The sequence below is a fragment of the Mauremys reevesii genome, linkage group 7, assembly GCF_016161935.1.
Source record: "Mauremys reevesii isolate NIE-2019 linkage group 7, ASM1616193v1, whole genome shotgun sequence".
NCBI lineage: Eukaryota > Metazoa > Chordata > Testudines > Geoemydidae > Mauremys > Mauremys reevesii.
The window spans coordinates 95,404,098-95,466,603 of NC_052629.1; the positions used below are offsets into that span (position 1 = coordinate 95,404,098).

Here is a 62,506-nt window from a genome sequence, read left to right on the forward strand (position 1 = left end):
ATGCATCCTCTCTCTTTATTTGCATTAAACCAAGAGCTATGGATCCAGGTCTGATACAATGCAGAACGACAGAGTTATTTTGCCAGGCCAGGCTCAGTATCATACACTGATACTGTCCCAAGGAGTGGAGCAAATGCCCGTTGTTCTACCCACTTAGACTACGCAGAGGCCAGAGATAGAATCAGGAATAGACCCAGAAGTCCTGACTCCTAGCCCTATCTGCTCTAACCACTAGACCAGGGGTCGGCAGCCTTTGAGAAGTGGTGTGCCAAGTGTTCATTTATTTACTGTAATTTAAGGCTTTGCGTGCCAGTAATACATTTTACATTTACAGGGGCCGGCGGATGCAACCCCAGACCAGCAGCGGGCTGGTGTTCCATCCACTGGCCCTGCTCAGGCTGCTGCTGGCCCGGGGTTCTGTCCATCCAGGCCGGCAGCGGGCTGAGTGGGGCAGGCGGCCAGGACCCTGGCTGGCAGCAGAGTGCCACTAAAAATCAGCTCACATGCCGCAGGTTGCAGAACCCTGCACTAGACCCCTGTGTCCCAGAGCTGGCAATAGAATCCAGAAATCCTGACTCCTAGCACCCCCCTCTCTAATCCACTAGATCCCACTCCGTTCCCATAACCAGAAATAGTACCCAGGAGTCTTGTGCTGTAACCTATTTGCATCCCAGAGCTGGGAGGGGACTATGTTCCAGAAGTCCTGACTTCCCTTCCCCCACTGCGCTAATCATTCAACCTCTCTGAGTCAGGACTAGACCTGTAGTTCCATTGGAGTCAATGGGTCCAGATCCCCAGCTGATGTAAATCAGCCATAGCTCCACTGGAATTAATGGAACAGATCCTCAGTTGGTGTCACTCCATTGGCAACAGTAGGGCCAGATCCCCAGCTGGTGTAATTTGGGCAAAGTTTCTTTGGAGTAAAGGGGCCAGATGCCCAGCCTAGTGTAAAGGGGCATCACTCCACTGAAGTCAGTGGAGCTCTGCCCATTTACACCAGCCACGAATATGGTCCAAACTTTCTGTCCCATCTGGGATGAAGATAATTTTAGGGCTAAAAGAATGAACCCTTCAGCAGATACAGAGCCATAATGGGAGTCCTCCATTGGAGAGGTGGTGATACCATGGGCAGGAGATGAATGGGTCATCCCAGACCACCACCTTAACGGGAGTCGGCATTTATTAGGCAGCATGAGTGTTCTGTTTACACCCCATGGAAACAGACGTGATGGTAATTGAAATTGTTTAAACATTTCCTCTGACCCAAGGGCTCTGGTATTCAGGTATGTGAAAAATGGCCATGGGCCTCTCTACAATGGGAGCTGAATGAAACACATTCCATCCACAGCCATTAGATTTATAGGGTGAGGTTTCCATAAAACACAGCTGTTTATGAGATTTGGGTTGGGAACCAACTTATTGTCAGATGGCAGGAGGTCGAGTGTTAATCAGCTGTGGTGGAAAGGGAGGGAGCCTTCTAACAGTGCCGACCTGTGTGTTTGTTGCAAGTGTGTGTGAGCAGGAGTGTGTGAGAACATCTGCCTGAGTGAATGAGTGTGTATGTGTGTGTGTGAATGGGACCGGGTGTATGCATGAGTGTAAGTGTGAACATGCACACGAGTCAGTGTATGTATGAGTGCGAGTATCGGAGTGTGCGCACACGCATGTGTGTGTGTGAGAGAGAGACTTCAAAGACTGAGGAATCTGCCATTTATTTGTTCTGACTCCCCTGCAGCCTCTCTCTGCTCTGCAGCACTGCACAGAGCCAGGCCCTGTGAGTGTACTGCTGTGTACAGAAACATGGGTGACACTTTGAGCAGAGGACTACCTAACCCAAGGGGCCCCCTCTTGCATCACACCATCAGGCTTCCTGCAGCATTGCCGGCCCCATTGTCTGCAGAAGAATCTTCTCCTTTTGCTCGTCATTCTTTAGGTCTCTGGCCCTTTTCCTTAAAAAAAAAAAAAAGAGAGAGAGAGAGACACACACACACAAATAAATATTGAGCCAGATCTTCTGCTGTTTTGAATTGGCCTAAGGCCACAGCTGGCCACTGACTTCAATGGAGCTATGTCCGATTTTCACTAGTTGGTGATCTGGCCCATTGACTCCAACTGAGCTTCATTTATTTACACCACCTGGAAATCTGGCCTCATTCACTTCAGTGGCACTACAACCAATTTACACCGGCTGGGGATATGGACGTGTTGACTCCAGTTGAGCTCTGGCTTATTTACCCACCCTAACTGAGACCAGGACTCCAGTGGGTCAGATTGGACAGACATGTAATAGGAGACAGTCCCTGCCCTAAAGATCTTATGATCTAAAAAGGAAGAATAGACAAAGAGTGGGAGGGGAAACAGGGGCACAGAGTGACGGGAGTGAAACCCAGTCTCCTGACTCTCAGTCCAGCACTAACCCATTCTGCTGTTAAGGTGGGAAGTGTCAGTTCTTCTCTTACTATAGTGTAGTTATATTGGATCCAAGGCAGTTTCTTCCCATTTATACGAGAGAGAGAAGGCTCAGACTAACTACTGTAGGAGGGGACACAATCAAAATGAAGTGAAACTGGACTAACCCTCTCTCCACTTCTTCTATGGTGTCAGGCAATGGCACATTGAGGGTCTCTGGCAGGAATATAGCAGCGATGCCTGAGATTATAGGAGCTGTCCCATATATAATTGGTGGGAAGTATGGGAAATATTCCCCCGTCACCCTTACCACCGGAGCCACTATGCCGCCCACACGAGCCATGGTGCTTCCAAGCCCCATGCCGGTCTGTCTGCAAGTGTAGAAAACAACCTTTAAAGAAGAAATCATAAAATCATGATAATATTGGACTGATTCTGGAAAAGACCAGACTCAATCTGCCCATGGACTTTTTTCTCCCCTTGGTCTGCTCAGAAATGGCCTTTGATCAGAACCGGCTTTCCTTATTTCTACAGCCAGTTAGGAACTTCCCTTCATCAGGAAATGCAGTTTCTGCAAAAGTGAATTTTGCTGTGGGAAAAAGGTCACATTTTTGCCAATTTAAAAAAAAAATTCTGTCAGGGTAGGGAGGGATCAAAACTAAATGTTTGGGGTTGACTTTAATCTTTGAGGCTATCCCCAAACTGAGGTCAGGACTCACTGTGACAGGAAGGCTGATGCTGTACAATAGGATTATAGTCTGTAAATACCTGGGTGGGGAGAAGTGATCTCCTAGCAGAGATGCTTCCTTTGAGGCATCAGAAAAAAGGGCAAATGAGAGATCCAAGGGCTGGGAGTTGGAGCTAGACCAATTCAAACTGGAAACAAGGTGCACATTTTTAACAGGGAGAAAGTTTTGAAAATGGGACTTAGGTCATGCAGAAAATGTTACTTTAGGCCTAAGACTAGAACTGAGGGAAAATTTTCCACTGGAACAGTTTGCCGTTGGAAAATGGTGATTCAACAACAATGAAATATTTAATGGGAACATAATGATTTCGTCAAAATTTTCAATGAAAAATGATTGAAACATTTCATTTCAGTGAGGTCGAAGGGCTTTGTTGTTTTTCTTTTTGCCCTGGTGGAGCCTTGGGAGCCCAAGGATGGGAACAGGAGAAGCCTTACATTGGGGGTGGGGGAGGCAGGGGCGGCTCTACCTTTTTGGCCGCTCCAAGCAGTCATGCGCGGGAGGCGCCCCGGAGCCGCGGGAGCAGCGGACCTCCCGCGGGCATGACTGCAGAGGGACCGCTGGTCCCGCGTGGCTCGGCTGGACCTCCCGCGGCTGCGGACGGCTCGCGGGTCCGGCGGCTCCGCTTGAGCTGCCGCAGTCATGCCTGCGGCAGGTCCAGTCGTCCCGGGGCTCCGGTGGACCTCCCGCAGGCATGACTGCGGCAGGTCCGCCGGCCCAGCCTGCCGCCCTCCCCCCCCCCCCCCCCCGGCGACAGGGGACGGGCCGCTCCTCGACTCGCAGCGGCAGGATGAGCTGGGACCCAGCCTTTTGCCGCCCCCTAGATTTTGCCGCCCTAGGCACCAGCTTGTTTTGCTGGTGCCTAGAGCCGCCCCTGGGGGGAGGGCAAAGGTCAATCGACTCACCTATTTCCCTCCTCCGGCCAATGGAAGGAAAGAAACCTCCTCCCTCCCAGGTGCGTTCTTTAGCTAATCAGATATACAGAAAGTGCAGGGCTTGAAAATATTGAACGGCCTTTATCAAAACGGTTCAACAGGGACTTACTGAAATAATAACCAATTTATCATTTTGATTATTATATTAATCAATAAGATGAAATTCAATAAGGACAAGTACAAAGTACTAGTGTCATGGGACATGCCTGCCTTGTAGCACCCCGTGCTGCTTGAGTGTGGTGCTGCAAGCATTCTCTGCCTCAGTTTCCTCCTCCTCTGGCTTTCCTGTCTCTCCTGGGGGTTCACATGGCTCAGCCCTCTGGCTGGCTCACTCAGGGTTCAATCATCCCTTGAGGTAACAGAAGTTCAAACACAATCAAAAGTTCTTTGTCCCCACCTGGGCTCCCCTTCAGCCCACCCATCAGACTCAGTTCCCAATCCTTTCTGGGTTACCCTTCGGTCTGTCTTTGGCTGTGGGACACAGCCCGGACTCCTTCCCTGGAACCTTTCACAGTCTCCTTCAGACCCTTGCTCAGGACCTTCCACAGAGTTCTTCCAACATCTGACCAGGACCAGCCAAGGCGGGGGCTAGCTAAATTGGCACAGGTGTGGCTGAGCTCAATTACCCTTAAAGGGCCAGGTGATCTGTGACAACTGCATGTAAGACGGAAAAATCAAAAGCACATATACAAAATGATGAATAGCTGGCTAGGTGGTCGTACTGCTGAAAACGATCTAAGGGTTATAGTGGATCACACGTTGAATGAGCGTCAACAGTGACATGATGTGAAAAAGGCCACTGTGATTCTGGGATGTAACAGGAGTGTTGTATGTAAGGAACAGGAGGCAATTGTTCCACCCTACTCGGCACTGATGATGCCTCAGCTGGAGTACTGTGTCTTGGAGAGAGTCCAGAGGAGACCAACAAAAATGATCAGCGGATTAGAAAACCTGACCTATGAGGAAAGGTGGGTAGAACTGGGCATGTTTAGTCTAGAGAAGACTGGAGGCAGGGGAATGGGGAAAACACATAAGTCTTCAAATATGTAAATAGTTGTTATAAAGAGGATGATCAATTGTTCTCCATGTCCACCAAGGTTAGGACAAGGAGTCAGTTTAGTTTGCAGCATGGGAGATTCAGGTTGGGTTTTAGGAAAAAACTTTCAAACTCTAAGGATAGGAGCAGGTTACCAACAGAGGTTGTGGAATCCCCGTTCTTCATATTTTTTTAAGAACAGTTAGACAAATACCTGTCAGGGGTGGTGTAGGTATACTTAATCCTGCCTCAGCATGGGGGGATAGACTAGATGACCTCTTGAGGTCCCTTCCAGCTCTACATTGCTACGATTCAGTGGTTTATATAATAGAATGTGATATAATAGTTGAAATGATAAATCAGTTACTGTTTTGATAAGTCCTTATTGAAATGTTCATAGAGTTTAAGGCCCAAAGGGACCAGTAGATCTTCTAGTCTGACCTCTGGTATAACATGAGTTGTTAAATTTCACCCAGTTACCCTATGTTGAACCCAATAACCTGAGTTTCAATAAGGTTGTTCAGATATTTCTGAAATGAAATTTTTTTGGAATTTTCATCTCAAAAGAAATTTTGAAATGTTGGAACTTCCTTTGGAATGGAAATTCGGAGCTCTGGTTCCAGCTGCGCCTGAGAAGCCCTGTCTTGAGTAAAGCGCTGACCCCCTAACTTAAGTAAAGCATTGGGTAGATTTTCATCTAACGCAGAAATAGATGAGTTGCTGCAGTAGGTACCTGATGACTGTTGGGTACAGCTCGCCGGTATAGAGGTACAAACAGTTAAAGGAAGAGGCTAAGCATCCTTTTCCAAGCACTGCCAGGGATGTACGTAAGGCCTTCAGCTCTTGTGGGGGGACATAAAAAGATGAGAGTTAATGGTCAGTGCTGGTAGCAGTCATGAAGGGGATCAGTTGCTGAAACAGTCCTAGCCAAGGCTGGTCACTCAGTGCCTATATACAATATGTATCCGAGATATGGCCAGAGTAACACTATGATCTATAAAAGAGATGTCTACATTAGAGATAGTCAGAAATTTTCCATCAAAACTGTTCTTTTGATGGAAAATTGGGGTTTTCAACCAAACAAAGTTTTCACAGAGTGTGTCTGCCTCCCACAGACAATATCATTTTTTGTGTGTCAAAAAATGAACGCCCGAAAGTTGAAATATTTTGATGCTATTCTAGTGCCACATGGGAGTTGTAGTTCAGTTGCCTCTTGTCCCCATTCTCCTTTGTGGGCCTGGCTCCCTGACTGGACAACATCTCCCATGATACTCCTGTTCTGCTCCCAAGGGGATCACTCCCTCTGCCACTTTAAGGAGACGTGGGGCCATAGGTCAGGGTTGGACTGTGGGGGTCGAGGTCGGGTCATGCAGTGGTGGGTTGTGGAGGGGAGGCATAGCTGTGGGGAGGTAAGGCCATGAGGTCAGGTTTGGCTATGGGGGCAAGGCTGTGGAGAGAACTTTGGCTGTGGGGGAGGGGTTCAGCCAAAGCTGCAGGGCCACGGGGTGAGGTTGGATTGTGAGGGTGGGGCCATGAGCCAGGAGAGGCCTCTGGGGTAGGGTATTGGGTCAGGGGAAGCCCCTGGTGGTATGGCCGTAGGGGTGGATTTGGGCTCTGAGGGCTGTGGCCAGGGGGAAATCATCTTGGGAGTAGGCTGTCCTATGTCATGGTATGACTAGGGTCCCAGGTAATCTTCATTCAGCCCCATCTCTCCCCTGGCTGCTGCACCCTGAATGCCCACCTCGTGGCACAAATATGTTGGCCAGGATCGCCAGCCCGGCCAGGATGACGGAAGCTGCCTGGGTGAAGCGCCGGCCGATGAAGCTCATCCCGATGGCAGCGCCCAGCTTGGCTGGGATGTCAATGGAGCCAAAAGCCACCTGGATGAGATAAATGTTGAAGCCGAAGTGCTGCAGGTCCATGGCCAAGCCATAGAAGGCAAAGCTGGTGGCAAACCTGTGAATGGTCATTGGAGGGGGGATGTAAATATACAGTGGGGCCAGATTTATCCCTGGTGTAACTAACTCCGATGGGAAAAGGGACAGGGGGATCTTGACTGGCCACATGTTTTTACCTCCAATGAATCATGGTTGGCATTGGGGTCTGCACTGACTCTGAGGAGAGGGTGCCCCCTACTGAGCCCCCCACCCCTCTCCCTGCAGCACAGCGCCCCCTAGTGCTGCACTGGGGCCTCGGGGTTAGAAAGAAAGAATAGAGCACACCTACCAGACACTAGATATGCAGCAGGATATCCTGCGTACGTTGGGTGTGCGGACCAAACTGTACAACGTGTAGGAAGATTGTGCCAAGGCCATTTCCTTCTCCATGTTGGATTTCAAGACCTAGGGAGAAGAGACAGTAGGAAAAATAATTCTGGTGTATTATCCTGCTGCACCCTCCTCATTGTGTTCAGCACATTTGATATGCTCCATTGGAGAAAATGGGGCCAGATCCCCAGCTGGTATAAACCAGTTGTTGCGCTTTTGAAGTCAATTGACAATGAAGCTGAGGATCTGGCCCATAGGGTGTAGCAGAAATATGCAGTGAGGGGAGGCAAAGATGTGCGATGCGAATGATTAGAGCTCTGGAGAGACTCCCAGGAGACTGAAAGGATTGGGAATGTTTACCACAGCAAGTGGGGACCTGATAAAGGGCTACAAAATAACGGATAGATAAAGAATAGTCTGCCAGCGTTTGAGATAGGATGAGAACCCAGAAGTCCTGATTCCCAGTTCCTAGCTCTAACCAGTAGGCATCGCTCCCCTCCCAAAGTTGGGAATGCAACCCAGAAATCCTGATTCCCAGCCTCCTCCAGCTCTGACCACTAGACCCTGCTCTTCTCCCAGAGCCTGGAATGGGACTCCATGCTAGCTACTATCAGAGACAGGATACTGGGTTACACAGATCACCGGTCTAATCCAGTCAGGCAATTCCTGTGACGGCCGAGGAGCTGTTTTAAAATGTTTGCACCATTCCATTTAGAGGAAACAAAAGCAGACCAGGAATGTGGGTAAGCTCAGCACAGAAGAAAACATACAACCAATCCTGCATCCCCCTCTAGTGTCCATCCAAGAGCTATCGCTTGGCTACAGGAGGTGGCACAACGCTGAAGTGATCCTAACGCAGACTTAAGAGAAAAAGCAGAACACAGAGACTTTCCTGATTTTTTTAAAATATGTTCATCCAGTTACATATGAACTTAGATAGATACAGATAGAGGGGTATGTATGCAGATAGATCGGATCACTTCATCCACCACTGAAATGCTCTGGGTTAGAAAGCAGAAGCTGTTTAACAGCTCATAATAATGCTACTCAACCTTAGGACAGAAGATGAAGATAATTTGACTTTGGTGGGTTTTCCTGGGACATTAGTCCTGGGATAATTTGGTCTGAAGTGTTAAAGCTGAAATTCTCCCTTGTGCTCTAGCCTAGATGCCACTGAAGTGAGGGCAGCTTTATCCCTGGGGTAACTAACCCCATTTGGAAAAGGGCCCAGGGACCTTAACTGACCACATATTTCCACCTCCAGTGAATCATTGTGGGTCACTGGGGTCGGCACTGACTGTAAGGGGACAGCGCCCCCTGCTGGGGCCCCTCCACCTTACTCCTTGTAACACTGTTCCCTAGCATGGCACTGGGGCATCAGGGCTACCATGGATTCCAAGGAGAAAGTGCCCCCTGCTCAGCCCCACATCTCGTAAGCCATTGTCTTAACATAATAGAACTGTTAGTATTGAAACACACTGCAATCTATTGTGAAATACAAGTAGCATAGTTTGTACCCAAAGGCATTTTGTGTCCCTGTTTATCTTCGAGAAACAAGCAGCTGAGATCATGAAAGGGCAGGAATTACTAATCTTAGTTCAGTCCATTGGCATGAGCATCAGAATTCTTATTAGTGCTAAGACCTCACAGTCTTATCTTTCTGCACATCTTAAGAGGTTTACTTTTGCAAATGAAACTGCTTCTTTCTGCAAGTCAGAATCATGGGACTTTACCAGGCATATTAATGACAATGATTTTCAGGTTGGAAAAACAACAGACTCTTGTCCTTTGGAATGAATTAGAAATCAGAATTCCAGCACAAAAGGCAAACAAATGTGTAGTCTGATTTTGATCACTGGACTAGGGCCAGAATTTAAGCATCATTGGAAGCATGCTGGATTTATATCATCCATATATTAAATTAATGTCAGCAAATATCCCAGATCAGTAAGTGTGGTTATTCAGATGACCTTGAGAAGCTTGTATTTGGATAAGGCTAGAGGGGTTATTGGGCTCAATACAGAAGTAACTGGATGAAATTCTGTGGCCTGAAATATATGGCATGTCTGGCTAGATGATCTGGTGGTCCCTTGTTTTGGCCTTAAAATCTATGAATGATGATTTGAGGGCTGGAAAGAATGCCTTAGAGTGAGCGACTGAAGGAGCTCAACCTGTTTATTTTATCAGAAGGAGGATCAAGAGGTGACTTGATTACAGGGTATAATCCTGGGAAGAAAATATCAAGTATTAAAGGACTCTCAAGAAAGTGAAAGGCAGACCAAGAACCAGTGGCTGGAAGCTGAAGCCAGACAAATTCAAATTAGAAATGAAGCAAAAAATTTTAACAGGGAAGGTGACTCACCATTGAAACAAACTCCCAAGAGAAGCGGTGCATTCCCTATCTCTTGATGTCATCAAATCAAGACTGTCTGCCTTCCTGGAAGATGCTTTAGTCACACAAAAGTTACCGGGCTCAATACAGTAGTAACTGGATGAAATTCTATGGCCTGGGTTATGCAGGAGGTCAAACTAATGGTCTAATGGCCTTAAAATCTATGAGTCCATGGACCAGCTCCTCAGCTGATATAAATCGACATAGACACATTAACTATGCTGATTTTCTCTAGCTGAGCACCTGGCTGCCAAAGCCTAAATGGATTGGATGACAAAGTTTGAGGGGTGTATTCTGCTTTCAGTTGCACCAGTGTAAATTTGGAATAACTCCTTTGACTCTGGATTTACAGCAGGGTAAACAAAAACATCATCTGGCCCACAGTGTATTGCAGAATCTCCAACACTCCTCCCAAGGTGAAATTAATTCCTGTGCAGCACAAAGCTTATGTACCAGTTGTTACATTTAAGTCCTTAAAAACATAGTTTAGATGGGATTTAAGTGCTGCACAGAATTTGTGCTAACTCAGGGATGAATTTCACCTTAATATAATCTGTGTATAGCCATCAAATGTTGTGAAGCTCCACAATGAAATTTTATGCATGTTATTTAAATGCCAGGGTGATGTTTATCCCCATGGACTTCTGGATCCCAGCCTCATGCACGATCCCTTGGGACAAATTTCAAGGCGGAATTGTCGTGTTCACACTCTCGCTCTACTAGGTAAGATTTGACCTGAGCCAATGGCATGCATGAGAAAGCTGCCGAAGAGCTGGGTGGGAAACAGTTTTCCCATCCCTGGAAAATTTTGGAGATCTCAAATTTTTCTGATCCCAAATCAGTATGAGAAGACAGCCTCAAAAATTTTCACAAATTGACAGTATGAAAAAAAATTGAGTTTGAATCAATTGAAACATTATTTTGACATTTTCAAAATGTTTTATTTCAATTTTGACATTTTTTCTATTTAAAATTTTAAACTATAATTAGCAAAAATGTTGAAACTGAAAATATTGAATTTTTCTTTTAAAAAATGTTTGAAATAGGAATTTTGAAACTTTTTTCCAAAAACTTCAAAATGATAAATTTGTTGATTTTCCAACAAAAATAAGTTTAGTTGGAAAATTCCTGACCAGTTCTACTGCTAAATGCATGAGTGTCATGCAATGATGCATGAATAGATCTGGACAGAAAATGTGGGAGTTTTTTCCCACGCAAAATTTCAAATTTTCAGTGAAAATTCAAATACTGAAACAGACTAGAAATGGAAATATTTCTGTTTGGGAATGCTGCCCTGGTGCCTCATGGAAGTTGTAATTCAGGTGTCTCATGCTCCCATTCTTCTCTACAGGCCAGGCTCCCTGGTTGGACTATATCTCCCATGATGCACCATCTTGGAGAGATGAGGTGGTGCATCCTGGGCACTTCTGACCCTAGTGCATCATACAGTTCAGAGGGCCAGCTGCAAGCCTACACATCACTTAAGTCCTCAGGGATACCATCCTTATTGCACATAAGATATGATTATCTGTGGTTTCTTTTGATGGTGCAACAATTCCATTCATCTCTTTACCTCAGTATTGAGCTTGTCTCCTTCTTCTTTTTTTCTATTTATCTGAGCAACTTTCTTAAGCACCTGGACTGCTCGGTCCGATTTTCCTGATAGAACCAGCCAGCGAGCGGACTCTGCAAACCACCTGCAAAATGAGCAGCAATGCCAAGAAACAATGGAGTGCTTCCTTCTTTCCAGTTGGGTTCTCTTTGTAGGAATTTGCGGCTCATGGGAATTAGGGACACAGCCGTGGGTAGAGCTAAGAGTTTGTGGGGAAGATTCTGAGAAGAAGTTACACTGTTGCAAACACAGAGAAGCTCCACCAAGTTGTTGTTATTTCCATTATAGTAGGACCTACAGCTCCCAGCTGAGTTTGAGCCGCTACAGTACTAGCCCTTGAACATATGCATTTTCTGCACTGACAGGTACAGATGACTGCCTTGGATCCAAAGACAGTCACAGACCTTGGTAAAGCCAATGGGTGTGCCCAGCACATTCTTTCAGGACCAGTCAAGCTCCTTTATGTAGTAAAGACAGTTGCAAACAATGGGGGCATTAGGCTGTGTAGCAGATCACAGCTAAATCAGATGGGTATCTAAGAGTGAGATCAGAATCTTGCCCTGTGAACCTATCAACAATGCACTTACCAGGAGTAGAGAAAGAAGATGAAGAAGGGCATAGATGCGGTGAATTGTAACCAGCGCCAGTCCGGGAGGGCATATGCCAAGCCTGCAAGAACAATCTGCCCAATGGTAGCGCAGTATCCCACCACCGTGCCGGCTATGGTCCGTACATTGATTGGCACCCACTCAACAACTGGAAAGGAAGGCACCCAGACCAAAGGGGTTAATACAAGAGCTGGGCAAAATGTTTTGGACTCACAGTTTATTTACTGAAAAATACAGGTTCAGGTTGACCAAAACTATTTGCAAATTCGGTTTGAGATCGCTGCTCCGGGCCAGTGGGAGCTGCTGGAAGTGGCGCGGGCTGAGGGACTTACTGGCTGCCGCTTCCAGCAGCTCCCATTGGCCCAGAGCCGCGATTCGCGGCCAGTGGGAGCCACGGACCTGCGGACGGGGCAGGTAAACACACCGTCCCGTCCCGTCAGGGGCTTTCCCTACAGAAGCAGCGACCCCTGTTTGAGAAACCCTGACTTAGGTTATGTCTGCACTACACAGCGTTTAGCGACGTGGCTGTGTCGCCACAGCCGTGCTGCTAAAAGTCGTGCAGTGTAGCCACTGTTTGTTGGCTCTCTTGCTGATCGAAGGTTTTTTTATCTCCAATAAGTGGTGTTTGCGCTGTTGTCAGGAGAGTGCTCCTGCCAACAACGCGCTGTTCACACATGATGCTTGTTGCGGCAAAACTTGTCTTTCAGGGAGCAGGGGGGTGGGGGGAGGGGTTAACACCTCTGAAAGACAAAAGTTTTGTCGTTCAATTGCCAGTGTAGACATAGCCTTAGGAATCATGCACCAGAACCCCATTGTGCTAGGTGCTGTATACACCCACAACAAAGAGATGAGTTTAAAATATAAGACAAAAGACAACAGCTGGATGCAGAAAGACAGATGGGGGAGACACCAAGAAACAATGAGACTGTGCTGGTCAGCACAGTCGGCAGTGGTCTCTGTACACCACCCTTTGTCTCCTATTCCACTTTCCCACCCTTTGTGTATTTTAAACCATAAACTCTTCAAGGCAGGAACTGTTGCTCACTATGTGAATGGACCAGGCCCAGCACAATGGATGCCCTGATCTTGACTGGAGTCTGTGCAGCACCAGGCACGATCAGGGGCTGTCAGCACCCAGCACGCTGGGGGCCCTGATCTTGGGGTCTGTTTAGTGCCTGGCACAATGGGGCCCCCGGTTTCAGTCAGAACTTCTAGGTGCTACCATAACAGAGACTGTTTTAGCGCCATTAATATTAGAATGGACCGACTCAAACCCTCACCCACAATTCCAAAACAAACTTTTTTTTAACATGTCCTTAATTGCAAAGTATTATTATTGTAATCCAGTGATGCTACAATGCTGGTCTCCCTCTGAGACACCCTCCTGGCTTGGGCTGAATATAAGCAGAAGTGATGCATGCAAACCCAGGGATAAATATTTGTATGCTGGAGCCAGGTCAAAACCAACAAGAGCAGGAAAACAGCATCCAAAAATGAAAACCAGGCATTTGAGGGCAGGGGTGGCTGCAAAGCAATGCTGGGAGTCCTGTATAACAACGCACCATTAGCCTGCGTAACTCACTGTCATAAAAGCAGCAAAGAGTCCTGCTCCAATATGTCTGTTAGTCTATAAGATGCCACAGGACTCTTTGCTGCTTTTACAGATCCAGACTAACACGACTACCCCTCTGATCACTGTCGTAAGTTCCCCTTGAGGCTGAGACCTTAGCAGCATTCAAAAGAGGAATCAGATATTTGCCTGGAAAACGAGAACATTGAGAATCCCAAAAGAAAAAAAAGTAGGTTACTTAGGAACCATCTTTTTGTTCCGTGTTTGTGCAGCACCTAGCACAACAGGGTGCTGGTCCATGAGTGGGGCTCCTAGGTTAGTGCTCTTAGGTTACTGCAATATGAATAATAATAACCTGGGTCCTAGGATACACAATTATAATGTGATCTGTTCTGAGCAGCTATCGAGAAGACAGTGATAAAAAATACCAGCCCCTAATCTGCATTGCCATTGTTAGCTCAGGTGCTAAAAGAGAAGTGGGGGATTGTTAGATCGCTCACAGCGCATACCAGGGACGTGTGTCTTGCCTTCTGGCTGGGCTGGGTCATGAGAAGTAGGACAGCAGCTTCACAGCTCTCCCAGTTAATGAGGGCTGCTGGGGCTTGAGAGGTAGGTTGGCCTCTCAGGGGGACTCAAGTGAGCTGGGTTTGGTTCCTGGCTCTGGCACAGGATCCCTGTGTGATGGTAGGAAAATCAAACCCCTCTGAACCCTCGTCTATAAAATGGGGACAATAATTCTTCCTTTGTCTATTATAAGCTCTTTGGGGCCGGGACAGTCTCACTATGTGCACATGTAACCTAGAGCTGCGTGCATGAGTCTCTATGGGCTGAGCTAAAGAACTCATTAGCTTGGAGGTTCTCTGGGTCAATTCCCAGCCCCAAGTCACTAAGATGGTGGCTGTCCGTTAAGCAGGGCTCTGTGGCTGGAGCAGAGTTATATCCTCTTTGCAGCAGACACAAAGAGGGAGGTAGACATCCAGTGCGTCGAATAATGGGGATCAGATCTCAGGGCTGCTAGATGCTACTGTAATATTAATATTGAACACACTGTAATGATCCTCTGATTTTACTTAGTGCCTCTGGGTGCTATTATAATACTACTAATAACCTGTCCAAGCTAATGTGGCTCTGATCTTCATAAGGTGCTACTGTAATATTCCTAATATGCACGCTATACTGGGTCATCAAGGTGCTACTGTAACACTACCAATTATACACACACCAGAATGGGGCTTCTAGGTGCTACTGTAATACCAGAAATAATGTGCACATTGTGTTGGGGTCTCCTAGGAGCAACCGTAATGCAGGTAGTTATAACCAGGGTGAATTTTCCCAGGTTAAAAACAAGGAGCAGTGGAAGAAGGTCCCTTACCCAGTGACATACAGTTGAGGATGATCCCAGAAAGGGCCATCCCAACCAGGAAGCGGAAGACGCAGTATGCGGTGAAATTGGGCGAGAAGGCAGTGCAGGTGCCCGAGACAGCCATCTGCAGGTAAGACCAGCTCAGGAGAGCCTTCCGCCCGAACCTGTGGCACAGGAAGGCATGTTAATAGCTGTGCTGGGGTCTGGTGACTGATAGATTCCTGTATATGCAGAGCCACAGAACCCTGTGGATAGGTGGGGACAGCATTGATGCGACCACACCTGGCAATCTGCATTCAGTCCTGGGCACGTGGATACAGATTATCTATTTTATCTAATCTAATCTCTGTGTGTTCTGACCTAGCCTGTAAGGTGCTCAGGGGAGAGTAAGCACAAATGACCAGGGCCCCGGAGGGACTGACCCACAAGGCAAGGCTATAAATGAGTTAAATGCGGCTAAGCAATGACTACAAGGGGCCGTGGATCACCATCTCAAGTGTAGGGGAAAGGGTAAACCGCAAGCACTGAGAGGAGTTGCTTTCTGGCCTCTGCAGCATGGAAAACAATGGGAGTCGTGCCTTTGGCTTCAATGGGCACACGATCATGCAGGGAGAGGGAATGCAACTAGAAGGAAGAGGATGAACATAAGCAAAGGAAAATGTAGCAACTGCCAGGCCGTGGGTCAGATCCTCAGCTGGTATGAATGGGCCTCATCCAATGCTCATTGAATACAATAGGAAAATGCTTGTTGGCACCAATGAGTGGTGCCGATTTACACCAGCTAGGAATCTGGCCCCACTGACTCCAGGGGAGTGATGCTGTTTTACTCCAGCTTTGCATCTGGACACACTAGGCTATTAGACTCTGGGATTATTCTACCCCATGGGTAAACCTCATCTCTGAAGTCAACATTTAACTATTCAGTTCACTGCCTGGACTTTTGCCCTTAGCCCCAGCAGATACCATTCACCTCATGGCTGCTGCTTTCTGGGCCCCTGTAGCTGCTCTCAGAGCGGGGAGGAGGAAGAGCCTTTCAGAGACCCACCTGTCTGCTAAGCTTCCAAACACGAGCGCTCCCACCAGCACCCCAGCCATGTAAATTGACTGAGCCATCTGTCCGAGCGTCCGCAGGTTACACACCAGGTCCCACTGCAGGCGGGGGAGGAAAGGGGATCAAGACATTGTCAGAACAAGCCGCTCATACCCACACAAGGAGGAAACAGCCAATGTTATGGATGGGGGGAGTATTTAACTTAGCAGACAAAGGTATAATGGAGAGCTGGGATGGCTGGTCTCTAGGGGCTAAGGCAGTGGTTCTCAAACTTTTGCACTGGTGACCCCTTTCACACGGCAAGCCTCTGAGTACGACCCCGCTTATACATTAAAAACACTTTTTAATATATTTAACACCATTATAAATGCTAGATGCAAAGCGGGGTTTGGGGGTGCAGGCTGACAGCTCACAACCCCCCATATAATAACCTTGCAACCCCCTGAGGGGTCCCGACCCCCAGTTTGAGAACCCCTGGGCTAAGGGGAATTATCCCCAGCAGTTCTGTAATGACCATATTAGGTGATTGATGGACTTCAGGGTGCAGTACTGCTTGCTGCCAGTGGGAGGTGGAATGCCTCAGGCTGCAGGTAGCAAAAGGGGGAGGCATAGAGCAAGAGGTCACGAGGCTGCTGCCTCTGCTCCTGCAGCCCCACCAACAGCTTTGAGCACCAGAAACCCTTGAAGCAGAGGAAAGGTGGCCTCGTGACAATGCGCTGGCCTGGGACTCAGGAGAGCTGGGGTCTGGTGTAGGCTCACCTGCTGTGTGATCTTGGGTAAGTTGTTTCCCCTCCCACCCACTGTCTGTTTAGATTGTTGGCTCTTCAGGGTAGGGACTGTTTCTCTCACTGTCTGTGCATTGCCTGGCACAATGGGGGCCCCCATCTCAGTCAGGGTCTGTGCACTACCTGGCACAAGGGGGCCCTGATCTTAGTTGGGGTCTTGAGGCACTACAGATACTTTAATAACAATAATGATTTTATTGGCACCATTGCATTTGGTAAATAAGGTTACATTTAAACTAAAATTAATCCCTGCTTTGTATTTATATATTTTTTTAAATTGCAAGTAAATATTTAACTAACCAACAATCTGAGAATTGTCAAGGGCAGGGAAGTTTCTCTGTGTGCAGTCCTGCAGCTCAGCATTGGTTAAACAAGCAAACAGTACTTTGCTGTGTCAGTGGATTTGTTAACGGGGTGGCTCGCAGCTTGTATGAGGTCACATGTGTGAGTGATATAACTACTGGTGGATATTTAAATAAATGACCATCTTAGTATTTACTATTATGCAGCTGCATGGTGTTGCCTAGTGGTTAGAGCAGAGCATTGTGGGTCATAATTCCAAACTGTGGAATTACCTGTATTGGTTAAAGCAGGGACTGGGCCTAAGGACTCCTGGGGTTTAGTCCGAGCTCTTGTGGAGCAGTGGGGTCTAGTAGGCTAGAGTGGGGGGCTGGGAGTCAGGATTGCTGGGTTCTATCCATGGCTGTGGGAGGAGAGTGAGGTCTAGTGGTTAAATAGAGACTGGGCATCAGGTTTCCTGGGTTCTGCTCCTGGCACTTGGAAGGAGAATGTTCTAGTGCCTGGAGCACTAGGACTGGGATTCCTGGGTTCTATGGCAGCTTGTGTGATTCTAGGGGTTACAGGAGTAGGACTGAAAGCCTAGGACTCCTGGGTTCTGTAGCCAGCTCTCTGGTTGACACAACTATGACCTTGGGCAAGTCATGTCACCACCCTGTGACTCAGTTTCCCCATCTGTAAAATGGAGTTAATGGTACTACTACACACACAGCTCACAGCAATGGACAAGTTTGTAAAGCTCTTTGAATCATGGGAAGGGCTGAGTTTAATTATATCCAGCTACAGCCATTTCTAACCATCTGGCAAACAGTTACCAGAAACCCCTTTGATAATCTGAATGTTCCTTCCCAGGACAAATTGTCAGTAAATAATAGGAGCAGAAGGCATGTAGACCAACAGTATCTCATCATATATGACATTATTATTTTCTGTTTTAGCAGCAGGTAGAATCTCCAGCAAAGGGCAAAATCACTACTTGGTCCTGCTAGTGAAGGCAGGGGGCTGGACTCAATGACCCATGGGGGTTCCTTCCAGTTCTAGGAGATAGGTATATCTCCATTATTAAAAATTAAAACATGCAAATGCAGTAAAAGATAGCCCCCACCCTTAAGGGTTTACATTCCAAATAGACACAGGTGGGAGAAAGGAAGAATTATCCATGTTTTACCGATATGGGAATGTGAGGGACAGAGAGATGAAGAGATTGCCGGGTGCAGACCTAGTCACCCCATCTCACAAAGGATATTGCAGAACTGAAAGGGGTTCATTGGAGGACAACAAGAATGACCAAGAGCCTGAGAAACCCTCTTGTGGAGAGAGATTGAAAGGACTGGGATCATTTACCTTGCAAAGGAGTTGAATTAGAGGGGACAGGATAAAAGTCTATAAAACGACGAGTGGGAGAGACGCAGCAGATCAGGAGCATCTGTTCTTCCTGTCTCATAACAAGGGGATGTTCAATGAAATTAATAGATGGGAGTTCAAAACCGATGAGAGGAAATACACTTTTCCACATGATGTGGGATTAGCCTGTGGAACTCACTGCCACATGAAGTCATTGAGGGGAAGAAGTTAACAAGATTGAAAGAGGAATTAGACATTTCTATGGATATCAAGAACATCCAGAGTAATCATAACAACAAGGCTTCTGAGAGGGATATTAAACCTGGTACTTCAGGGCTTGTGTCGATCTCCAACTACTAAAGCTCAGGATGAGACCTATGTATGGGACAGGTTATCTCACATGGGGTTACTGCAGGGTTCTTACACCTGTCCCTGAAGCATCTGCTGCTGGCCATTGTCCAAGACAGGAGACTGGGCTGAATGGGCCTTAGGTCTGATCCAGTTGGGCAAATCCCGTAATTTGCCTAAGGTGACAGAGTAGGAATGGTTCAGAGACAGGAATTGAACCCAAGTCACAGTTCACTGGCTGGACCACACTTCCTCCTGCTCCTGTGCAATCAGGTGTAAATATTGATCAATAACACCCAAGCAATGCAGGGTTTCGCTGAGCAGCGATGAGCGCTTTTGGCCCTTCCTTACCTCCGTAATGATGGTGTTGGTGAAGATGCTCTTGTCGTAGGTCCACCCATCCGTGCATGGCTCTGTTTCCATCTCTGTCTCATTCGCGACGGTGGCGTTGGGATTTAGGAGCTGCCACTGGGTGGTGATGAACCGGCGACACTTCTCCGGCTCCCAGTCCCCATCCATGGGGATGGAGATCCTCAAGAGCTCTTTGGTGCTCAGCCTTTGAGTCACGTTTGTACCACCCGTGCTGTTGGCAGCGACCCGGATCTGGCAGTGGTGTCCTGGGACAGCAGCAGAAAAATTCTGCAGGAGGTTATGAGAGGCTGTCATTAAAACAGGGATAACCAGCAAAGCGACATGGATGATTTGAAAGCGGCCCATGCCGCCAATGCTGTCTAGGAGTTCGGCGAAACTCATGACGAACGGATCCACCGTTAACTCGCCTCCTGAGGACTTAAATGAGTTTCACAAACGGAGCTGCATTTGGAAAGGGCACCTCCTACAAAAGTTCCAGCTTTCTTTAGAGATCTGTCAAAGCACGACAGCTATAGCCAGCCACTTCCTACAGGAGAAAAGCAAAACTTGGACAGCTGCATGGGAAAGTTCAGTCTTATTGTCTCAGAAAAAAGTTCCCTTTATCACAACCCCACTAAATTCTTGCCTACAACGTTGAAACCGCTATCAACCTGGCATCCACCCCAAGATCTGGGGTCTCAGCGGGGATCCCAGTCTGTTGGAAGAAAATCTGAGCAACCTGTGGTGTGAACTTGGATCACCTCAGTTGGACTGTTTCGTTTTGGGATGCTGGAAACTGTGTATGTGTCGTGGTGGTAATGGTGGGGGGAGCTTTAGGAAATTGATTGGGTTAAATGGGTGCTTGTGTGGGTTATGTAAACCATAATCATCTTACTTGGGTTAAAGTTCTACTCTGGGTTTGAGGGATTAGCTTGAAGGGAAAGGGAGACAAAATCTCCTGATTCAGTAAATGTGGGACAAAGGGCAGTGTTTGCAAGGCATTAGGCTTCCAGTAACACAAGAGCACCAAGCCTGCTTTGCACTGGTTGATTATTATTGGCATTACAGTTAGAGGCTCCAACTCAGACTATTGTTCCATTGTATCAGGCGCTGCACAGACCCCAGCTGAGACGGGGGGCCCATTCTGCCAGGCACTGCACAGACCCCAGCTGAGACGGGGGGCCCATTCTGCCAGGCGCTGCACAGACCCCAGCTGAGACGGGGGGCCCATTCTGCCAGGCGCTGCACAGACCCCGACCAAGATCAGGGCTCCCATTGTGCTGGGTGCTGAAAAGATGACTCGTGGGACCAAATCCTGGGCTGGAGTAAATCAGCATGGCCCCACTGAAGACAATAGGTTTCTGTCAGCTGATGCTCTAACTCCGTATGCACCTCATCGAAGCTGGCTGGTGATGGAGGAGCGCTGGGGTCCCTGTGGAGGCAAATTGCTGGATAAAGATAGGGTAGAAACAGTGCATAAATCCATGGGAGAGAGGGGAGGACAACGAGAATGGCTGAGGGGAAAGGTTAAGGAAGTGCCTGCAGGGCTGGCTTAGGGAAAGCAGACCTGGCTTCTATCCCTGGTTCTGCTGCTGGGCAATTCACGTCTTTTCATCTCTTTGTTCTGTGTTTGTCTAATGCAATGGTTTTAAAACTTTTTTTCTGGTGACCCAGTTGAAGAAGATTGTTGATGCCTGCGACCCAACAGAGCTGGGGATGAGGGGTTTGGGGTGTGGGAGGAGCTCAGGGCTGGGGCAGAAGGTTTGGGTGCAGGGGTGAGGGCTGGGAATGAGGGGTTCAGGGTGCGGGAGCCGGTCAGGGCTCTGGGCTGGGGGTGCAGGCTCTGGGGTGGGATTAGGGATGAGGGGTTTGGGGTGCAGAAAGGGGTGCTGGGTTGAGGGGGGGCTCGGGGCTGGGGCAGGGGATTGGGGCCCGGGGTTGGGGTGCGGGCTTACCATGGGTGGCTCCTGGTCAGCGACGCAGCGGGGATGCTAAGGCAGGCTTCCTGCCTGTCCTGGCACCATGGACCGTGCTGTGCCCTGGAAGTGGCCAACAGCAGGTCTGGCTCCTAGGTGGAGGCTGGTTTCCCAGCCAATGGGAGTGTGGAGCCAGTGCTTGGGGCGGGGGCAGCGCACGGAGCCCCATGGCCCCCCTGCCTAGGGGCCGAACCTGCTGCTGGCTGCTTCTAGGGTGCAGCACGGTGTCAGAACAGATAGGGACGAGCCAGCCTTAGCCGGGCTGTACCGCTGATGGGACTTTCAGTGGCCCAGTTAGCAGTGCTGATCAGAGCTGCCACAACTCAATGCCTTGCATTCCACGACCCAGTACTGGGTCACGACCCGCAGTTTGAAAACCACTGGTCTAGTGCATAACACAATGGCCTCCCAGTCTGTTGCTGGTGCTGCTCGGCCCTACCACAATAGAAATAAATACAAATAATAAATAATGTTGCAGTCCTGATCTTGGTTGTGTCTTCTAGGTACTACTATAATACACACAGTACTTAAGAGTAATAGTAATAGTCCTGGGTAACAACATCAGGTGAGTGTAAAAGCCAGTCCAGCAAGTCCTTTGATGTAGTCCGTTATCCACAAGAGATGTTGGTATCTGGGACAAAATTCACCCTGAGCCATTGGAGTAATTGCCAGGGAGTTGGTGTGCTATGAATGCAATGTTTTTTCCTAAGCACGATTGTCTTACTCTTACCTCCTCCTTGTATAATTATGATTTGTAGTACAGCAGTGCCTAAAGACCCCATTGTGCCAGGCACTGCACAGACCCTGACCAAGAGTGGGGTCCTTGCAGGTGCTGGGCACTGCACAGACCCGACAGATATCGTGCTCCATTGGGCTAGACTCTGACCGAGATCAGAGCCCCATTGTGCCGTGTGCTGCACAGACTCTGACCAAGATCAAGGCCTTGTTATGCCAGATGCTGCCAGAAACCAGCTGATACTATCTGAGATGCAGGCCCTGCCATGCTGGATGCTGCACAGACTCTGACTGAGATCAGGGTCCCATTGTGCTGGGCACACTTAGTAAGAGACAGCCCTTGGTCTGAAGAACTCACGATGTAAATAGACAAAGGAAGGTTCATTAGCCATCTTTTCCAGATGGAGAAACTGGGGTACTAAGGCCCAGAGTTTTAAAGGTATCTCGGAGTTGCTCCACTCAGCATTTCAAGTGACTTAAATCATTTTAGTTTCATTTTCAAAAGGGAATTAGGCACTCAAGAGCTCAAGTCTCCATGGAAGTCACGGGGACTCAGGCCCCTAAGTGTTTGTGTCACTTCTGAAAACGGGACTTAACTTCCTATGCAGCTGACGAGCTTTTGCTACCCTCTGTGACTTGTCCGAGGTCACGTACAGCGTCTTTGGGGAGGGGGGAATTGACCCCCACAAAGGTCCAATCCAGACCTGTAACTGAAACACCCACCATTTTTCCTGCCCTGTAGCACGTTCTGTGTGTGTGGAAGCCGTTGTTGTCTCTTGTCCTATGCTAACACTATAAGTTCTTTGTAGCAAGGAATGTCTCATTTATTCCACATTCCTAGTGCAGTGGGGCCCTGATCTCTGACTGGGGCCTCACGTTGTTATGATACTAATAGGGCAGTGGGACAAGCATTTGGGATGCAGTTGACATGTGAGTAAAGTAGTTGTGCTGTTCCCCTTGTTAGTCCATAAGCCTGGGAGTTGTGGGTTCAATTCCCAGCTTTTCCCCCAAATGTCAAAATTTTCCCCTGGAACCACCCCCATTTCTGACCCATTCTAGCAATGACGCCAGCACAGGTATTTTTTTAAAGGGCATTTTTTAGAAGCAATGTGGTCTAGTGAATAGGGCACTCACCTGGGTTCTAGTCCCAGCTCTGCCATTGGCCTGGTGCATGACCTTGGGTGAGTCACTTCCTCTTTCTGTACCTTTGTTTCCCCTCCCACCCTTTGTCTGTTTAGATTGTGAGCTCTCTGGAGCAAAGGCGGGCCCTAGCTATATGTATGTGCAATGCCTAACCAATGGGGCCCTTCTTCTTGTTAGGGCCTTTGAGCCCTCCTGTAATATGAATAACTTTGTCTCACGTATGACCCTAAAACAACATTGCCATGAAAAAGCCGTGGCTGGAGGTATCGAAAACATGGTCACCTTGACTTTGAGTGACATCTGTATCTCAAGAGGGTGGGGCTTATTTGTGGGTGTGGCTTGATTATGGACCGGGCTAAACATTTCCTTTTTGGACCCGCATTTGTTCTTCTCCTGCCTTCCACTATGGGTCTGATGCAAATTGTCAGCCTGGGAAACTAGAGCCTGGGACATACATGAACTCAGTGGTGAGCTGGAGCCGGTTCCCACAGGTTCCCAAGAACCGGTTGCTAAAATTAGACCTCCGTGGAGAACCGGTTGTTAAAGGGCCAGGGGGTGGGCAAAGAACTCCAGTCCCCGGGCTGGACCATCCTGTTCCTCCCAGGATTCCCAGCTGGGGAGGCTGAGGCTCCCCTGGCCCTTCCCCCGCTTCCCCCCAGCTGCAGCGTGGCCAGCCGCTGGCACCAGCTGGGCAGCTCAGCTGAGCTCTGGAGCCGTCCTGCTGCCACTTTATGAGAGGCCCGGCAAGGTGTGTGTGGGGGGGTCCTGCTGCAAGCTCCAGGGCTGGCCAGAGGAGAGGGAAGGAGGCAAGTGGGGCAATTGGCCCAGGCCCTGCAGGGGCCCTTGGCCCCATGAGGATGTCTCCCCCTGGCCCTCCCCTGCTTCCCCCACCCCAAAGAGCCTCAGCATGGCCAGCAGCTGGGCAGCTCAGCTGAGATCTGGGCTGCCGGCAAGGTAAGGGGGCTGCAAGCTCCAGGGCCATGGGAGGGGGGGCAAGTGGGGCAATTTGCCCCAGGTCCCTGGCCCCACGAGGATGTCTCCCCCCAGTCTCCCCTGCAGAGCTGCAGCATGGCCAGCAGCAGTGCAGCTCAGCTGAGCTCCTGAGTCATCCTGCTGCTTTGAGCTGCAGGTAAGGTAAGGGGGGAAGGGGGCTGCAAGCCCTAGGGTTGCCGGGGGGGGCAAGTGGGGCAATTTGCCCCAGGCCCTGCAGAGGCCCCCGGCCCCACAGGTAGGTCTCCCCCAGCCCCTCTCCTGTTCCCCCGCCCCCGAAATCAGAACTTTTTATAGGGAACCGGTTGTTAAGATTTTGGCAGCTCATCACTGACATGAACTACTGTTTGATAAGCTCTCTCACTGCGTGGCAGCACAGCCCTGGACTGTACCGTGTTTCTACCATACTCAGAACTCCTTTGTGCAGAACTTCCTCTAAACAGGTATGGTTTTATGCATATTTCTGTAGGAATAAGAAATCACGATCCCACTGTGTAGGGTGCTGTCCCTGCCCTGAAAATCTTGTAATCTAAATAGACAAAGTGTGGGAGGGGAAACTGAGGCATGGAGTGGGGAAGTGACTTGCAGAGTGTAGTGTACAGGAATAGGGCAGAATTAACTAGTCTGTGATCCCTCTAAAGGCTTTCGCTGGGTTCTGTATTTTCAAAGCCACTCAGAGCAATGGTATCTATGTAGCTAGGCTTTGAATGGCTGCATGTACTAAAGAGAAGAGCTGGGTGAGAATTTTCTGTGGGAAATTGCCAATTTGTCAAAACCGAAACTTTTTGGTTTCTACCAAAGTTTTGTCAGGAGGGTTTCTCAGGCCCAGGATGGAATTTCTGATCAAAATGAGAGAGTGAGCGAGGCCCACCCCAGAAAAGCCTGACGGCCAGGGTACTCAGCGGTCATGAAGAGTCAGGTTCAAGTCCCTGCAGAGAGTGAGGAGCACTGACTTGCTAGGCTGGTTGTTAGGGAACTTGGCTGGGGTGCAGAAGAACAAGGTTTAGGTTGCTACTTTGCCTGAGCTATTGTCTCTTCTGGGATGGAGCTCTCTGTTTCCATGAAATGTTTTGAAAGGTCTTGATTTTGTTCTGATATGAAACCTCTGGAATTATTGTGCTAAACAAAATTCCTGTTTTCTGCTAGCCCTATTAAATAGACACAGTTATCTGGGACCCAACTGGACCAGTGCGGTTTGTTCACACTGGTTTCGCTGTGGGAAGAGCAATAGTCCAATGTCAGTGGTTGAGCCAGGATCAGAATCCAGGTTGTCTGACTCCCAGCCCAATGCTGTGTCCAGTCTTACGCTGCCACCCCATGTTAGCAGCCACGGCTTGTGCCTTTGGAGGCACAGTTGACTTTGTTAGTTTTTCTGAAAGTGAATACAAAAGGCTGATATAATGTCTCATGAATACCCCTCCCACAGAAGCAATCTCTGATCTGAGCCAGTAAAAGACAAGGGTGTTTGATTTTAATCTGACTAATTGGTATCAAGACCTAGAGCAGGGGTAGGCAACCTATGGCACGTGTGCCGAAGGCAGCACGCGAGCTGATTTTCAGTGGCACTCACACCACCTGGGTCCTGGCCACCGGTCTGGGGGACTCTGCATTTTAATTTAATTTTAAATGAAGCTTCTTAAACATTTTAAAAACCTTATTTACTTTACATACAACAATAGTTTAGTTACATATTATAGACTTATAGAAAGAGACCTTCTGAAAACGTTAACATGTATGACTGGCACGCGACACCTTAAATTAAAGTGAATAAATGAAGACTCAGCACAGCACTTCTGAAAGGTTGCTGACCCCTGAACTAGAGTCTGTTTAGTTTCTCTTCTTAAATGATTTCCTTGAGTGGTTCCAATCTGGAGGCTTTCAGCAGAACCTTGTCTTCCCGTCCTACATCTGTAATCACTCTGGACCTTCTCCTATAAGGGAATAAGAAGAGACCACATGATTATATATCAATGCTGCATTTCTTTTCACCTTTCCATCATAGCAAGTCATGACTCTATACAAAGGGATTAGCTAAGCCTCCCAATAGCTCTGTGAATTACACTATCTCCCTTTTACCTCCCCCCCCCCCCGCCATAATGCAGCATGGACTCAGCCTTTAGAGGCCCTGGGGTTGGGGCCCCCAGGAGAGCAAAGAACAAGTGTCAATGGGTCAAGATCACCTTCTCCTTCCCATGTAGGAGTCAGGGTCTTGGCTCGGGCGGGGGAGGGGGGAATGATTGTCATGTCCTATGAATATATTTGAGTTTTGAAAAATTTTCCTGTCCCAACTGGGATGAAAAGTCAAAACCTCAAAAATTGTCATAAATAAAGAAACTGAAAACAATTCATTGTGAAGCAATTAAAATGTTTCATTTCAACAATTTTGTTTTGATTTTGATAAATTACTTATTTAATTTGTTTTTCTTACCGTTAGCTTAAATTTCTGAGTGGAAAGTCATTTCAAACCAGAAAACCACTTTATTTTTGTTTTGAAAATGTTGAAAAAATTCTTTTAAAAATGTTTTTCAATTCACCAACACTGATACTTTCCCATAAACTGTTTTGTTTTTGACAAATTGGCATTTTCCAACCAAAAAAAGGTTTCTTTGGAAAATTCACAGCCAGCTCCAGTCCTGGCTAGATGCCAGTGCAGAGTCCTGATATAGAAAACATTGAGAAGCGCTGACCTAAAGAACAGGATTAGGGAGTGAGAACTGATGGCAATCCCAGCCCTGCCACGAACTCACTGGGTGACTTTGGGCATGTCACTTTCCCTCTTATGGCCCATAATTTGCATTATGTTAGTGCCTGAAGACACCCCCCCCCCATCAGGGCCCCACAGACCCCGACTGAGATCAGTGCCCCATTGTGCCAGGTGCTGCACAGACCCCAACTGAGATCAGGGTCTCATTGTGCCAGGCGCTGCACAGATCCCGACTGAGATCAGGGCCCCATTGTGCCAGGTGCTGCACAGACCCCAACTGAGATCAGGGTCCCATTGTGCCAGGCGCTGCACAGATCCCGACTGAGATCGGGGCCCCCCCTGTGCCGGGCGGTATGTGTGTAATCCTTGTGGCCTGAAGCCCTAGGGTGGAGAGAGCTGACTGTTGACACCTGTTTGTGAACAGGAAGAAGAGTAGTCCAGAGCTGCTTAAGAGCTCCAGATGGACAGGGGCACCATGAGATGGGAGGTCTCTGCCAGCATCCGTTGATGAGGAAAGAGAAATGACTGAATGGGCCAGGCCTCATTTGCATTTCAGTTCTGTGCTAATTTGGGGGCATTTGGGTTAAGATATAGTTAAGTTTTGAGTTTGGCAGCAATAAAATGCTGTTGACCCTGTTGGGAAATAAAAGGACAAGTGAACAGCACCAAACATGGTGGGCGAGGGGGTCATCCTGACCGACACCACAGCAGGCACCGTTGGGTAAGGGAGCCTCATGAGAAAAGGAGAGGGGCTCCTGCTAGCTGTGGGCAGGGCAGGGCGGAAGCTGTACAGAGCAGCAGCCGTGTATCTGAGGGACTCTGGTGCAGTTCTCTCTGCCTAGCAAGCAAAGCTGAAATCATGTGAACTGGGTCTGGTGGCAGCGCAGGCAGCACAGCCAGAATTCGTGGACTCCACCAGCCCTGGGCAGCAAACTGTGATTGATGATGCTGAGAAGGCTGGAATGTCTGAGCCGCTCGCAACTGTGAAAGGAGGCCTGAGGCTGGGATCACTGCCAAAATACCCGGTGTGTGTGTGTGGGGTGGGGGGGAACGGTGTGGATTTATTAATTGCTGGCTTTCTCAAGTTAGTTCTGTTGTCCCCTTCTCCCACCCTCATAAAGCTGCTTTTTTTTTTGTAACCCCTACACTCAATGCTTGCAAGTGGGGAAGTATTACCTGCCAAGGGTGGTGTCTACAGTTTTCCAGGTTTCTGGGTTGGGGCTCAAGCTGGTGTTTACAATTTTTGAAGGACCCCATTGAAAACTGAACCCCGCCCACTGACAACACCTGATTACACACATGCTCATTGAGATCAGGGCCCCGTTGTGCTGGGTGCTGCACAGACCCTGGTGAGGTCAGGGCCCCATTGTGCCAGGTGCTGCACAGACTCATACTAAGAGACAGACCCTGAAGAGCTTAACATCTAACTAGACAAAGGGTGTGAGGCGAAATAGGCGTAGAGAGGGGAAGGGGCTTGCCTAAGCTCAGGCTGATGGAGCTAGAAATAGATCCCATCTCTCTGAGCCCCAGCCCATTGCACTAGCCAGCTGGCCGTACTTCCTCTCCACTAGCTGTCCGGAATGGTCGCAGAAATTACTCACTGCCTCTCGACGTCTTCTATGGTGTCCGGCAATGGCATGTTACGTGTCTCAGGTAGGAAGCAGGTGGTGATACCGGATACAATAGGGGCAGCTCCATAGATGATCAGTGGCAGGGACGGCAAGTACTCACTGGTCATTTGCACAAGCGGGGCCACTATGCCGCCCACCCGAGCCAGGGTGTTCACAAACCCCATTCCGGTCTGTCTGCCATGGAGAGAGAACAGTCAGGGGCTGGGAAGATAACAGTCAGGGGCTGGGAACCGGCCTTCAGCTGGGTTTGCCTTTTCTGAGCTACAATCTCCATGTTGTTTATTCACAACTTGCATATGTAATCTAATCTCTAACCTGCCTGTCTGCAGTGTCCTGTCAGAAAGCAGTAGAACAAGATATCCTGATTCATTCAGTCTGGCCTTATCCAGTAGATTCTTTGGATTTGCATCTCCTAACAGCTGTAGGAAACCCAGTGGCTCAGCTGACCAGAGCTCTTGCTGCCATTCTGTCATTGCCATCTCCTTGAGGGGTGAAAACTGCAACACAGCCCAGATAGGACTCCTTAAGGGGCGTTTGCATCTACATACCTAATCACGGTGGGGTAGAGCTCTCCTGTATAGAGGAAGGCACAGTTGAATGAGGCAGCCAGGCAACCTTTTCCAAACACAGCCAAAAGAGTGCGCAGGGTCTGCAGATCTAGAGGGAGGGAAAGGATGACATCTGTAGGTGCTGCTGGGGCTCAGCTCTTTGCACAATGTAGGCACGCAAACACAGTCCTTAATCTCTCTGTCCTTGAGTTCCCCCCCCCCCACTCCCAACTCTGTAAAAAGAGTCAGTAATTACAACAGGTTGAATTTTTTTTTTGGTCAAAAAGTAATTTCCAAGAAAAATGTCCTTTTTACTGAAAATTAATTGTTGTCCTGTTTTTTAATGGTCAGATTATATCTCCAGAATGCACCGTGGCCTCCCCATATTATTTATTATTAGTCTTATCATAGTGCCTAGGAGCCCCAGTCATGGGCCAGGAAAGAGACAGTCCCTGTCCCAAAGAGCTGGCAATCTAAGTATAAGACAAGTGATGACAGGGATACAGACAGATAAATACCTTAGAATGGCCATACTGGGTCAGACCAATGGTCCATCTAGCCCAGTACCCTGTCTTCCGACAGTGGCCAATGCCAGGTGCTTCAGAGGGAATGAACAGACCAGGGCAATTATCAAGTGATCCATCCATCCCCTGTCATCCACTCCCAGCTTCTGGCAGTTAGAGGCTTAGGACACCCAGAATATGGGATTGTGTCCCTGACCATCTTGGCTAGTAGCCATTGATGGACCTGTCCTCCATGAACTTACCCAATTCTTTTTTGAACTCAGTTATAGTTTTGGCCTTCACAGCATCCCCTGGCAATGAGTTCCACAGGTTGACCGTGCGTTGTGTGAAGAAGTCCTGCCTTGTGTTTGTTTTAAATCTGCTGCTTATTGATTTCATTGGGTGACCCTTGGTTCACCGTGGGGTAGCACAAGGAAACAATGAGACACTACTGGTCAGCATGATAGGCTGTGGTTTCAGCACACCAGCAGCCTAACCATTGTCAAGTTTTTTGTAGGCTTCAAGGCAGAGGGAGTTTTAAGGAGGGTTTTGAAGGAGGATGTTATGTTAATTTTGCTGATGCTTATGGGGAACTTTTCCCAAACATGAGGTGCAGCATGGGGGAAAGCACAAAGGTGCTTGTTTGAAAATGTAACAAGTGGGTGATAGAAACTGATATCATGGACTGATTGGAGTCCATCTTTTTATACTGAGTGAGAGCTGTTAGGGCAGGTGGGGATAGGTCATGAAAGGTCTTGAGAGTGAAGACAAGTAGCTTATATTTGATATGATAGAGAAGAAGGGACCAGTGCAGGGAAGTAAAGAGAGGGGAAGTGGTGAACCATGGCAGCTGCATGGCATTATGGGAGATGTAGTCTGGCTAGGGACCCCAGCATTTGCGGGGTGGGGGAAGTGCCATGGGTGTTCATTTTGTTATCGAAAAGTTGAAATTTTTGGTGTGAAGCTGATGCCTTTCACATAAAACTTAATTTAGCCAACCCCCCAATTTTCTGTTGAAAAACAGTTTGGATGAAAACATTTTCAACCACCTTTAATATACAGACATCGCTTTTACAGACCATTCTTGCAACATCAGTCTTGCTGTATCTTGCATATATGCTAATTAAATTCTATGTATGCTAAATGTATATACATGCTAATACATGCTGATTAAAATCAGAGCATGCAGATCGATAGTGCACCAGGGCCTCACCGTGTGGCACAAATATGTTGGCCAGGATCGCAAGCCCTGCGAGGATGAGAGCAGAAGCCTGGGTGACTCTCCGGCCAATGAAACTGATCATGAAGAAACCAATCAGCTTTGCAGGGATGTCGACAGCTCCGTATACCACTTGAATGAGGTAAATGCTGACCCCAAAATTCTGCAGATCCATGGCCAGCCCATAATAGGCAAAGCTGGTGGAGAACCTGTCATTGGCGGCACAAAAATGCATGGTACAATGGAAATAGTCTGCAGGGTGCAGTACTGCCTGTTGCCACTGGGAGTGCTGTAAAATGCTCTGTAACCTGGGACTTGGGAGACCTCAGTTCAATTCCCCTCTGTCACAGACTTCCTTGTATGACCTTCAGCAAGTCACTTAGTGTCTCTGTGCTTCAGTTCCCCTTCTGTAAAAATGGGAACAATAATCCTACCGCTGGTCTATTTAGATTGTAAACTCTTGAAGGTAGGGCCTGGCCCTGTCTCGTCCTACTGTACAGCACCAAGCACAACAGCGTTCGGATCTCAGCTGGTTGTACCATCATAACAAAAGCCCCTGGTTTATTTTCTGCCCTTCCACCCTCCTTGCCTCCCTCTGCATCTGAATGAACCCACCTACCATACGAAGCACAGGCAGCAGGATATCCTACGTACAGACTGTGTGCGCACCAGATCGGCAGCTGTGTGGGTGGATTTGGCTGAGGACATTTCTTTTTGCAGGCTGGCTCTCAAGTCCTGTGTGGAAGAGACACAGGAGAGTTTATAGCTTCCCCAAACCTTTGGTTATTTAAATCCTTACGGTTATAACTTGGGGGATTCTTGCTATCCATGTAAACACCCGGGGTCTGGAGCAGCTGCAATACTGAGTGCCACCACTGGGGGAGCCAGTCTTCAGGCTGCAGTACCCCTGGCTACCACTGGGAGATGCAGGTAGCTGAGGGAAGAGGCATAGAGCAGGAAGTGCAAACTCCAGTGGCCTATCATAGCACAGGGCTCCTTGTTTAGGGCATTGTGCGAGGTACTGAATGCCTCCTATGGATCGGAAGAGCGCATCCTATGAGGTCTCTCAGCACCTTAGAGGTTCAGATGCTAGAATTCCCATTCCAACATCCCCCTTAGCAACCTACATTTCCAGACAGCAATCCATGTGCTAGATTTCTAAGGGGATCACCCTGTCAGCATGCCTGGCTGTCTCTTTTACTGGAGTTGTTAAGGCCTGGATATGTTTTATTTGGATTCTTTATTGCTATTGTTTTACGACAGCTATAGCTGAACTATAGGACTTGATTTCTGGGCTTGGGAGATTATATATTTATTACCCTCTTGGCACCAAGTGTTCGTGTGTCCTGGTCTAGAACTGGACAAAATGTTTTGGTTGAAACTTTTTTCAGTGAAAAATGCAGATTTGGTGACACCAAAACAAATCGCAAATTTGTGTCAATTTTACCAAATTGTTTTGGAAAATAAAAAAAAACCCACCAAATTGAAATGTTTTATTTTGACATTTTTTAAATGAAATGTTTTGATTTTTTTATTTGAAGCAAATTTTTGTTTTGAAATTTCCTTTAATTTTATATAAATATTTTTTGTAAATGTTAAAAAATGCTCAAAATAAAAAAGTGTCATTTCACGGTGAATGAAAATTTGGCCTGAACTGAAAATTTTCCCTTTTGATTTGCCAAAAACGTTGAAAAAATTTGTTTTCAGTTTGACCTGAAACAATTTTTTTTCCACAATTTTTTGGAATTGCCAGTAACCGAAAAAATCCATTATTTGCCCAGCTCTTTTCGTGTGTGTGTGTGTGTGTGTGTGTTTCCTCTCTGGAGAAGGGGTGTGTGAGTTTGCTCTATGGTGTGTTTGTGTGCCATCAGTCTTCCCTCTGGCAATCACGGGGTGAGAGGCACGCACATAAGTTCCATGTATTACAGCCTTTTGTTTTAGCCCATTCAATTCCTCACCTCTATGCTGAGTTTGTCCCCTTCTTCCTTTCGCCCATTTATTCGTGCCACTTTCTGCATCTCCTTTAATGCCTGATTCAGTTTGCCGGCTGTTGCAAGCCAGCGGGCCGACTCTGTGAACCACCTGTTTGGAACCAGAAGAGCACATGGTAGCCAGCTTCCCTGCCATTGGCCTTAGTGCAGGGTAGGGCTTACGATGACCCCATGTGGTGACACCAGGAAGTTCAGGGTGGAGAACCTAGGGAAACCCCAGGGCTGTGTTTGTCCAGCAGCTTAATAAAGAATTACCTGTATGTTCATTACAACAGGGTCCTTTTCACCGTGAGAACCACTAAACCTATTGAAAAGACTCAGGACACCTGGGGCTCCCAACCTATGTATGATACAGAAAGAGTCTGTTGCAGTTTAGGTAAAGTGACCAAATGTCCCGATATTTGTCTTATATACGCAACTATATTTGTATATTTGTCTTATATACGCAAATATACTCTTCCCTCCCCCCCCCGCCTCCGAAAAAAAGTGTCCTAATTTTTCACACTTGCTATTTTGTCACCCTAAGTTCAGGGCACATTTCAAAACTCCTCTGTCTCTGTGTGATTAGAATAGATGCAGTGTTCAGGCTAAAGGAGCAAGTTGAGAAGCAGTGTGGTCTAATGGGTAGGGTACAGCATTAGGAGGCAGGACAGCTGGGTTCTCTTCTTGGCTGTAGCACTGCCTGTCTTGTGACCTTTGGCAAATCACTTCCCAGCTGGTTCTCCGCCCAAAGATCATCTGTTGCATCTGTAAGCGTGTCTGGGCAGAAACAGTGTCCGTACAGCTCCTAGCACTGGTCTGTCGGGGCTACCATAATAATAATGGACTTGTGAGTAGGACACTCGCTTGGGAAACCTGGTTTCTTTTCCCTGCTCTACCACAGATTCCCCATGTGACTTTGGGCAAATCACTCCATATTTCTGTGCATCAGCTCCCCAGTCTGTAAAATGGGAATAATAACCCTTCCTTTTTCTATTTAGACTGTGAGCTCTTTAGGACAGGGCCTCTCTCTCAGTGTGTGTCGGTCGCACAGTGGGACCCTGACCTCAACTGAGGTCTCTAGATGCCACCATAATATGAAAAATAACAATCAGTGCCACCTTAGATTGGGACCCCCACTGTGCCAAGAGCTGGACAGACATTCAGTGAGAGACACGCCTGGTGTCCGAGAGCTTGCAGTCTGGATACCGTCCAGAACCCCTTGGTCCCCACCAGGGACAACAGGGAGGTCCCCATGCTGTCAAGGTTTACGAGTGAGAACGACACCTACCAGCCATAGAAGAAGAAGATGAAATAGGGCACCGAAACAGCCAGCTGCAGCCAGCGCCAATCCGGGATGACATAGGCTAACCCAGCCAGAATGAACTGCCCGATGCTGTAGCTATATCCTGTCACCATGCCAACTGCTGCCCGGAGTTTGGTGGGGGTCCACTCCACAGCTGGGGGAGGAGATAAAAGGGTCAAAGTCCAGAGAACACCAATCTGAGCTTTCAAAACCACCTGGGCACCTAAATCCACCCCAAACAAATGGCGTGATTTTTAAGTGGAACTTAAGCAGAGCAGGGAAAACGATGGATTTTTTTGTTTTGGTGGCAGCTTCAAAAAAGAAAAAGGGGAAGAAAAAAAACAGAAAACAATTCATGTGGGGCCAACCAGAATTTTTTTTTTTTTTTTTAATTTTGGGCAAATCAAAGAGCTGAAAAAGGTTTCATTTTGGGTTAAATTAACTGTTTTGTTTTGACTGTGAACATTTTAAATTCAAGGAAATTTTGAAATGAAAAGTCATTTTGAACCAAAAAAATTAAAACATTTCAACTTTTTCTGATTTGTTTTCGACATGAACAATGTGGCTAAGCCAACACGAATTCGCGCAATGTTTTATGGAAAAAAGTTTCAGCTAGAAAATCTCACCCAGCTCTAGACTCAAGCTCTTTGCAGGAGGGACTGTCTTTTAGTTCCGTGTCTAAAGGGACTCTAGCACAATGGGACCCCCATGACTGGGGCGCTGAGGTGTGGCCCATTGTGCCATGACTGGGGCGCCGAGGTGTAGCCACCCTGCTGTTCAGACTAGAAGCTGTTTGAGGGGTGAATACCGCCTCATCTAGCGTTTCTGTCACATGCATTATTTTGTAATGCTCATTCTCCTCAACATCCTCTTTATCTTAATGTAGGAAGATACTGTCAGGGGCCGCCGGGGTCGGGGGAGGGAGGGGCAAGTGGCAATTTGCCCCCGGACCCCACAGGGGCCCCCATGAGAATATAGTATTCTATAGTATTGCAACTTTTTTTTATGGAAGGGGGGCCCGAAATTGCTTTGACCCAGGCCTCCTGAATCCTCTGGGCAGCGCTGCACTACTGTCATGCTGGGGGGGTTGGAGCTGGTGGGCCTAACTGCCACTTTTCACTCAGGATAAAAGTAAGAAACAATCAAGCTCCTTTATGGACCCAGATAGCTGAAACAATAGGAGCCACCCCCCAAAATGCAGGCACATATCAAGGCTTGAGCAGATGCTGAGTCATGTGGCCCATGGGGGTTCCTTAGACAGTGATATAGCAAACACAGGGGCTGGAGCATGGACTGGGGCAGCTGTGTGTGTTTTTGTGTGTGAGAAAAGCAGCAATAACAGGGAAGGTGCAAAGAAGCCTGAGATACAGCCAGAGAAGTCCTGGTAGTGTGACCCTGAGAAAACACTAGGAAGGAGAGCTTTTTGGGCAGAGTTCTGGCTGGAAAAGGGTTGGTACAGTGAGCAAAGTAACTGCCTCCTGCTGTTTGTTTCCTGCTGTGAACAGGGAAACAAAACGTTGTAAATAACCAGGATTGCACCAAAGAAATACCTGGCTTCATCATCAACTTCTCCTCTTAATGGAAACATCCTGGAAGACCCCAAAAGACTTGCTGCTTGCTTGAGTCAGTACTTACAGAGGGACACACAGTTGAGGTTGATCCCTGACAGAGCCATTCCAGTCAGGAAGCGGAAAACGCAGTATATGGTAAAGTTAGATGAGAAAGCAGTGCAAGAGCCAGCGATGGCCATTTGCAGACAGGACCAGATCAAGAGTGACTTCCGTCCAAACCTGTGGCAGAGAAAACCAAGGCTATCTGCTAAAAGGCAGGATGGGCTTGTGGCTAGAGCGCTGTGTTATCACTCTGGGGGAAACAGTATGACCCCCATCTCTGTGGTAGGGCAGCACTACAATCCCCATTGTACAGATGGGGAACTCAAACTCAAAGAAAGTAAGGGACTTGCACAAGGTCACACAGGAAGTCTGTGGCAGAGTAGGGACTTGAACCCAGGTTTTCCCAAGTTCTAGGTGAGTGCCCTAACCACTAGGCTACTTTTCCTCTCTGATTATGAATGCTGGTAAAGACAGCTGGAAGCTGTTAGAACTGGGCCACTACCCCCCCAGTCATTCATCTCCTGCACCCTACCTAAGTGAAGTGACAGACAGGCGTCTTACTTGTCAGAGAGACTTCCAAACACAATCGCTCCCACCAGGACTCCCGCCATATAGATCGACTGAGCCATCTGTTTCAATGTCCGTGAGCCACACACGAGATCCCACTGCAAGTGGGAGAGAAAACACCATCTCCGTGAGAAAGCCTGAGGGAGACAAGTCCAGCGAACTTGGTCATAGTGAGGATGGGGGCCCCAAACTCTGACAAGGTTTGTGAAGAAACTAGCAAAATGTGGCCCTGATCTTGGTCAGGATCTGTGCAGCACCCACCGTGGCGGGGTCTGGGGTGTCCAGATACTACCACAATACTAGTACAGATCCTTATCTGGTGGATATCATTGTAGCTCTGTTGGTTTCAATGAAACTATGCTGGTGGTCACCAGATAGCAATCTGGTTCAGCATAGTCACTAGCCAGTCATTGCCAGGAGAATCTTTCTTACCTCGGTGATGATGGTGGAGGTGAAAACACTCTTGTCATAGATCCATCCATCCATACAGGGCTCCGTGTCCATTTCAGTCCCATTGGTTGTTGTGGCATTTGGGTCTAGGAGCTGCCACTGGGCAGAGATGAATCGGAGACACTTCTCCAGCTGCTGGTTCCCATCCACGGGGATGGAGATCCTGAGGAGCTCCTGGCAATATAGGACGTCAGTAAAGTTGTCATCACAAGTGTAGTTAGCAACAATGGCAATATGGCAGTGGTGCCCAGGGGTAGCAGCGGTAAAGTTCTGCAGGATGTTGTGGCTGGCCATCAGTAATATTGGCAGGACCAGTAACGTAACATGGATAATTTGGAAACGGCCCATACTGCCGACCAGCTCTAAAAGTTCTGCAAAAGTCATGTTGCCCCAGACCAGAAGACTCCGACACCTTGAATGTGCTTGTTTTGTGAAATAGATGCACACCCAAAACAATGTGCAGATGTAAATAGAGGAATGCAACTGCTGTTTACTCACAGATGCGCACAGCTTTGTGTTTGCTTAGACACCCACTCCCAGTCTTGTCAGACGCTGCAGTCTACGCTGGAAAGACAGAAAGAGTTGCAATGGATCTAGCACCAGCTCAAAGCGAATTCCTACAACCGAGCGGTTGATTTGGCTGCATTAAGGATCTGCTGATTAAATAAGCAGCTAATCAGAATATCGATGCAATTAAACCAGATGCAAAAATTCTAGGTCATTCCATGCACAACTAATCCACAGTCTCTTTTGGCTACTAGACAATTCCAAGTTGATTGTGAATCCCAGAAGCCCGATGGAATGGTTTGGTTGGGAATGCTGTGCCTAGTTGAGCTTCATGTCAAGAAGTAGATTGTTTGGGGTTCTGCTGCACTTTTAGTTTATCTTTTGTTGGGTTTCATTTGTTTAGTTAGGCAAAGTTCCCCTTGGTTTGGAGGGCTTAATGCAAAAAGAAAACTCTTTTAAGTGGAATTTTGGAGAAAGCATGACAAGGGAGAGCCAGGCATCCGAAGAAGTGGGTATTCACCCACGAAAGCTCATGCTGCAAAACATCTGTTAGTCTATAAGGTGCCACAGGATTCTTTGCTGCTTCTACAGAACCAGACTAACACGGCTACCCCTCTGATAGGTAAAATATGGAATTCCACATAATTCAGCAGGAGTTTCCATGGATCCATAGTGCTGAGGGGCAGGATATAGAATTGAACTCAGCTATCAATGAAAGACATGAGGCTATGCTGATTTACACCACCTGGCCTATCTACACAAGCATAAATCTGGAGTCACTCCCCTTCAAGCCCCTATTTTACAAAATCATCGAGATTCAATGCGCTATATGCTCAGCTGGTTTAAATCAACATAGTTCCACTAACTTCAGTGCTGCTTTACAGGAGCTGAGGATCTGACTCATGTACATCAATGTAAATCTGGAGTCAATGCATTTCAAGCCCTATTTTACTAAATTGGGGAGAGTCAATGAGCCAGATCCTCTGCTGGTGTAAAAAGGCACTGATCTACAATGAAATTGAGAATCTGGCCCCATACAATTAAAATATAAACCTTGGTAAAATAGACTTACCTGCTTCCTATGTTGCTACCAAGCAATGTCTTTAATAGGCTACAGCTGCTTTTCTCTGTGGGTCAATGGATCATACTCTCACCAAGTAAATTGTCCAGAAATCTTGCTGGATCAGTGGAGATCAGGCTATGACAGCAACATATTGAGGACAGAGAAGGTGGGACTTGCTCAACTTCTCTCATTAGAACTTGCAACCTCTTTGCCCTTGGCTCAACAACTGCATCAAAAGCCCAGCAGGCAAACCTTGAGTGCCCCTTTAATGACTCAGTTAGGAGAACCCCCACTTAGCAAATTAATAAACAAGAGCTAACATGATCCCACCATGCAGCCAGGACCTGGAGCAGAACATTGCGACTGGGGAATGTAAACATGGTGCCTGTCCTGCAGTTCCTGGTATGAGGATGCTTGCCGGTAGAACAAAAATGATGCCAGAGGAACAGAGCCAGGGGCTTGTTTCAGAACAAGAAGAAATTAAAAACCTTCCAACAAGGCAAAACAGGTTTCCTGCAAGCTAACAGAGTCTTATCAGAACACTAATAATGTTGGGGATGTGCTCAGCTGGATAGAGCACTGCCCAGGGATTCAGGAGAGCTTGGTTCTGCTTCCAGCTCTGACCTATTGGGTGGCTTTGGGCAAGTCATTTAATCTTGCTGTGCCTCAGTTTCCCCATTTACAAAAAGGGCACAATTATGTTGATCTTCCTATTAGATCTGCTTAAAAATTTTCCATGTGACTGCTTCTCTTCCTCATGAATGATGGCTTTTTGACAAAATGGAAATTTTCACTAAACCTTTTCATTTTTTAAAGGAAAAAAAATCTACGTATCTATGGAAAAGCTATGGAGAGAGAAATAGATATACAGGAAATAATGTTGGCGTGTTAATGGATTTGAAAGCAAGCTTAATACATTCACCCTTTCCCAGTGCAAACGGAGAAGAATGAATATAAATGTTGCTGGCTGGAAAACAGAAGAGGTTTTCACACCAGAGCTGGCAATTCTGGGCTGCTGACATGAAAATAACGAGGGGACAGGCCATGCCAGCAGTCTCTGTAGCACTGCCAGCATGTGGGGGTCCTGCAGTGATCCGTTCAGCTCATGCTAGTCACTGAGGCATCAGCTGGCTGTAGAAGCTGGTTGCTTGCATAAACTGAACAGCCCAGTGAAGAGCCAGATCCTCAGCTGCTGTAATTCAGAATCACTCCCTTAAAGATGAGGAAACTATGCCAGTTTACACCAGCTGGAGATCTGGGTCCATTGACTCCAGTGGAATTATACTGATTTGCACCAGCTGGGATCTGGCCCACTGTGGCTTGTATGTCCCTAGGCCACTTTGTCCCATTTCATCCTCCTTTTCTCATCTCTTTTTCCCATTGGGCCATATTCAGAGGTGCTATAAGTTACAAAACAGTTAGTGTCTTTCCTGGTAGTGCAGAAGTTGCATCCAGTGTATGTGGCAGGGGACAATGCATTGTCTGGTCTAATGGTTAGAGCAGGGGGGCTGGGAGGAAGGACTCCTGGGTTCTGTTCCAGGCTCTCATTGGAGTTGTGGAGTGTAGTGATTGGAGCAGAGTGGTGATGTGGGCTGGGATTTAGGACGCCTGAGTTCTATTCTCAGCTCTAGATGGGAAAAAGGAGTCTAATGGTTAGTGCAAGAGACTAGCAACTAGAACCCTTGGGTTATTTTCCCATCTCTGTCACGGATTCATGCTGAGATCGTGCAGTAAATAACTTTTTGCCTTATCCATGAAAATAGAGGGGTGATAATCCAGACCAGTTTGTGAAGTGCTTTGTGATCCTTTGGTAAGGTGAGCTGTACCTATGCAAGTTATTATTTTAATAGGAGCTTTTCCTTTACTCTTATCTCTTGCAGTCCAAGTTGCAATGACCGAAACCAAGATCCCTTTTCAGAATACACAATTGGGCTTCTGAAATTGTACAGCATTTTCACTGCAAGAAAATATATTAAACTCCAACATAAACTCCTTTATTTAGCTCAGGATTTTGCAATAATATTCCTTTGTTACAATAAATAGATCCTTTCCCATATTTTTTAACCTTTTGTAAAAAAATTGAAATTTTCACATACAATCCTTTTCCCTCCATTTTTTGTTTATTTGCATATAAGTTTATTTATGGGTAGGGTTAAACCTAGTTGAAGCTGGGGAGTGTAATAACCATCTTTCACTCAGGATAAGTGTAAAAAGCAGTGGAGCTCCTTTATGGAACCAGGTAGCTGAAACAATAGAAACCACCATCCAAAGCACAGATATATGGTAAGGCTCGAGTAGGAGCTGAATCATGTGACCCTAGAAGTTTCCCTGGTGATTTGATACAGTAAACACAGGGACTTGGGCATTATGTGGGGAACTGTGTCTGCGTTGGAGAGAGAAGTAGCAGAAAACCAAAGACACGGCCACAAGAAACACTGGTAGCATCACTCTGAGAAAAAGCTAAGAGAGAGAGAGCTTTTGGGCTAAATACTGGTTGGAAAGAGGCTTGGAACTTGTGACGTTTTTCCTCTGGTGTTATCCGGACCGGTGATCTGCTAGGTCACTCCAGTCCTTGACACTGGGAGCCAGCCTTACCCTGCTGTGCTGTGAGAATCCCCACTCCTGGGCTGTTCACGCACAGCCTTTGGCATGTAAGCTGCTCCCAGCTACTTGCAACCGAATGACACTAGCCAATATCTCCGGTCCCAGACACAACCCTAGGAACCTCTGTCTTGCAGTGTCCAGTTATGCCCACTGGATGCTGTAAGCTTATATGAGTTCATCAATTTAACAAAGAAATTGATATGTACCAGGCTTGTTATCCCAAGGGGAGTCTCTGACACACTTCAAACCAAACACACTGCTTCAGGTAAAACAAACCAATTTATTAACTATAAAGATAGATTTTAAGTGATTAGAAGTCAAAGCATAAGAAATCAGATGTGGTCAAATGAAATAAAAACAAAACACATTCTAAGCTGATCTTAACACTTTCAGTGTCCTTACAAAGATACTTCTCACCACAGGCAGCCAGGCTCTCCCGTTTGATCAGCGCTTCGGTTGCTTGGTGTGATGTCTGTAGATGTAGATGGAAGAGAGAGAGAGAGCATGGCAAATGTCTCTCCCTTTTATCATGTCCTTTCTTCCCTCTTGGCTTTGTCCCCCCCCCTTCAGAATCAGGTGAGCATTATCTCATCACAGTTCCAAACTGACCAAAGGAAGAGGGGTGACTCCCTCGAGAGTCCAACAGAGTCTTTTGTTGCTGCCTAGGCCAGCATCCTTTGTTCCTGTGAGGCTGGACTGGGTTTGTCCCATATCTGCCCTGATGAGGTGTGAACTTCTTCTCTGTTCTTGGAGAGTTTTTGCCTGGGCTTGCTTTAAGCCACGAGGATACATTTTCAGCCTCATAATTATATATATGAAATTATAACCTATAACATTACTGTAGCAATTACTATAACATCACTATAACAACTGTGCTCAGTGCATCATGAGCCTTCCGAAGACACCCAACGTGACAAACTTTGCATTGGATACCACACAATCATTTTATAAAGACGAACGTGGGGGTGTAGGGTGTTCCCCTCAGGTACAGAGTGTCACGCTTGGCTACACTTGAGAGTTGCAGTGCTGGGAGTTACAGCGCTGGTCGTACAGCTGTGTAGGGAAAGCGCTGGTGTGTGGCCACACTCACAGCTACCAGCGCTGCAGTGTGGCCACATTTGCAGCATTTGCAGCGCTGTTGGGAGTGATGCGTTATGGGCAGCTATCCCAGCGTGCAAGTGGCAGCAACATGCTTTTCAAAAGAGGGGGGTGGGGTGTAGTGTGACAGGGAGCGGGGGAGAGAGAGAGAGAGTGGATTTTTGGAGCCGACACTGTGTATCAGCTCCCTGCCTTGCAAAATCAGAAAATTTTCCCGACCCCTTACGCTTAACTGCAAACAGCCTGCAGACCAGATAAGCAGCTGCTCCAAGGGACTCCCTTTCTCCGCCCCGCCCCCACTGTTTCTCTCATCAAGCAAACACTAACTCATCCCCCTGCCTGCCTCATTCACAGGGTTTATCTCATTTGATTGTTCACTGAGTTACAGATTGATCACAGCAAACAGGAGCTGTGTTTGTTTTTTAGATAAGCAGCTCCCGGAGCCCCACGTTCACAACAAAACAAAGAGAGGCTGCATAACAAAACAAAGAGAGTAATTAGTTAAAAGCATTCTGGGATATCTCCTAATACCCTGGAGGCCAATAACAGCACGGTGTGTGGCCACACCTGACGAGTGTGTGGCCACACTCGTTACACCCCAAGCAGACCAGGTGTTCAGCCAGCACTGCAGCCAGGGAGTTGCAGCGCTGGATGTGCCTTGCAGGTGTGGACAGTTACTAAGTTGCAGCGCTGGAAAGCTCCACCAGTGCTGCAACTCTCAAGTGTAGCCAAGCCCACAGAAGTGTGAGAAAGAAACTGCCTCCTGTTTGATTCCTGCGGTGTCCTGGGAAACAGGACTTACTGCATACTTCATACATAAGCAGGATTGCATAAAAGAAATACCTGACTCCATCAGTGGCTCCTCCTAATGGAAACAATGTGCAGGATCCCAAAAATTGCTTAACTGCTCGGGTCACAAAAGGGTAACAGTTTCATTATTAACAAGCAGCACAAAGTCCTGTAGAAAAGCAAGTGTATGTTCATGGAATCCTACATGGGCCAGATCCTCAGCTGGTGTAAATCAGTGCAGCTCCATTGGCTTCAACAGAGCTATGTTGATTGGGCACCAGCTAAAGATCTAGGCCACAGATGTTAAAGCGGAAACACACCTCACCCAGCTCTCTGCTGGCGCAAGATGTGGTGTATTTGTCAATTATTATTAATTATTATTTGTATTATGGTAGCACCTATTGAACAACTGAGATTGGAACTTCAGTATGCTATGCAAACACATAGAAAGAGGCAGTAACTTGATTGCTCTGTGCCTAAGTTTCCCTATCTGTAAAATGGAGATAATAATAATAATTCCTTTTTCTATTTAGATTGCAAGGTCTCTGGGGCACAGACTGTCTCTCACTAGCTGTTTGTGCAGCACCTGTCACAATGGGGCCCTGATCTCAGTGGGGGGCCCTTGACACAACTGAAATGCAAATAGTGATAGCAAAGCAAGGGTGCCTTATGAAATAGAAGAAGATAGCTACAATTGTGCAAAGTTGGAGAAACTGTTAACAGGATACAGTGGGATGCAACCATTTAATGAGAATCTCACCAGTAAATCACTATGCAGGAATATCTGCCCCGGGAAATTTGAGATGTGCCTGTTTTTTCCTCATAAAAATCTATTCTGTTTTCTCCTCCTGTCATGAGGCAAAAAGTTAGCTGTTCCTAGGTGCAGAGTATTGTCTGGTGAGTTAGAGCTGAGAGCCAGGACTCCTGAGTTGTCTTCTGGAAGGAGAGTGGTGTCCAATGACAAAAGGAGGGAGGACTTGGATTCTGCTCCTGGCTCTGGGAGGGGAATAGGGTCTAGTGGTTGGAGCTGGGGTGGGATGTAGCACTAGGACTCCAGGGCTCTCTTCCTAATTCTGCCACAAGCTTTGCTGTGTGAGGTTCAGCAGGTTGCTTTACCTGTCTGAGCTTCAGGTTATGAGTCTTCATCACTACCCTATCTCATGAAATAATGGGCTAGATCTTCAACTGGGGTAAATCTGCAGAGCTCCAGTGACTCCAGCTGGGCCTGGCCTTTAACCGGTGAGCAACGGAGCCTTTTCAAAGCGGTGCTGTGTAATGAAACCTCTTAATGTGCGTACTGCACTCGGACTACTGTAGCTATGAACATTAGACCAGATCACTAGCCCCTTCCCATATACACTCAATTCAATGGACAGTTTGACTACACAGACAATGTCAGACCCATATTTGCAGCGTGGGCAGCATGTGTTGGATTCTTGCAGTGAGCTATATGGGATGTTGAACTAGAGGGAGATGCTGTGCAGAGCAGTTGGGACATGTTCCCCTTTTGCTTTCTAGCCAGTCGCACTGTATAAATACTTCCAGCGGGAACAGAATAATAAAAGATATAAAAGCTAAAAAAATGTTCTTCATTTTTTTCTCCTTAGCTCACTTGTTTGGCTGGATCTGGCTATGTGGACTGTAGGAGGACATTCATTTGTAGTTCATCCTTGAGCGTATGTCTTGACCTTAATTTAAAAAAAAAAGAAGAAAATAAATAAATATTAGTGTTTGCAGAATCATCAAGAAAAGTGATTCATTTAAAACAGATGCTCAAAGCTAATGCAAATTTGTGTTTTGGTTTTTTTTTAAAGTTCCAGGATGTTTGATTTTTTAATTTATTTTTACAAAACCCAAAACTAAAGTTTCCCCCCCACAAAATTTTTTATTTTTTTTATTTTTGGCAAAACCTGAATATGAAAAATGTTCATTTTTCTTGAAATTTTCCACTTTTCTTTTAGGAACCCAAAGCCAAAATATTTTAATTTCTTTCTGAACATTCCTGTTTATTTTTGAGAAAACCCAAAACTGAAAGAAATTAATTTTAATTATTTTTTTAACAAAACCAAATAATGTTTTTTTTCATTTTCCTGGGATTTTTGATGAAGCTGAAACCAATTCCCCCCCCCCCTTCCTCCCACTTTCAGTGGCAAGAGAGAAATGGAGACAAAAATGACTAAATTAGAGGTGGAAAAATGAAAATTTTCTATAAAAATATTGAGAACAGTGAAATATCTGTTCCTGTTTGGAACACACAGATTGAAAACAACATCCAGATTTTCCAGAAATGTCTTTTTTATTCTGGTTAATTACACAAATGCCACTTACTGTCTTTCCACTTCATCTATGGTCTCAGGCAATGGCACGTTGTGTGTCTCTGGCAGTAGGCAGGTTGCGATGCCGGAGACAATAGGGGCAGCTCCATAGATAATCAGGGGCAGGGATGGGAAGAATTCACCAGTCAGCCGAACAAGTGGAGCCATCATGCTACCAGCCCGAGCCATGGTGCCGCCAAGTCCCAGCCCCGTCTGCCTGCAACAGCCATAAAAAGTACCCGTCTAAGCTTGGGCTATTGGGCCAGAGCCTCAGCTGGTGTAAATGGGCCATAGCTCCGAAGTCAATGGAGTGACACACTAGCTTTGGACTTGAACCATTGACTCCAAACTATGGCCCATTTACATCAGCAGGGCATCTGATCCCATTGATTCCAATGGAACAACGCTGAGTTACACCAGCTCTGGATTTGAACCATTGACTCCAGTGGAGCTACGGTCAATTTACACCAGCTGGGAATCTGGCCTCGTCGACTCCACTGCAGCAATGCCAATTTACACCTGCTGGGGATTTGGCTCTTTAAATGTGTCTTTCAGAGGGGATTTCCCCCATAAAAAGAAGATGTGGTCTGAGCATAGGATGCAAGAATAACTTAAATGGAGGCTACAGTGAAAATTGTGATTTACTTCTCACTTAAACTGGTGTAACTCTACTGATACAGCAAGATAAAAGTACAGAGAGAGAAAAGAGGATGTATGGGCCGGATAGATAGAACTCTATCTCTGAAGACTCAAGTGGCATGGAGGGCTTGTACGGGCCCTGTGCAGAGGGGTACATTTCACTCTGAGAGCACAAGTCAGCTCTGTGATGTCTGAATTCACTACACGTTACAAGTCATCAAACGAGTTCCATGGAGCGCAGCCAAGGTCACAGTTTGCTGATAGAGCTTCCTAGGCAGCAGTGGGGTCTGGTGCTGGCTTCTAGATACCTGATCACCGTTGGGAAGAGCTCTCCAGAAAATATATAGGCACAGTTAAATGATGCAGCCAGGGAGCCTTTTCCGATCACAGCGAAGACCATGCGCAGGGTCTGCAGTTCTGGCGAGAGGGAAAAATAGGGCAGTTCAGTCTAAGTCAGGAGTGACTTAGGTATTATTACATACTGTGTTGGTGTAGCCGTGTCAGTCCCAGGATATTAGAGACAAGGTAGGTGAGGTAATAGCTTTTATTGGACCAGTTTCTGCTTGTCTGTCTCACCAACAGAAGTTGGTCCAATGAAAGATAGTACCTCACCCACCTTGTCTCTGAGTTATTGCAGGAATTCTGACCACAGACCAGTGATTCTCATGAGCAACAGTAAAGAAGTGAGATGACCTCTGCATATGGTGTTGGTGGGGCCACCCTAAACAAGATTGGGTGATCCAATGGGCTTGGAGTCAGGATACCTGGGTTCTGTTCTCAGCTCTGCTGTGTAATCTTAGGCAAGTCACTTCACTTCTCTCTGTTTCTGTTTGCCCTTCCAACCTTTGTCTGACTTGGCGCTTTAGATTGTAAGCTCTTTGCAAGTGATGGTCCATGCCCTAGTGTGTCTGTACAGCCCCTAGCACAATAGGGCCCTGATCTCATTTGGGGTCTTTAGGTATCACTGTAATAAAAATAATTATAATAATAACACCAGCCCGGATCCTCAGCTGCTGAAGACTATGGAGCTAGGCTGCTTGATGCCAGCTGAAAAATCTGCTTCACTATGTCCAGTTCTAGTCCACACTTTAAAAAGGAAGTTGAAAAATTGGAGAGGGTGCAGAAAAGAGATTTGAGATCCAGAAAACCTGTCTTACAGTGAGAGATTTCAGGAGTTTCATCTATTTAGCTTATCTATTGGGTGGTTCTGGGATGGCTTGATCATGGTCTATAAATACCTACACAGCAAGATGATTTCTGATGCAGAGGGCTCTTCAATCTACCAGACAAAGGCAAAATGAAATTGAGTGGCTGAAAATTGATGCTAGACAGATTTCAACTAGAAATAAGGCTCACATTTGAATCTTTAAATTCAGTGGACATATTTCTAAAAGATACTAGCTCAACCATCAGATATGGGCTTGATGCAAGAATTACTAGTGAGGTTCTCTGGCCTATGTTATACATGAGGTCAGATTAGATGCTGCTGCTTAACACTTATTTAATGCTTTGCATTGGTAAATCGCAAAAACTCTTTACAAAGGAGATCAGTGTCATTACCCCCAATTATGGGGAAACCGAGGTACATAGAGGCGAAGTGACTTGCTCAAGGTCACCCTGCAGGCCAGAGCAATGAATAGAACCTAAGTCTTCAGAGTCCCAGTCTAGTGGTTTGTTCACCAGATCACACTGCCTTCCCCTTCTGGCCTTCAATCTGTGGGTCAGATCCTCAACTGCTATAAGCTGGGAAGATATATAAACTCCTCCTATGTATGGTCCAGCCGGCTAGAATGGGACAAAGAACCACATTGTGTTAGTGTGGGTTATACTACAGTTGAACTATGCCAATTTATATCAGCTAAGGATCCAGCCCACTGTTCCATGGTTAAGCAAATGCTCTAATGCCCAGACATTTTCATAGTTTCATAGAGTTTAAAGCCAGAAGGGACCGTTAGTTCATCCGGTCTGACCTTCTGCATGTCACAGGCCATTAAATTTCACCCCGTTATCACCCTATGTTGAGCCCAACAATTTCAGTTAAACCAAAGCATTTTAGTCTTAAGAGAACTAAACTGTTGTGTGCCCCAGGCCAAGAACAGGAGAGACCGAGGGGCTGCCGATGTCTTTGCAGGCTATTGATTAGGCTGAAAAAGGCCCAGATGATCCCATTAGATATGTGACTGCGCCCCCACTGCAAAAGAAGAGGAAAACCCCCTAAGGTCCCTGCTACTGTGATCTGGGGGAAAATTCCTTCCTGACCCAAAATCTGGTTTTTAATTGGACCCGAGCATGTGACCAAAACACACCAACTGGGCACCTAAGACAGAATTGTCATACAACCTCACAGCACTGGTCTATCCTGTCCGTGTCCCATCTCTAGCTGTGGGAGATTTGTACAAGAGTCCCTTGAACCCTGGAAAATCCCTTATTCCATCCCATAATGAGCAAATCCTCTCTCACCTTGGGGCACAAAAATATTAGCTAGGATGCACAGTCCAGCTAGGACCAAGGAAAAGGCCTGGGAGAAACGGCGTCCAATGAAAATGATGGTGAGGACTGAGATGAACTTGGCTGGAAAATCAACTGCTCCAAAGATCAGCTGGGTCAAGTAGACATTGACATTGAAGTTCTGCAGGTCCATGGCCAAGCCGTAATAGGAAAAGCTGGTGGAGAACCTGAAATGGATGGTGTAGAGATTTGACCATGGGTTAAAGCTGGTCAGAAAATTGGGAGGGATGGTCACAATTTTTTTTGAGGAAAATGAAAAAAACAATGTTATCTATATTTTCCACTGAAAATTTGTAGTGAAGATTTGAATACCAAAATATTTTGGCCAAAACATAAATATTTCTGTTCGGAAATGCTGCCATGATGCCTCATGGGAACTATAGTTTGGGTGCCTGATGCTCCCATTCTCTTCTACGGGCCGGACTCTCAGGTTGGACTACATCACCTATGATGCACCATCATCCTCCATCTTGAAAAGGGAAGGCAGTGCATCATGGAAGTCCCTGGCTGAGCTGTATCATGGGAGATGTAGTCCAGCCAGGGATCCAGTCCCATAGAATACAACAGGGACATGAAGCACCCAAACTACAACCCCCATGAGGCACTGCAGTAGCATGTCAGAATTTAAATATTGAAGTATGTTGCAGTTTGAAGGTTTAGTTTTTTCTATGAAAAACTGAAATTTTTTTCAGGAAGCGGACATTTTTGCAAAAAACATTTGTTTAATCAAAACTCCAATTTTCTGCTGAAAAACAGTTTTGGCAGAAAAATTTTGACCAGGCCTAATGTTAATACATATCTAGGGTCCTACCAAATGTACAGTCCATTTTGGTCAATTTCACAATCATAGGATTTTAAAAATAATAAATTTCATGATTTCATCTATTTAAATCTGAAATTTCATGGTGTTGAAAGTGTAGGGGTCCTGACCCAAAAAGGAGTTGTGGGGGGATCGCAAGGTTATTGTGTGTGTGTGTTGGGGGGGTGTTGTGGTACTGCTGCTTTTATTTCTGTGCTGCTGCTGGTGGCGGCGCTGCCTTCAAAGCTGGGCAGCTGGAGTTGGAGTGTGGTGGCCGCTGACCGGGATCCCAGCTCTGAAGGCAGAGCCGCCGCCAGCAGCAGTACAGAAGTATGGGTGGCAGGTATGGTATTGCCACCTTTACTACTGTGCTGCTGCCTGCAGAGCTGGGCACCCAGCCAACAGCTGCCACTCTCCAGCCACCCAGCTCTGAAGGCAGCATAGAAGTAAGGGTGGCAATACCGCGACAGCCCCTAAAATAACCTTGCAACTCCCTTTCGGTCAGGACCCCCAATTTGAGAATCAAATCTATATAGTATAGGGTAAAAACACACAAAAGACCAGATTTCATGGTCCGTGATGCGTTTTTCATGGCCGTGAATTTGGTAGGGCCCTATACATATAGGTAAATTTTTACTCTCCTTGTATTTGGGCTGTAGTACATAGCACTTAGACAACTGCATTTCATCTATAGACCTTGTTATCTTCATTGCCCAGGTGTGGTTCAGAAGTGGTTTGTCTAAGGATGCAGGGGGAGGGTGGTTTAGAGCACCAGACTGGAGGTCAGGACACCTTGGTTCCATTCCCAGGTTGCCATTGACCTGCAGTGTTAACTTAGGTAAGTCTCTTCCTCACTTCCATTCTCTCACCCCTTTGTCTATTTAAACTGTCAGCTCTTCAGGGCAGGGACTGTCTCTCACTAAGTCTGTGCAGCACCTGGCACACTGTGGACCCTGAAGTTAGTCAGGGTCTGTGCAGCGCCCAATGTTGGCTGGGTGCTGTGCTCATTTACACCAGTAGAAGAGTTGGCCCCTTATGCTTCAATATCTTTGCCTCAGCAAAATGAAAGAGCCCACTTGCCATATGCAGGAGACTCCGCAGGAGATTTTGCGCATGGTGGGTGTGCGTACCAGGTCCGTGATGGTATGGCTAGATTTGGCTGAGGACAGTTCCTTCTGCATGTTGGATTTCAAGACCTAGATGGAGAAGAGAGCATGCTGCAAATGGTATCCATGAGAACGAAGCAATGAGTAGCAGGGACACATGCTAGTTAATACCATTGTGTATGAAGTTCCCAGCACTGCTCAAAGGAGGCTGACCCAGACTGAAGGTTTGGATTCCTCTATCTACAGGGCCAGATCCTCAGCTGGTGTAACTGGTAATAGAATCATTGCCTTGATGGAGCTATGCCCATTTACACCAGCTGGCTATCTGGCCCCATTGACTCTAATGGAGCAACAGTCAGTTTACACCATCTGGGGATCTGACCCCAGTGACTCCTTTGGAGCAATGGCCAATTTACACCAGCTGGGGATCCGGCCCAATAATTTCATGCACACTTCCCTGTTGACAATTCAGCTTTCCACTGATAGTTTAGGGCATGGGTCGGCAACCTTCGGCATGCGGCCCATCAGGGTAATCTGCTGACTGGGCACGAGACATTTTCTTTATGTTGACCACAGGCACGCTCCCTCCCCCTCCCCCCCCCCGCAGCTCCCAGTGGCCTCAGGGACATACTGGCCGCCACTTCCCCCAGCTTCCATTGGCCAGGAACGGCAAACCGTGGCTACTGGGAGCTGTGGGGGGGCCGTGCCTGCGGTTGGCGTAAACAAAATGTCTCGCGGCCCGCCAGCAGATTACCCTGATGGGCCATGTACCGAAGGTTGCCGACCCCTGGCTTAGGGATACAGGTATCCCCTGACTGGGTCAGACCAGTGGGTTCTTCCAGCCTCTGACAATGGCCAGTACCAAGTGCTTCAGAGGAAGGTGAAAGAAACCTTTTAGTTATGGTATAACCTGTCCCCAGGGACAGGGTCCTCCTAACCCTCACTAATTAGAGATCAGCGTATGCCCTACAGCATTCAGACTGATGGGAAGGATGGTCTAGTGGTTTGGCCACTAGCCTAAAATTTAGATGCCGGGTTTAATTTCCTTCTGTACCACAGATTTCCTGTATGACCCTGGGCAAGTCACTTAGCCTCTCTGTGACTCAGTTCCCCATGTGTACAATGGGGATTATAGTGCTCCCCTGCTTCATGAGAAAGCTGTGAGGGTAAATACATTCAGGAGTGTGAGGTGCTCATAGATCATAGAATACCAGGTTTGGAACGGACCTCAGGAGGTCATCTAATCCAACCCACTGCTCAAAGCCGGACCAATCCCCTATCATGAGGTGGTAGGGCCATATAGGGCATTTAAATTAATAGTTTACATCCCTTCCAAAACTCTTGTTTATTTTTGATTAAATCCTTCCTTTGGATTTTCTCCTTATCCATATACATATCTGATCCTTTCCTGAATCCTGCTATGTTTGTATCTTGTAGCAGTGAATTCCAATGGAAATTATTTGTGAAAAAGTATTTACTCTTATCAGTTTTAAATGTGCAGTCTTTACATTTCAGCAACCAGCCTCGTCAACCCCAAATCTTCAAAAATCATGGTTTACCCTCACCTCAAAAAATCCTGAGATTGTCTTAAAAAACATGAGATTTTAAATATATAATAAATGTTGGGTTATGTTTATTTCCTTTCTGTTTTTTTAACTTTAAAAGAGACTTGGGTCACATTTTCAAGCTTTTCTCCAAAACTATGAGTACTAGAAAGTTACTTTTTTTTTAAATGAAAGCCAAAGTTGTCACAGAATGACCTCTCGCCAGTAGCCCATGGCATCAGATATCATAAGACTCACAATAAAATTATAAGTGTTGATGGCACTGCATTGCCTTATTCTTCCATTCTGGGAACAAACATTCCCAGTCTACCTTCTCCATCCCAGTCATTGTTCTGCATCTATCTGTCTGACTGTCTATCATGTTCCTTCTTATTTTCCTCCTCTCCACACTAAATAATCCAAGTTAGAGTTGGTTGAAACTCAAAACGTCCATTCTGTGTGAAGGTCCAACATTTTGAAATTTCCTTTCATCCCGAATTGGAACAAAAAGTCAAAATTGCCACTGGAACAGAATTAAAAAAAAAATCATTTGAGAAATATAGAAACAATCTAATCAAACCAAAACATTTTGATAAGGTATTTTGACTTCACCATTTTGACTTTCATATGTATAATATAATAATATATAATTATATTTTCCAAAAATATTCAGCCTGAGGCAGACACTCAGCATGGAAAATTTTAGCTTGAACAGTTATTGTTTGGGAAACTTATAGGCAACTGAAAACAGGGTCTTATAATGGGAAGTGTCAGGCAACCTTAATAATAAATGGTGCTAACAGGCCTGCCTATTATTATATTATAGACAAAATGTAGTGCTTTTGACCTTAAAAAACATTTTGATAATTTTTGATGAAAATTTTAAGGCAATCAATAAGTTCCCATGAAATGTTTCCATTTAATCAAATCAGCATTATCTGATAGATTACTGTTCTGTTGGAACATTTGCCACCAGCTGTAGTCCCAATTTATTGCTAAGGGTCTGGCCAGGCTCTGATTCCATCTCTTTGTTCACTCTATTTCTGCCACATCACTTTATGAGAGGGTGACTAGAACAGAATACATTAGCCCCAAACTTCATAGTGCAGCTTTGTAGAAGCCTGTCACCATGCACTGGACCCAGGGCCTGGATCAGCCCAGTTTGTGGTGGTACATCATAGGAACACCCCTTTCATGCTGCCTTCCTGTTCTCCACAAACTTTGCATTAGGTCTTTTCTTTTCAAATAAGTTTCAAGATGTTGTGTTTGCAAAGAAGATCTTGAAAGCATGACCTGGGTGCAAATGCCTGCCTGAGTTTGTAGAGAGCCTGAAACAATAACTTGGAGAGATGTGAACAATCATTTTAAGGACTTATAGGCAGAGCTTATTTTGTGGAAAGGGCATTCCCCCCCCCCAATTTTAACCCCAGTTTGGACCACCTGGTTTGTCTATGGGACCATAAGGGCCTTTATGGATTCTTTACCTCAGTGCTGAGTTTGTCTCCTTCTTCCATTTTCCCATTGATCCTGGCAACCTTTCTCAGCCTTTTCACTGCCTGTTCTGGTTTTCCTGATATCACCAGCCAGCGGGCAGACTCTACAAACAACCTGCCAACAAGACGAAGCCAAGACAATAGCCCTGATTCTCAGTTACACTTCTCTCTTAGAGCTGGGAATAGAATACAGGAGTCCTGACTCCCAGCCCCTACCCTTCTCTAACCCACTAGACTGAACTCCTTTGGCTCTTGGAGGGAAGTGGTATCTAGCAGTTAGAGGAGAGAAGAGCAAGTGGGTGTCAGAACTCCTGGTTTCTATTCCCGGGTCTGGGAGGAGAGTGGGGTCTGGTTAGAATGATGGGATGCAGGACTCCTGGGTTCTTTGGGTGGGAAGTGATGTCTAGTGGTTAGAGCAGGGAAGTGACTGGGAGTTAACAAAGCTAAAGGACTTAAATGGTCCTCTATCCAAGAGGTACGTTACACACCTAGGAAGCGGGGGAAAGAGTTGCTGGAAATAATTCAAGCTATTGATCAACATACGTACCAGGAGTAAAGAAAGAAGACAAAGAAAGGCAGGGAGACGGTGAGCTGTAGCCAGCGCCAATCTGGGATAGCGTAGGCCACTCCAGCCAGAATGAATTGCCCAGTAGTGTAGGAGTATCCATTGATGGTGCCCACGATGGCCCGAACGTTGGTGGGGATCCACTCTATGCCTGAGTAGAGAAAACATGGGACCCACTGGGTCGATATGTAGTGCAGGTCCCCTCCCTCACTCTGTGCCTGCTCTGCAGAGGATATGAGTCTAGGACGCGCTAAGGAGGCAGTGTTCGCTCAGGCTGTAGCAGTTTGTAAGTTTTAGCTCTGGAGGTCACTGGTTCTGATTCCAGAGTCCTGGCTCTCTTTCTCTCCCTTTCACACACACATGATTTGGGATTCGTAGTCAGGACTCCTTGGTTCCATTTCCAGCTCTGGATGGAGGAATAGGATCTAGTGGATTAGAACAGGACCAGGGCAAGGAGTCAGGACTCCGGGCTTCTGTCACTGGCTCTGTTAGCGGCGTGTGTTCTGTGGGTTAGAGCGGGTGAAGAGGGCTGAATATCAGGACTCCCAGCTCTGGGCAGGCTGGAGCGGTGCATACGCTTGTGCTGGGCCCACTACACAGGGTGAATTTTGTTCTGTCCTGGTTCTCCCAGGAGCAGACACCAGGTGTCCGGTGCTATCAGAGGCAACTTTATAAGATTGGCTGGAGAGTAACTTGCCTCTGCTCCTTAGTTCGCTGGGATCATTCAGACCTGAAGCGCCTACTTACACAGCGAGATAGAATTGACCGAGATCCCAGAAATGGCCAGGCCGGTGAGGAAGCGGAAGATGCAGTACGTGGTGAAGTTGGGGGAGAAAGCAGCACAGATGCCTGTTACTGCCATTTGCAGGTAGCACCAGATCAGGAGGGCTTTCCGGCCAAACCTGCAGCACAGAGAATAGAGTTAATGGGGTGGGGGTGGAGAGGCAGGAGGGGAGAGATTAGGAAGCTGATCCAGGGCAGGGAATTTGGAGGCTGGTATGATTGCACCATATGGCACCCATTACTCCTACTTTGGTGATCTCAGCTGCCTGTAAGCACTCTTTGCAATGGAGAGTGCGTGAACCAAAATTCAGGGTTAAGCATTAATTTGAATGCATGACGATGCCCCTGAAGCCCGAACTGCAGCCCTCCTGCTCTTCCAGCCCTGGCCTCCCCTCCCCCAGCTCTGTGGTGCCCCTCAACCATAACCCTGTTCCCTCTGCCAATTCATATCAGTTGTGACCTGCAGCATTCCCAGCAATCCCTCCCCAGGGCCACTACACAGTCCTGACATGCAGGCAGTAGATACATAACCATCGTGACATGTTTTTGGAGCTGGGGTTGGTGTGGCTCCAGCTCACACTAGCAACATGACAGCGTGTGGAGCTCGGAGTCGCAGCCTCACCATCTCACCTGTCCGCGAGGTGTCCAAACACAGCTGACCCCACCAGCACACCAGCCATGTAGAGCGACTGCGCCATTTGCCGGAGTGTCCTGGACTCACACACCAAATCCCACTGCACAGGGGGAGGAAAACAGACCAGTGAGAGCAGGAAGATTTCAGGGCACACATTGCCTGAGCTGGAGCTTTTTGGAAGTGCCTATGGGTGGCGGGGAGGGAGGGTTGGACATGCTGTAGCCTGGTCTGTGGAGAGGCTACTTTGATCCCCGGGTCTTGATATTTTGCTCCAGGCAGACACAGAGATGGGAAGAGGTGGCTTTAACCCACACTTGTGCTCCCCCTTTCTGGACCCTACTTAACCCCTGGGGTGTGTGTAGAGTGGACTCGGAGCTTCTCCGACTTCCACACTTCCTCCTGATGCCCCTGGGAAGCAGAGCTCAGTGCAATCAGGCCACACCCCCTATGCTGGGGACCTGGGAGTGGAGCATTTTTACTGGCCTTCCCACAGGGCTGGGTTATTAAGGTGCTATTCACACCCTCCACACTGAAAATCTGAGCCCTAAAAATCAGGCTCTGAAGTGGACACCCACGAGTAAAATTGGTGTACAGAGAACCCATAGGGTCAAGTATGTGTATGGGTGGATGGGGAGATCTATACTGGTCAGTCAGCAAACCTGTTATAGTACAAACAGTGGGTGTGGTCCCCTTGCCCTGTACCTTGTAGGAGTTGCCACCCATCCAGGTTTTCCCAGGGTCAACCCTTTTTGGAGGTAGCCGCCTGGGAAATCTGTCAGGGTTTTACAGGCTCAGGATCATCTTGGATGTCCCATTTTTTTGTACCTCAGAGGTGTGATGGGTTGAATCACAGAACCCCCCTTGGGAGCTGCCAACTGATGTGCCAAGACTACTTCTTTCCCTGCCAACTCACAGCTGCAGGCTTAACTGAAAGCAGCTAACAGAAGTGTTCCTGTTGTTAACACTTAGATGCCCAACTCCCAGTGGGGTCTAAACCCAAATAAATCCGTTTTACCCTGTATAAAGCTTATACAGGGTAAACGCATAAATTGCTCTCCCTCTATAACACTGACAGAGAGATATGCACGGCTGTTTGCCCCATCCCCCAGGTATTAATACATACTCTGAGTTAATTAATAAGTTAAAAGGGATTTTATTAAATACAGAAAGTAGGATTTAAGTGGTTCCAAGTAGTAACAGACAGAACAAAGTGAATTACCAAGTCAAATAAAATAAAACACGCAAATCTAAGACTAATACAGTAATACAACTGAGTACAGACAAAATCTCACCCTCAGAGATGTTTTCATAAGTTTCTTTCACAGACTGTACGCCTCCTAGTCTGGGAACAAGCCTTTCCCCTGGTACAGCCCTTGTTCCAGCTCAGGTGGTAGCTAGGGGATTCCTCATGATGGTTGCCCCCTTTGTTCTGTTCCACCCATTTATAATATATCTTTTGCAAAACCCTTTCTGGGTTCCCACCTCCTCCTTCTCAATGGAAAGCCACCAGGTTAAAGATGGATTCCAGGTCAGGTGACATGATCACATGTCACTGTAAGACTTCATTACCCACTTGTCAGCACACAAATATACAGCAAGACTTACAGGTAAAACACAGCCATCTGTAGTCAATTGTCCTGGTTAATGGGAGTCATCAAGATTCCAAACCACCATTAATGGCCCACATTTTGCATAATTACAATAGGCCCTCAGAGTTATATTTCATATTTCTAGTTTCAGATACAAGAGTGGTACATTTATACAAATAGGATGATTGCACTCAGTAGATTATAAGCTTTGTAATGATACCTCACAAGAGGCCTTTTGCATGAAGCATATTCCAGTTACATTAGCATATTTTCATAAAATCATATACAGTGCAACGTCACCAGAGGTGGCAACCCTACTACCTTGTGTGGTCAGGTATACCTGTGCCAAGGGGGGAAAACAGTCTACCAGATCACAACAGTAAGAGATTTGGTGGAAGGACTGTCTCTCACTGTGTATATATATAGAGAGCCTAGTGCAACGTAACAGTCTACAAGCTATTGTGTTGTATTAGCCTAGCACATATAGATCCCAAAGGCAATCTAGGGCCCCATTGTGCCATGTGCTACCCAGACCCCAACTGAGATCAGGACTCCATTGTGCCAGGCGCTGCACAGACCCTGACTGAGATCAGGGCCCCATCATGTCAGGAGCCGCACAGACCCCGATCGAGATCAGGGCCCCAGTGTGCTTTACCCACATAGTTAGAGACTGTCCCAAAGAGCTTACATTCTAAATAGACAAAGGACAGGAGAGGAAACAGAGAGGAAGTGATTTGCCAACAGAAGTTCAGTAGCAGAGCTGGGAATAAAACCCGGGTCTCCTCCTCTCTCAGCCCAGTGCGCTAGGCACTGACTCCCTATGACAGCACTGCCTGGGCTATAGCAGAGTCAGGTTTCTCTCACCTCAGTTATAATGGTGTCAGTGAACAGGCGCTTATCATAGGTCCACCCGTCTACACATGGCTCAGTATCCAGCTCTGTGGTGTGGGTGCTTGTCGCATTTGGGTTTAGGAGCTGCCACTGAGTGGTGACAAACCGCTGGCACGTCTCTGGCTTCTGGCTCCTGTCCATGGGAATGGAGACCCGGAGCAGCTCTTCAGCATTTAGGCTGGCTGTGAGATTGGCATGATGGGTGTAGTTGGCCATGATGCGCACTTGACAGTGATGCTCTGGAATCCCAGCAGTGAAGTTCTGTAGGAGGTTATGGCTGGCCAGCATTAAGAGCGGGATGGCCAGGAATGCCACATGCATGACTTGGAAGCGTCCCATGCCACCAATGCGGTCCAGAAGTTCCGAAAAACTCATGGCTCTCGGGTGGCGCTGGGTCGATCAAAAACAAGACCAATGATGGATGAGAAGAATACACTCTTCCCCTGTGTTAGCAAAATATCTCAGTGGTTTGGCCAAAAAATAACTGCTCAGTGGTGCTCATTCACACCATAAAATGGAAGTATGGCCACTTGGGATGCTTATGCTGAACTTCTTGTAAAGTATGTGCTTCCCAGCAAATAGTCCCTTAATAACACAGGTTAAAATTGCAGAAATTGGCTTAATAACTTTGCAGATTGCCACCTGCATTAAGTGTCTGTTGTTTTTCCTGTTGCTGCAGAAATCCCAAGTTAACTGGTCCCAGTTTGCAGTGGCAAACCATTCAGTTTCAAGTCAGTGAAAAGACACCAGTTCCAGGAATGCTAGATGGATCTTCTGCCAGGATTGAGTGCCTTCTAATCCCAGGTTCTACCCTCTTGCAAACGGACCCATTGGTATATAAAGGCTTGATGTGCTCAGCCAGTTAAAGTTTTACTTTGCTTATTTGGTGGGTTAAGTCAGATAGGAAAATGTTTGACATGATATGGCGCAAAGGGCAGTGCTGGAAAGGAACAAGTCTGCAGAGTATAGGGGACAAGAATGATGACCTTGGTTAGTATATTAGTGTTATAGGATGGGTGTAGCATGGCCTGGAATCTGGGCTGGATTGGGTATCATTTACTGCTGATGTAAAATGGTACTATTTGCTCTTGGGAGATTTTTGAAAGCGCTTTAAAGAAGCACCCAGGTCCTCTTACTTTTTAGTCCTTAGGAGAAGAAATACCTCTTCCACACAAGATGTAATTAGACTGTGGAATTCAGTGCCACAAGAGGCATTTGAAAGTTCCACCCTATCCCAAGTTTATGGGCCAGATCCCCAGCTGGTGTAAACTGACTTTGGTGAAGCAAGGCCAGTTTATGCCAGCTGGAGGTCTGATGCATCCGACTCACCCTCTGATCATGCTTGGCTTTGTTTTCCGCTGTAACACTTTCGTGTTATTCACAGTCACAGTTTTTAAGGCCAGAAGGACCCACTGTGATCATCTAGTCTGACCTCCTGCATAACACAGGCCATAGGACTTGATCAGTTCCTGCTTGAAGAAAAGTTTATCTTTTAGAAAAAGTCTTGATTTTAAAATTGCCAGTGATGGAGAATCCATCACAGCCATTGGTAAGTTGTTCCATTATGTGCCTTATATGTAAACCAAAGCGCCTTATTTCTAGTCTAAAGTCCATCGTGGATGGAACAGATGCGTTGACTTCTGAGGCTGAATTCCAGACTATTTTTGGCCTGTATAGCAGTTCTAGGTGTCCCTCCAAGATGATATCTCATGTTCAGTTAACACCACATGTGTGTTGGGGTCCATAATTCATTGACAATAGGCTGTGCCTTTCTCTCAGAAGACAGGAAAATGGCTCCCTAAATGAACTGTCATAGTGAGAACACAGGAATTGCCAGATTGGATCAGACCTGGGGTCAGATTAATCCTGGGGACAGCACCAGATGTTTCAGAGGAAGGTGTGAGAATGCCAGAGTAGTCAGATGTGGGATAATCTTCTGGCCCCATCAAAATCTCATCCTGATTTTGAATAGCTAAAGGTGGAGGTTTAAATAGTTGAAGCAGGAGGTTTAATATTGTAGAGGATTGGTTACCTGCTCTTGCCCTGAGGGGTTTAAAAAGCGGCCTGGCAGGGCTTGAAAGCTGCAGCTCTAAAAGCTGGGCTGATTGGGGAAGTGGCCGCAGCTGGGCCACACCCCAATCAGGCCACAGCTGGCCCCTATAAAAGGCTGTGAGCCAGGAGCCCACTTTCTCTCTCTCTGCCCATAGAGGGAGAAGGGAGCTAGACAAGGTACCTAGAGTGGAGCAGGGCTGGGGAGCTCCTGCCTAGAAAGCCCCAGGCTGCGGCCTAGCATAAGGTCAAGAGGTACTGGGGGTTGCAGGGGGCAGCCCAGGGGTAGGCAAAGGCAGCAGGTCCAATCCCCTTTGCTGATGATGAGTGGCTGATACTGCAGTCTGCCCCAGTGAACAGGTGCTAGATGGAGACTGGGCAGTAGCCAATACTGAGGCAAAGTGGGGATAGTGGGGTGGGGGTTCCCCTGGGAGGGGGAGACCCAGTTCAAGGGGCACCAGGGTCCTGGGAGGGACATGGGGGCTAGTAGCTGGAAGGTGGATCACTGGCCTGCAGAGGGTGCTCTGGGCTGGCAGTGAGCTAATTCCCGAGGACAACCAGCAGGAGGCGCTGCAGGGGTGAGTCTGGATGTCAACAAATATCCTGTCCCTTAGCATTAATTATGGCAACTTTAGATACTCCTAATATCCATATAAATGTCCAGTACCTCTTTGCATGTTGCTAAATCCTTGTCCTTAATGACCTGTGCCAGTGAGTTCTACACTCTAATTATGCCAGGGCTTGGAAACAGGGAGTACACAGTCATCCCTCTCCTGACATGTCTCTGGAGGTACTACCATGTTTTCCATAACCTCCGCTTGGATTTTAAAAGTTAGTAATTTTCCAGTCGTGCTGGTTGGGAACCAGAATTTTCATTCTGTGAAAAATACTGACATTTACAAAGAAATCCATTCCAAATCGGAACAAAAAGCCCAAATGTTTAAACTTCCTGCAGAATAACAATTCAGAAACATTTCCACTTGGAACCATCAGAATGTTTAGTTTCGATAAAAATGTTGGATATAGGACTGGAAGGGATCTCCTGGGTCACTGAGTCCAGCCCCAGCTATTGCAGGCAACCCAGTTATCTAGTGCGGATCAAAAATGTATCGAGCTCCATATTAAAGCTAGTTGGATTGTTTGCCCCCAACTCCTGTTCCAGAACCTCCCTCCTCTGATGTTTAGAAACCTTCTTCTCTTTTCTGGCCTCAGCTTGTTCCTGGCCAGTTTATCCCCATTTGTTCTTGTGCCAAAATTGGCCTTTAGGTTCAATAGCTCTTCTCATTCCTTGGTGCTTACCCCCAAGGGGGGATGTGTGTGTGTGTGTGTGTATGGTTGGATTCCCTCTTAGCTGTCATTTTCCTAGGCTAAACAAACCCAGCTCCTTTAGTCTCTAATCGTAAGATTGGCTCTCCACTCCTCTGATCAGCCTAGTAGACTTTCTCTACAGCTGTTCCAGTTTGAAATCATCTTTCTTGAACATCATTGTTTGAAGAGAAACATGTTGATTTTACCATTTTGATTCACGTTGTTTTGATGTGTATATTATATTAGGATATTCAATATAATATACTTGGTATAGGCTGATATTAAATATAATATAGAAATCTAATACAAAAGTAATATTTTAATATAATGTTAAAAATTTAAATGAAATGAATCGAAACATTTTGACTTTTTTCCATTTGAAATTTTCATTAAAATCAACATGTTCCCATGCAACATTAAATGTCAACAAAACCACATTTTTAATGGAAAACTGTTCTGTCAGAAACGTTTCCATTGTCCCTAATCTCAAGCTGTCATGGTTTTGAAGAAACACTCAAATATATGAGCCATGTGTAACCATTGCAGAGCTGAGTTGGCAGAGAGCCTGGCACCATAGTTCGGAGAGGTTTGAACAGTCTCCATTCATCTCAGACTGAGGTGAGGTGGGGATAGGTGGTTTGGGGGTTCCCCGGGGAGGGGAGACCCAATGAGAGTGTGGGATACTGCAGGGGGCAACCCCAAAAGAAGGGGCAATGGGTTATCTCAGATGCTCCATGGAGGATAATTTAAACAGTCTTTCAGGCTCAAAACAAGGCACAATCAAGCCCCATTGTATGGGAAAAACAGCTGCAGGCAATGGGACTACCACCCAAGACACTAAGCCATGTGGCTAGGCCCAGGGGTGGCTCTATGTATTTTGCCGCCCCAAGCACGGCAGTCAGGCGGCTTTCGGCGGTGTACCTGTAGGAGGTCTACTGGTAATGTGGATTTGGCGGCATGCCTGCAGGAGGTCCGCCAGTCCTGCGCCTTTGGCATATCCGCCGCCAAAACCGCAGGACCGGTGGACCTCCCGCAGGCGCGCTGCCAAAGGCAGCCTGACTGCTGCCCTTGCAGGGACCGGCAGGGTGCCCCCCGATGGCTTGCGCCCCAGGCACGCGCTGGGTGTGCTGGTGTCTGGAGCCGCCCCTGACTAGGCCACTGCTAACCCAGGCAGATGAATAGGGCTCTCCCTGGTTGCAAAGGAGGGGGCTAGGCTGTGTATGTTGGAGGCAGGAAGCCAGGAGAAGCAGTTCTGAGTGTGACCCAGGGGAGGAAGCAGAGAGACAGGGGAGAGCTTTTTGGGCACAGAGCTTGCGGGGGGAAGGCAGGGACAGAGGTGGGGATTCAGGAGCAAGGAAACTGCCTGCTGCTGTTAGTATTCAGGGAAATGGTACCCTATAAATAAACAAGGTTTCACCAAATAATTGACCTGACTTGTATCCTCCATTTCTCATGCTAATGGAAACAACCCCGCAAGGCCCTGAATATTGAGCTAAGGCTTGGGCCAAAAGAGCAACAATAGAGAAGGGAAGAGCAGGACTCCTGGCTCCGGTAATCATTCAAACAAACGGCACTTTACTGCAGCTGAATGCAAGGTGACACATCTAGCAGCAAGGAAGGAAGGCCACCCCTACAGAATGAGGGCCTGTGTCCGGGAGAGCAGTGGTGACTCTGAAAAGGAGCTAGGGGTGGACAAACAACTCAACATGAGCTCGCAGTTCAATGCGGGTACAAAAATGGCTCTTGTGTTCCT

The 62,506-nt window shown here is 47.0% G+C and overlaps 2 protein-coding genes across 2 annotated transcripts; both read right to left on the reverse strand.

The window, feature by feature from the left end:
* Positions 1–1,174: 1,174 nt before the first annotated feature.
* LOC120369057 lies at positions 1,175–38,230 on the reverse strand. The gene is made up of 20 exons (XM_039481948.1): positions 38,049–38,230; positions 36,452–37,033; positions 36,014–36,117; positions 35,475–35,629; positions 33,825–33,993; positions 32,522–32,645; positions 31,183–31,298; positions 30,558–30,772; positions 28,842–28,950; positions 28,264–28,467; positions 19,115–19,559; positions 15,984–16,087; positions 14,948–15,102; positions 11,985–12,153; positions 11,359–11,482; positions 7,353–7,468; positions 6,868–7,082; positions 5,860–5,968; positions 2,577–2,780; positions 1,175–1,949 (listed from the first exon to the last, which is right to left on the reverse strand). Exons 2-20 carry the CDS (start codon positions 36,851–36,853, stop codon positions 1,862–1,864), a joined length of 3,327 nt encoding a protein of 1,108 aa, XP_039337882.1. The 5' UTR covers positions 36,854–37,033; positions 38,049–38,230; the 3' UTR covers positions 1,175–1,861.
* A 5,930-nt stretch (positions 38,231–44,160) lies between these two features.
* On the reverse strand, positions 44,161–57,771 carry LOC120368988 (solute carrier family 22 member 6-A-like). The gene is made up of 10 exons (XM_039481811.1): positions 57,370–57,771; positions 54,913–55,016; positions 54,247–54,401; positions 53,482–53,650; positions 52,926–53,049; positions 49,872–49,987; positions 47,945–48,159; positions 45,793–45,901; positions 44,859–45,062; positions 44,161–44,218 (listed from the first exon to the last, which is right to left on the reverse strand). Exons 1-10 carry the CDS (start codon positions 57,769–57,771, stop codon positions 44,161–44,163), a joined length of 1,656 nt encoding a protein of 551 aa, XP_039337745.1.
* Positions 57,772–62,506: the final 4,735 nt, after the last annotated feature.

Excerpts from the sequence above, each read along its gene's own strand:
- LOC120369057 (XM_039481948.1), bottom strand. The coding sequence starts at position 36,853 with ATGACTTTTGCAGAACTTTTAGAGCTGGTCGGCAGTATGGGCCGTTTC. Across the intron at positions 33,994-35,474 it reads CCTCAACTGTGTGTCCCTCT|CTGTGGAGTGGACCCCCACC; the intron begins GTAAGTACTGAC and ends CTCCTCCCCCAG. Across the intron at positions 15,103-15,983 it reads TTTGGAAGCTTAGCAGACAG|GTTCGGGCGGAAGGCTCTCC; the intron begins GTGGGTCTCTGA and ends CCTGTGCCACAG.
- LOC120368988 (XM_039481811.1), bottom strand. The coding sequence starts at position 57,771 with ATGAGTTTTTCGGAACTTCTGGACCGCATTGGTGGCATGGGACGCTTC. Across the intron at positions 53,651-54,246 it reads GGTCAATTCTATCTCGCTGT|GCATAGAGTGGATCCCCACC; the intron begins GTAAGTAGGCGC and ends TTCTCTACTCAG. Across the intron at positions 48,160-49,871 it reads TGCGGAGTCTCCTGCATATG|GTTCTCCACCAGCTTTTCCT; the intron begins GCAAGTGGGCTC and ends CATCCATTTCAG.